General features: G+C 45.6%; 3 protein-coding genes and 1 pseudogene across 3 annotated transcripts in view; 2 read left to right on the top strand and 2 right to left on the bottom strand.

Annotated features, from left to right (window-relative positions):
• Fsip1 (fibrous sheath interacting protein 1) overlaps positions 1 to 1,039 on the bottom strand; it is a 96,317-nt gene extending 95,278 nt beyond the window's left edge. Inside the window, 2 exon segments of the mRNA XM_013010009.1 lie at positions 522 to 654; positions 986 to 1,039. Of these exon segments, the coding sequence (XP_012865463.1) occupies positions 522 to 647 (126 nt within the window). The 5' untranslated portion in view covers positions 648 to 654; positions 986 to 1,039.
• Positions 1,040 to 14,605: 13,566 nt separating this feature from the next.
• Gpr176 (G protein-coupled receptor 176) lies at positions 14,606 to 21,005 on the bottom strand. Its single transcript, XM_013010008.1, has 3 exons — positions 20,969 to 21,005; positions 18,509 to 18,761; positions 14,606 to 16,628 (listed from the first exon to the last, which is right to left on the bottom strand). Exons 1-3 carry the CDS (start codon positions 21,003 to 21,005, stop codon positions 15,503 to 15,505), a joined length of 1,416 nt encoding a protein of 471 aa, XP_012865462.1. The 3' UTR covers positions 14,606 to 15,502.
• Positions 21,006 to 22,948: 1,943 nt separating this feature from the next.
• On the top strand, positions 22,949 to 27,578 carry LOC105981019 (annotated as a pseudogene).
• Positions 27,579 to 61,017: 33,439 nt separating this feature from the next.
• Positions 61,018 to 61,381, top strand: part of Eif2ak4 (eukaryotic translation initiation factor 2 alpha kinase 4) — a 60,562-nt gene continuing 60,198 nt past the window's right edge. Inside the window, exon 1 of the mRNA XM_013010007.1 lies at positions 61,018 to 61,128. Within this exon, the coding sequence (XP_012865461.1) occupies positions 61,018 to 61,128 (111 nt within the window). The remainder of the gene's footprint in view (positions 61,129 to 61,381) is intronic.

The following is a 61,381-nucleotide window of genomic DNA, read 5'->3' as shown; positions in this document are numbered from 1 at the left end:
AGCAAAAAGAAAAAAGCCGGAAGTGGCGCTGTGGCTCAAGTGGTAGAGCGCTAGCCTTGAGCTGAAGAGCTGAGGGACAGCGCCCAGACCCAGAGTTCAGGCCCAGGACCGGACCCCCCCCCAAAAAAAAAAGATACATCATCAAATTTTGAAGGCAGATGGATTGATTAAAAACAAGACTTGCGGGGCTGGGAAGGTGGCTCAGTGGTAGAGTGCTTGCCTCACATGCATGAGGCCCTGGGTTCCATTCCTCAGCACCACATAAGCAGAAGAAAAAAAAAGCCAGAAATGGCGCTGTGGCTCAAGTGGTAGAGCGCTAGCCTTGAGCTCAAGAGCTGAGGGACAGCGCCCAGACCCAGAGTTCAGGCCCCACGACCAACAGGGAAAAAGAAAAAGAAAAAAAAAAAAAGAAAGAATTCAGAACCTGAAAATCTACGTTAAACAGAACTCAGGATGAGGCACAGAAAGGTAAGTGGTTAGGAAATGTGTTTAAACCTCGAGGGGGCGACGGCAGTCCTTACCTTGAAGGAGCGAGGTTCGGGGGACAGCACCTCTAAGGAAGCATTGGAAAGCCTGCTCCCAAAATGGGTTCTCGAGTTGGAGGCCGGCCTGGAAATTCCATCTAAGTTTCCCTTGATGATATCCATGGCTCCCCTAGCACCGAATGAAGAAGGGCTTTCAGAGCACGGGGTCTGGATAGCCAAACGCCTGGCCCGTTCTCCTTCCCTCCTCCCTCTTTCTCTTTAACCCCGCTTCACCAGTCCGTTCTCCTACTTGGTGGGAAGCACCAAGTCCGCCTCTCAAAGCTCCCGCCCGGCCTGGTCCCGCCCCCTCTGGCCCCGCCCCCGGGACCGAGCCGGCCCCGTTCATTGGCCCTGCCCACCTTCCCTGACAGCTCCCACAAAGACTGACGCGCTGGGCCCCGCCCCCCGCGGGCGAGCGGCGCGGCCCTCCAGCTCCGCGGACCCCGGGACCGGTCACTCACCCGCCCGGCGCGGACTCCGGGAACCAGACGTCAGCGCACTGGCCCGATAGCAGCGTGTCGCAGACACTCGCGGCGTCATCCGCTTCCCCTCGAAGAAGAGCGGTCTTGCCCGCCACCGCAGCCTTTCCGCCAGGGAGAGACGCCGCCGCTCCACAGCCCTGCCGCCGCCGCCGCCGCCGCCGCCACGGCGCCGTTGCCCTGGCAACCACAAGCACGCTCGCTCCGAGTCTCGCGAGAGCAGAATAGGCGCCTACCATTGGCGATAGGGGAAACGGGCTGCACCATCCAGCGTGGGCCGGGGGGGGGGTCTGAACCCAGAGCCCTGTGCATTCGAGGCGGGTGCTACACCGTGATCCTCCCAACTTCAGCCTCTCAAGTAGCAAAGATCCCAGGGCCTGAGCCACCGCCGCCTTGCTCGCTTCGCTCCGTAACCGTCCCAGACTAAGTCCTCATTATTGACATTTTACGTAAAGTGCATCTCGTCCTGTATTGTTTTCTGTTCGAGTTCTTCTATTTATTTCCCTCCTGCTGATGCTAAAAGCAAACCGCAGAGAGGCTGTGCAAGTTGGGTTTGGGTTTTTGTTTGTGGGTGTATGTTTGTGCTGGCCAGTCATGGGTCTTGAACTCGCGGCTTGTGTGCTGAGCTCTTTTGCTCAAGGCTAGTGAGAGCAAACGTGTAATAAATGGTAGTCATTCCGTATTTGTTGTTAATGTTTGGAAATACGTACAACAGTTGGTGTGGAGCTAGAAAGCTAAAGGCTAGAAAATCCTATTGTCCAATGGTGTTTTCTGTTGTTTCTGTCACCTTTCGAAGTCATTCATAAAGTTTTCTTCCAGCATCAAGATCTTTTTTTTGGGGGGGGGGTCCGGTCGTGGGGCCTGAACTCTGGGCCTGGGCGCTGTCCCTCAGCTCTTCAGCTCAAGGCTAGCGCTCTACCACTTGAGCCACAGCGCCACTTCCGGCTTTTTGCTTATGTGGTGCTGAGGAATCGAACCCAGGGCCTCATGCATGCAAGGCAAGTGCTCTACCACTGAGCCACCTTCCCAGCCCCAGCATCAAGATCTTTGATGCTACAATCTCCCTAGTTGGATTCCAGGTTGGTGCCATATGGCAGCATTGGTTGTTGGGCGAGCTGTTGTTTTTGTTTGCCATCTCTGCTGACACCCTCCTCCTAAGCGGAGTGAGCTCTGAGAAGCTGAGAAGGAGCCCACATTGAGTGCCAGCTGAACAGCCTGTGACCCTCAATTTACTCTTGCAGTACAAGCTAGTTCCCCAGTGCCTTTGGAAAACTTCTTGGTGCTAGGATTCCTGAATATAAGTGTGAATGGCCACAGCGTCAACTCAAGGGAAATGGAGTGAAAGGATGCATCTAAAGCATGTGCTAAGTACCTGAGAAATGTCACTTTGAATAAAGCTATGTGACAACTAAGAATTCAAGAGATGTTATCTGTATCCACTAGATGGCGCCAGTTGACTTCTCTTGCAGGGAAAACAAAAAACTGCAGCCTCTCAAAAACTCTCTCCTTGGATTTTCCTTGTAATTTGAGAAACCTCTTCGAGGTTTGAACTGTGGTTCACACATCTTAAATCAGCCATCAAAAAGAAAGTGTTGGGCTGGGAAGGTGGCTCAGTGGTAGAGCGCTTGCCTTGCATGCATGAGGTCCTGGGTTTGATTCCTCAGCACCATGTAAGCAAAAAGAAAAAAAGCCAGAAGTGGCGCTGTGGCTCAAGTGGTAGAGTGCTAGCCTTGAGCTGAAGAGCTGAGGGACAGCGCCCAGGCCCAGAATCCAGGCCCCACGACTGGACCCAAAAATAAATTTTTGGTGATGCTGCTAACATTTGAACACAGGGCCTCACACTTGCTAAGCAGGAACCCTACGACGTGAGCTGTGCCCTAGTCCTTTCTGTTTTAGTAATTTTTCAGGTAGGATGTTACACTTTTTGTCTAGGACTGGCCTCAGAGGGGGACAAGATCCTTCTACTTCTGCCTCCTACCTAGCTGAGATTACAGGCATGTGCACCATAGCCAGTTCAGAAGTGTACCTTAAAAAATATCTGAGTAGGGCTGGGAAGTTGGCTCAGTGGTAGAGTGCTTGCCTTGCATGCCTGAGGCCCTGGGTTCGATTCCTCAGCACCCACATAAGCAAAAAGAAAAAAGCCGGAAGTGGCGCTGTGGCTCAAGTGGTAGAGCGCTAGCCTTGAGCTGAAGAGCTGAGGGATAGCACCCAGGCCCAGAGTTCAGGCCCCACAATCGGACCAAAAAAAAATCTGAGTAGATATTATAAATAATATCAAAGAACCACTTGTCAGGTTTGGGGAAACCAAGTTCCCACACATATTTACACAAAATCAGAAGGTGTAAAAAGATCACTATATTTTATTCCATTTCCCCTTTATACAAACTGATCTATGTGCTTCCATTGCGATCTGAGCGTCTGCAGTTATAAGGCATAAGGGTCAGGGAGGGGCGTTACTTAGCCCTCTTCCCTCCTCGCTGACTCAGGGGGTCCAGACCCAGATTGGCATTGTAATGGTACCTCGGCGATCCTGGTGCTGTTGATGGGAGAAGCTTACCCGGAACCCACGACATTATGATTCTACCCAGCAACATTCACAGAAGAGTAGGGAGGGAAAGTCTCCCTTTACATTATTTACCACCAAGGAAAGGAAGTTAAATCAACTCACACAGCAAATTAGAACGTTAGGAGTATCAAGCAGCCACAGGCAGAAACGATTTTCCTCAGAGATGATGAAACTCCAAGCCAATGAGTACAGACGTTTGTGAGCTCTGGGGTAGTCTGTGCCACTGGAGAGTGTCACCACCTTCTCTTTGATGAAATTCAAAATAATGCTTCTACACACAGTGTATTTGTTGGTCTGGGATTCCATTTTAATGACTTTTGACTTCCATTTGAATATCTTTTTTTCTTTTTTCTTTGCCGGTCATGGGGCCTGAACTCTGGGTCTGGGCACTGTCCCTCAGCTCTTCAGCTCAAGGCTAGCGCTCTAACACTTGAGCCATAGCACCACTTCCGGCTTTTTCTGTTTATGTGGTACTGAGGAATCGAACCCAGGGCCTCAAGCATGCAAGGCATGCACTCTACCGCTGAGCCACCTTCCCAGCCCCCTGTTTGAATATCTTACTGTTAGGTTTTTAAAAAGAGGTTGCCGAGTAAGAACTGCACCAGCATGCACGTGGTATTCAGGTAAGGGGTAGGTTTATTCAGTAGACCTGCTGGGACCAGGCATGGTTGGCACTCCACGTGGCTGGGAAAGGCCTGGGAATGAGAGAGCTGGGAAAGAGAGGAAAGAGAGAGGAAAGAGCTAGAAAAGAGCAGATAGAAGGGTAAGAACAGTAGCACTCACGTGGTATTCAGGGTAAGGGGTAGGTTTATTCAGTAGACCTTCTGGGACCAGGCAAGGTTGGCACTCCACGTGGCTGGGAAAGAGAGGAAAGAGCTAGAGCAGAGAGAGAGCAGAGAGAGCTAGAAAAGAAGAGCAAGAGCAAGAGCAAGAACAAGAGCAAGAACAAGAACAAGAGCAAGAGCAAGAGCAAGAGAGCGTCTGGGCCTGGGCTAGGCCTTCTGTAAGGTATGGGCGGGGGGAAAGGTGTGGCCACATCAAATTCAGATGTGACCTCAGCGGATGCAGATGTGACCTCTTCCAGGTGTCCCAGTTGCCTAGGTAACGCAGGTACTGGGTGGAGACTTTGCTGGGAGGAGGGTAGAGTCTGCTTGCCATCCAGGGGCGGACCTTACACTTACCAAATCATCAACATCCTTATTTAATGAGATTGTATTATTTCCCCTTCATTTTCTCATAATGAACTGGAATTAATATTCTAGTATCATTGAAAATTCATGTCTTCTGATACCCTAGGGTACCCGACTGTGAAGTGTGCATTGTTGTCTCTGTTGTCTGTTTACCAGGGCTTGCCCACCCTGGGACCAGCCTTGACCCCCCCAGTCTTGAGTCCTTCCCCTAGCACAGTGAGGAGTGGATACGTTTTCTACTTGCAGCTCTGTAAGTCTCTTCCATACCCTCTGCTCTCTGGAAATAGCCTGCTCCTGGGACTCAGCCCGGAAACGACATTCATACCAGGGCAAAAGTCATCTGCTCGACGTGCAGAGTGACACGAACGGCCTGCTTAGAACATCTGCACAGTGGTGACAGCCATGAATCTTGTCCCTGCAATCTTCTGAAAAAAGAGCCAAGCAAAGCAAAGCCGCAAGGGACATCTACTATGTGAATAGCACAACACGAGGAATGCATAGACAACTTGCTTGTGTCTTAGGAGATTTACATCTGAATTCCTTATTTATTTACTCATTTATTGATTTAGTTGGTCATTGGGGCTTGAACTCAGGGTCTGGGCTCTATCTCTGAGCTCTTTTGCTCAAGGCAAGTGCTCTACCAGTTTGAGCCACAGCCCCACTTGTGGTTTTCTGGTGGTTAATTGGATCCTCACATCTCAGCCCCCAGAGTAACTAGGATTATGGACATGAGCCACCGGCACAGCACTGGCAATGACTCTTAATTAAGCAGAGTGAAGTCAGCTTAGAATTGGAAAGGAGGACCCTAGATTAAGATGCTCCCAGAAGGGAGGGATCCTGGCAGAGCCAACTCTTTCCCTAAGAGGTTTATTCTAAGGCAAATGCCTCTCTCACAAACAGAGGAAGTCAGGAGGCAGGAGAAGGTTTGGAAAACAACCTTGTAATGAAGAGCTGTCAGGCATTAAGGATTTTAATGTAGTCCCTCCCACAGTTTAATAATACCTGCCAAGCAGGGGTTCCAAAAGATAGTTCTGATAACAAAAGATGATAATAAACATTAGTGCTGTGGAAGGCACTAAGAAGCAGAGAGCCTTAATGCCCCGGAAATGCTTTTTGCTACCTCTGCTTTGCTTCTAGTCTCTGGGCCAGCTGGTGACACAGCCATCTGTGCCTCTCCATCTGCAAGGCAGAGCGGGGACCGTTTCCTACAGAAACTTTAATGTCCTATATCAATACACAGCAGGCCGTAAAGTTACTATCAAGGAGGCATAGTTTTATAAATGAAAATTAATAAAGAGATCCTAAAAAATATTCTAGTGACCTGAAGAGGCCAATGCAAACTGTTCAGATTGCATTCACTTTTCCTGTTTTGTTTTTTTAAAAAGATGGGAACACACGTTGTTAACACAATAGTCCTAGGATGCTTTGATTTATTAAACTCAGTATTTTTGTATCCATTTCTCCAAAAAGTGTTATGGAGGTCCCAATTAACTTCTGAAGCCAGCTAGTGTTTATTTAAATTAAGTTATTCAGTGGGGCATCTATGGCTCATGCCTGTAATCCTAGCTACTCAGGAGACTGAGATCTGAGGATCACATTTTAAAGCCAGCCTAGACAGGAAAGTCCATGAGACACTTATTTCCAATTAACCACCAAAAAGCTGGAAATACCTTTGGCTCAAGTGGTACCAGCCTTGAGTGAAAAAGCTAAAGGACCATGCCCAGACCCTGAGTTCAAGGCCCAGGAGAAGAATGCACTGTCTGTGTGTGAAATTAGTCTACCAAGTAGCAATAGCTTAAAAGCAGTATCTACTGCCGCAGTATCTACTAAGAGAATGAAGCTGGTTCTCAGCAATCAGGACTGTGGCCGTTCCCAGCAGCGCCCACATCCCAGTTATGGGGATGAGCCCCAGACGGCGGGAGTGGCGCTTTAGTTGTGTGGGCATCAAGCTCAGTCTCCCTGGCAGGGAAAAGAACAGACTGTGGGTTCAAAGTGCTGGGGAAACAGCAAGGAGCTGAGCACTGTTGGCGCTGAGTCGCTCTTAGAGAACAGCTCGAGGGTGTCGACCTTGACTTCAGAGACAAGGTCAGGTCAGGTCCCGTGTGCTCATTTGTCCAGTCTCACCATTATCCAGGTGAGTGGATCCCTGGTTGAGATCTGACATTTCTTGGGGGCGAGAAACACACCCACAGGGTTCAGATGAGGACATGTGTCACCTGCCTCGCCATCTCAAGACGGAAACGACGAGTTCATCCTCTGAGGAAGCAACACTGCACTCATTTCCAGTTCAGCTGCTTGGAGTCAGCAAGCTAGGCCAGTGAAAAATAAGGAAAAAATCTGGGGATGGCATTTATGTCTGACAAAAGGAATTGTCGGGCAGGCTGATGAATAAGGCCTAAGTCACCCCACTACAGAACTAAGATCCTGCACTAGAAGAGCAATTTGTGATATTTTAAAGATGTGACAAGAGACTTCTTAGGGGAAAAACAATAAAAATGCAAGCACTGTGATCAAGACCCAGAAGAGGAAATAAGAAATGCTCCAGAAGATGGAGACGCGGAGAGATACAATTCAGATGGGTTCATCATGGCCTAGTCTACTGCCTAGCAAATGACAGGAATTACCTGCGTATGGGGACTTGATGTGCCCACGGCCTGCCCCGGCGGCTTTGACTGCCTCATTTCCTCAGCTCACTTCCAGGACATACAAGTTTCTTCCCTCTTCTTTTTCTTTAGGCTTACAGTGCCTGGCAAAATTCAGAAGCTTTTGGTAGTTAAAATGTATACTTGGCCCAAAAGAATAGATATCAGGGTCATAAAACACTACCATAAAGCTTAAAAGTGAATCCAAGATCCAAGTTCTAGAGGCTGCAATAATTTGAGGTGTATTTTCTGGCTTTCACACAGCTCACGGCTCCAGAGCTGTGAATAATAATGTTTGTATTTTCTCTCAGAACCTTGAAGCCTTATTATTCTATTATTTTGTATCTGCTCATGCGGCTAAGTTCAAGACCACTCTGATTCTTCAGAAAACATAGAATTTTCTTTTTTCCCCCCTACAGATATTTTGAAAATTCATACTGTCTATTTTCACCCATTTTAAAGACACTCAAATGTTTCCCTTTCAATATGAAAAATGTGTTCTTCGGTTCCAACAGTCTCCTGAATTATTTCAGCCCTGGTTTCCTCCTCTCCAAAGGTCTTTCTCCTTTCTGGAATTCCTGTTGTTTACTTATTGGACCTCCTAGATTCTTCCTCTAATTTTCTTCTCTTGGCTGTTTCTCCTCTTAATCTTTTTTGCAATACTTTCTGAGGCATTTCACCTCATTTTCCATTGAGATTTTTGTTTATGCCATTAAATCTATAAGTCCCAAAGTTCTCTTTAATCCTTTGCATGTTCCTTTAAGGATATGCAGTATCTCCTTAGGTCTCTTAAAGGGCACGAAAGAGGAGCTTCTCACTAAGTGTTCTTTCTATGTATCCAGTGGATATATAATTTGTTTTGACACCAGTCTTTTACTCTGGACCCTATCCACAAACACAACCTCTTGTTGTCTGCACATGTTTAAGAGCTGAGTTGTAGCCAGGCACCTGTGGCTCACACCTATAATCCCAGCTACCCAGGATGCTGAGGCCTGAGGATGATGGTTTGAAGCCAGCGTAGGCAGGAAAATTCATAAACTCTTATCTCCAATTAACTACTACAAATCCGGAAGTGGAGCTGTGGCTCAGGTGCTAGAATGCCAGCCTTGCAAGAAAGAGCTAAGGGACAGTGCCGAGGCCCTGAGTTCAAGCCACAGGCTGGATCAAAAAAAAAACAGCTTGAGTTGTGGTGGTATCATGTTGATTCATAGTTTTATGGAAGGGCCATCAGGCTGGGCTGTTCACTGTGAAACGTGCTCTCACAGTAACTTTGTCTTTCTCCTTGGGCTACTTGGACTCCTCAGAAAAGGCCCTTCCAGTACAGTATATGGAGGGAGCGGGGATTTGGCCTGAAGAGGGTCAGCTGACCCAACCGTGTGGCACATGACTACAGATCTAAGTGGGCCCTAAAGGCTTCTCCAACTGCAAACCGCCTCCACTTTACCTTCAACCCCAAACTAGAGCAGCTAACACCTTCACCAAGAATTGCCAGTTATCAGAAAAGGAAAAACCTCTTTTTTGCATGAAAAGTAGGTTCTAAGCCAAACCCATTAGAGAGAATTATCCTGAAGTCACACAGAGAAATATTAGAAAATATTTCATGCCCTTAAGAAGGAAGAGAAAAAAGAAGGTGTTGGAAATTTCTTGCGCCCCTGCTGAGTCACTTAGCACTTGCTAACAGGGCTGCTGTGCTAGGGCCTGAGAAGTGCTGCTTTCTCCTTTCCCATTCTTTGTGTCCTTATGGACTTGTGACTTTCATTTTTAACCTCTTAAGTAGAGTTTTAGTGGGAGTCTGGCAGGAAGGAAAGTAGGACGTATAATCAATTGGCCAGCTCTTTATCAGGAACCACAAATGACATGTTGTGGGTATTCTGCATTGAATTTAAAACACACAACAAGAAGAGGTAGGTCTCAAGCAGGAAAACAAGATTAATCTAAGAAGGCTGTTCTGCTGAGGTTGTATTCCAAAGCAGAAGTGGCCTTTCAAATACGAAATTGCCTTGTAGATCAGAGGCTTTGTTCAGCAGAAAAAAATCACAACACTGACTCCAACTCCACAGGTCACATTTGTTATCTCACCTGATTGAAGCTCAGAGGTAGAAGCCTATGATTTAGCAGCTCAAAGCATCACCAAAAACCTGTCGACCCCATCCTTCACCCATGCCGGCCTGAACCTGTTCCTACCACCTGTCCGGGGTCTGCCAATCCTCCAGAGCTCGCTGGACCACTCTGACCCCAACCCCATACCAATAAGTTATCAGAGGCATAGTTTCCTCTCATTAGAATCCACTCACAGAGCAGAGGATGGCTCAGATTATGAAGCATCCTCCCCAACTTCATCTGCTGACGACTGGGACCCAGCTAGCAGATTCAGTCATCAAGGGGTCATTGACTATTGAGGGTTTGGCTTCATCCATGGGTTCACACACTAATGGCACGAAAAGGTGAAGGAGATGGGGCTGGGGTTGGGGACATGCCTTTGTAAGGTGTCTTGTCCCTCGACCCTTCCTGTCTCTGTCTGCTTCTTGGCCACCATAAGGTGAGAACTCTACTCCACCACACACTTCCACCATGACATCCTGCCTCACCTCCATCCCAAAGCAACAGACTCAGCCTAGCATGGACTGGGAGCTCTGAAACTATGAGCCCAAAAAAGTCCTTACTTCCTTTAAATTGTTCTTTCCAGTATTTGTCATGCCAATTAAAAACCAAAACAAAACAACCTTCTTCTTGAAAGAAGGTAGACAGACACTCCAGACCTGAGTAATCCACCTGCTCCAGTTGAAGGGCTGGGTGATCACATAAAATCATTCTCAGCATGACTGTAGGAATCGGTGCTCCTTTCCCACATCAGCTCTCAGCAAGCCAATGGAAACTTCATTTTAATTACTTTACTTTTCACATTTCAATGTTTTCCACTTCTCTAGCAATGTAGCAAACATTTTACCTATATTTACAACTAGACAGAGTACCAGCATTCTCTTTGAATGGCTGGGTTTGGGAAGAGATGTAAACCTCTTATCATTTCTTAATCGATTGTAAACATAAATTTTCCTCTGAAATAATGTGGAGGCAGAAGATCAAAGTTTAATTGTATATGGACTATAGAATAGTATTACATAATGCTATTTATGCCAATCTTCCTCCTTGAATCCTATAAATTGTAGACAACTAAAAGAGAAAATGAGACTTTGGGAAAGGCAAAGCCAAAACAAAATTAGTACTAGAGATTTTTTATTTACTTATTTATTTTTTGTCGGTTGTGGGGCTTGAACTCTGGGCTTGGGTGCTGTCCCTGAGCTCTTCAGCTCAAGGCAAGCACTCTACCACTTGAGCATAGCGCCACTTCCAGTTTTCTTGTGGTTTATTGGAGATAAGAGTTTCATGGACTTTCCTGCCCAGGCTGACTTTGAACCATGATCCTCAGATCTCAGCCTCCTGAGTAGCTAGGATTACAGGCGTGAGCCACTGGCGCTCTCTAGAGATTTTTTATAGGCATGTATATATGTAAAACAGTAATAGGCTGCTGGGCACTGGTGGTTCATGTTTGTAATCCTAGCTGCTCAGGAGACTGAGATCTAAGGATTGAGGTTCAAAGCCAACCCAGGCAGGAAAGTCCAAGAGACTCTTACCTCTAATCAAACACCTGAAACAAAAAAGCTGGAAGGCACTGCGGCTCGAGTCATACAGCGCCGAGCTCAAACCCCAAGACCAGCATACATGTGTGCACGCACACACAACTAGTAATAGGCCACAAAATCATAAATTTTCAGGACGAAAAATCCAATTCTTCACTCAAGATTTGAATATAAACTAATTGCTTCAGTCCACAAATTTAGTATGAAAAATATAATATTCTTTCTCCCTTGTTATCGCTTGATTCTTGTAAGTGGGATGATAGAAATAACCTCAGATACTCAAGGTTTCCTTTCCATTCCTTTTACGCTGGCATTGTGGGGGATGAAGGCTGCTCAAAGGATGTTTGTCTTCAATGGAATTGCTCAGCGATCCAGGCAGGGTCACTGGCATTCTTGTCCACATGCCGGATTAGCTTCAAAGCTTCCTTTTTCTTTCATGACACTCATCTGTGATGTTCTGGCTGCCTACACTCACTTCCGTACCCTAACTTGCAGGGGGTCCATAAAATGGGAAGTTTCCCTGTCCACTTGTACAGCTCTTCTCTTGGCAGTATCCCTGGTACTTGGGCTCAGAGGCAGCCTTCAGGCCCATTCACCCAGAAAATACAGTGACCCATATCCCCATCGCCACCTCTGAGTTGTATCTAGAACTTTGCCCTAGGGAGGGCTTCAGTTCCACCCTAAATTCACATGAGACTTTCAGCTAACCCAGAGTGTCCTAACTTGAGCACTACAGATCATTTTGGACCAGACAGGTCTTTGAGGTTTCGATATACCATGCTTAGTAGCATCTCTTTAGCAATATGTCTTTGCTTTGCCAAGAGATTTGAGTAGCATGTCCTGTCTTCATAATCTTTACCAAAAACTCCCTCTTCACTGTCTCCAAGAGTCCCCTGTGACCGAAAACCTGGGCTTTGATAACAAAACCTGGGAAGAGACTCAAAGGCTTTCCGCTTTCCCTGGAAGCAACAAATGCCTTGTCTTCTCCCCTGAAGCCATGCATATAAACAGAAGCAAGGCAAAGAGAGACAAGAAAATAGATAGAAGCAGGAGGAAGATGGTGGATATATGAAGAACACTATCCCAAGTGTTATGTTTTCTCAGAATGTGCACCTCCTCTGAGTGTGTATTGCACTTTGTATATGGACAGCAACGAATAAGATCAGTTCTCTAAATAACACTCCAAATGAATTCCATGATCAATCTCTTTAACATACTGCATCTTATACAACACTGATCTTAGTGCTACTGTACCAGACATTGCATTAACCAGACTATCACCGTTACCATTTACCTCTCACAACTCCACCAGTTTTACTGTTCTCTCACTTGGATTTTTCTGAAATCACAGCTCCAGGGCTTTCTGCAGATGACATATTTGGAAGGTGATCACTGAGCAAGTGGATAAACCTGGAGAAAACAAGACAAGACAGAACGCAAGACAGTGGTAGTAGCCAACAGGGGTTCAATTCCACTTAGCCTCCTGAGAACGGGCCAGATTTGGGATATTTGTTCACTGGTTCCGATGTCACATAGGGCCCAATGTTACCCCTGGAAGGAGGGAGCTCTACCAGAAAGCTGAGAAGCTAGGCTTTGCCTGCAGCCAGAGAAGTGAGCAGGGGCAGCCAGCGAAGTCCAACCACAGACATGGCTAAAACCAGATCAAAGGTGGAGTACATGAGTCAGGGTTTACTTTCTGTTTTGCGGAAAGTAAAGTGATGGCAGATACATCACCTGTCCAAGGTCACAGGCTTGTCAGGATGGGTCAGAGCTAAGGCCCTGACCACAGTGGTATTGACTCTACCCACACAGGAAGTCACTGCTGTCTTGAGCAGCTCTACCTGGAGATGGGCGGACCGTCCAACTGAACTGGCAATCCATCTTGGTGACACTTCTTCAAATGCTGCACTTTCTCCTTGGGAATTAATTTCCTTTCTGTTGCAGGAAGAGAGAGGTGCAGATGGTACACCACTTGAGGGGAAAACACAGACCATACACCTTTTTATATTAGTTCATAAACTGCTTTTTAATTTTTATTAAAACATTCTTCAGAGTACAGAAATATACCTGTGTAGATCTTGTTAGAATTAAACCATCTTGGAACGTACATAAGAAATATATCCATTCAGATTCTGCTTCATCAGAATTTATTAAGCGATACATATACATTTTCGGACGACACAAAAAAGGCTACATTTGACAGATTCCTCTAAAGCGGACAGAATTTTCTGACGGATTCTTTGCTCCCCTGCTAAAGCTGTAATGACTACAAAGGCTGTGAAAGACAGGCTGGAATGGTCACGGCACTAACCCGCAGAGCCAGGATTCACAGATGGCATGCGCGGGGTGGGGGGGTGTGGGGGGGGGACGACTCAAGAGGGGTGTCAGTTCCATTTTTGCTGTGAGCAAACAACACGACAAGGTGACACACACAGAGGAGGAGGCTCTCCCTCTCCAGGTGGGGGCCAAGACACCACACTCAAGGGAGGAAAGGAAAAGGAAACTCTTCCCCTGGCTGAGCCTGGTTCCACGGATCAAGGGCCAGTGTGCAGTAAGGCAGGACGGTTGGTACAGCGAGGACACCTCCTCCTTCCCTCCAAACCTGCTCAGGGCAGCAGACTGACTCACCAAGTGCCACTCACAAGAACAGAACAGAACACCCTACGAAGAGGAGCAGGAAGGGCTGGCACTTGATCTGCCCTCCTGAAATGAAGTATTGGGTTTGAATTCAGCCTGGTATGTCAATCACAAAGCAGACTTCCAGGACTAAGAGGCCAACGATCCTGCCTCCCTCTTCCGCCCACTCTGGCTCCTACTGACACACTGGGAAGGACACAGTGCTCACCTGAGCTAGGTGTGCCACTGGCATTTTATAATGCTAAGTTCTCCTGTCTGGTTCCTCGGTCTGTGGGCACCACGGTCATATAACACAGTGAAAATGAGATTGGCAGTCATCTTTGCCAGGTTTTCCCCAGTCTTTGGGGAAGAATCTTTTTTTCTTTTTTCCTAAACTGAGCAGAACTAGGGTTTCAATTCAGGGCCTCATGTTTGCAAGGCAGGCAGTCGACCAGTGAGCCATGTCTCCATAGCTAGAATCATTTTTTTTGCCAGTCCTTGGGCTTAAACTTAGGACCTGGGCGCTGTCCCTAAGCCTCTTTGTGCTCAAGGCTAGCACTATTACTTGAACCAGAGTGCCACTTCTAGCTCTATCTGAGTAATTTATTGGAGATGAGAGTCTCATGGACTTTCCTGCCTGGGCTGCCTTTCAACTGTGATCCTCAGATCTCAGCCAACTGAGTAGCGAGGATTACAGGTGTGAGCCACTGATTCCCAGCTAGAATCATGTGTTTTTTTTTTTGTAGTTTTTGTTTTTGTTTGTCAGTCATGGAGCTTGAATTCAGGGCTTAGGTACTATACCTGAGCTCTTTCACTCAAGGCTAGTGCTCTACCACTTTGGGCCAGTTCCACTTCCAGTTTCCTGATGGTTAATTGGAAATAAGAGTCTCAAGGACTTTCCTGCCAGACTAGCTTTGAACTGCAATCCTTAGATATCAACATCCTGAGTAGCTAAGACTGTAGGTGTGAGCCACTGGCACCTGGCTGGGAATCATCTTTTCTATTTCCAAAAGACCCAACTTATCTATCCCAACCTTGCATGTTTTTAGCTACCTTTGAATTACAAAAGTGTTCCTCCAAATATTTCCAATATACTTTATGCTTTATGAGTGTCACTTTTTTTTTGGCACCTTTCATAAAGAACCATGTGTGAAAGAAAAGCCTAGGGCCATGGGCAATTCTTAGCCTGCTCCACTTCTAAGCTTCTCACTTATTTACTGGGAAAACAAGGAAAGCGTGCAGTGTTTTCCAGCCAACACTGATGGACGCTGGGCAAGGAGGGGAGATGGTGACTTGATAGTCAAGAGAAGCAAAGATAAAGGTCTCCCTCAGCCCCAGTCCATAGGCACAAGGACAGGGGGAGAGAGCTGTCCTAGTTATATCCTAGAGAAAGGGAAGAGAGGGGTGGGGAAGGAGCGAGCCAGGCAATGGCGCCCCTCAGGAAGCCAGGAGGAGTGCCCTCACCCCCTTCTCCTGGGGCCAGTACTTCTAGTTACCCTAGTAGGTGTCTTATTTGTAGCCACTGCACACTATACGTATCTAGAATTTTTAGGAGTGTCTTGCTCCCTATGAGCTATCAGACCCTCTTTTACCTGTGTTCTCTGCTGAGCCCAGGAAAATGAGGAACCCCCCCCAATGCACAAGGAAATACCCACCCAGGACCTGTTCCAAGGGCCCAGGTCACACCTCACAAAGAGCACGGATGAGGACGGCCATGATAAATGCATACACCCCCTCAGTAAAGGGGGCCTCCGATTTGACACAGCTTTCCCTTCCATTCAGAAGCCCTGTCCCACTGCAGTGTGTTGAGTGAGAGACCATTCAGCTCCAAAGCCAGCATGAAGGATTTAGGAATCCACCTTTGGGAAAATGCTCACTTTGTTGTGTCTGCTCATCTTCCGCTCCACCCGGCCGATCTTGGGCACCTTCGTCTGGATCAGCTCTTCAGGGGTATTGCCCAAGGGGGGGAGCAGTCTCTTCTTGCTGTGCCGTGTCTCTGAGAGCCACTGAGGGGGCAACTCGAAGGGCCCAAAGCCAAACTGCAGCGAATACTTATCTGGAAAGGTCTCAGGCTCTGCAGGGGTGGCTGGGGCCACCTGGGCTATGGAGTCCGCCGAGCCCAGGGGTGGTGTTGCAGGGGATGCTCGCTGCGGCGCCGGTCCTCCTTCCAGGCAGGAAGTAAGCCCCTCTTTAGCCTGCGAGTCTCCTGGGCCTGGAAACTTGGCTTCACTCTCCTCCTCATCGTCTGTGGGTTTAAAGATCTGCTGCTGGCCGATGTGGAACATCTCAAGGAGCTGGCTGCCTGAGCGCATGCTGGGCTCTAGGCTGGCCTCGGGCACCCCAGCCCCAGTACTAACCACGTTTCGGCGACTGTACCGGTGGTGCAGCTGCACCAGGGTTCCCACCAAGCACTTGCGGACAGACTTGTTCACAGTTAGGAAGAGCACAGGGTTGGCCAGCAGAGAGACTTTGGGCAGCCAGATGGCCGTGAGCAGCAAGAAGACGGACGTGTCGGGTTCGTTGAGCACAGTCTGGTACACGACCAGGGTGGCGTAGGGCACACTGCACAGGCTGAACACCATGACCATGGACAGCAGGGTGGCATGTAGCTCCGCCTCCCGCTGGGAGGCGTAGGGGATGGAAATGGTGCTCTGCGGGGTCCGCAGCGCTGCTATGATGACCTTCTTCTTCTGGCTGGCGCTCAGCGCCCTGCGGATGAGGATCAGGAAAAGGAACACCACAGCCACAGGCACAATGACCGTGGTGATGTTATAGATCAGCACATACACCAGGTGACCCAAGGAGTTGCTCCAGACTTCCGTGCAGGTGGACATGGCGTAGATGTCAGCTACATTGGTGACTGCAAACACAGGGACGCTGGCCACCACTGCATGGGCCCAGATGTACATCACCAGTTCCCGGGATTTGGCATCAGATATTTTTCTCTCCAGAGGGTAGAGGACTGAGTAATACCTATACAGAACACAAGTAATATTAACTGCACAGAGAAGCAGGCTCTTTAATTAGGAGATTCAGTGACCAAAAGTAGGCAAGAAGGAACCACTAGGGGTTAGGAAGGTGGCTCAGTGGCAGAGCGCTTGCCTTGCATGCATGAGGCCCTGGGTTCGATTCCTCAGCACCACATAAACAGAAAAAGCCAGAAGTGGCGCTATGGCTCAAGTGTTAGAGCGCTAGCCTTGAGCTGAAGAGCTGAGGGACAGCGCCCAGGCCCAGAGTCAAGCCCCACGACCGACCAAAAAAAAAAAAAAAAAAAGAAGGAACCACTGGACAATGCAGGAAATTCAGACCTTAGCTTTTAAGGACTCAACCCTATAATGAGAAGCACCAGTAAACCAAAAATAAAACAAAACAACAATTTTTGGAAGGAGAAAAAAAAAGCCATATCTTCATGTAATGCTCAAGGCTCTTGGAATCAGGAAAAAAAATTTTCATAGCTAGCCTTATAATTATTGCCACCAGAATTAAATCCCAGAGTGCCCCCAATAAAAAGCTTTCATATCTTTCATTTCTGTCTTTCGAGTTAAGAGCACAGAGTACCTTGTAAAAGTTTTACACTCACTGCGCTTCAGAGAAAGTTTCAAAGCCACTGGCATAAATAAATTAGTCTACATTTAGAGCCAAAGCAGACCCAAGCCATGGTCTGTGCAATGGATTATGCATTATTAATATTTAAAGATTAAGGCCTGGAGGTATAACTCACATGCTAGAGCCCAGCAAGTGCCAGGCCCTGTGTTCAAACTCTATGACACCACGACATTTCTTTCTTAAATAAAAGCCGATGAAGTAGCTGGGTGCCAGTGGTTCACAGATATATTCCTAGCTACTCAGGAGGTGAGACGTAAGGATTATGGTTCCACGCCAGCTGGGACAGGAAAGCCTGTGAGACTATCTCCAATTAATTACCAAAACAGCTAGAAGTGGCGCTGTGGCTCAAGTGGCAAAGCGCTAGCCTTGAGCACAAAAGTTCAGGGACAGTGCCCAGTCCTTGAATTCAAGTCCCATTATGGGCACACACACACACACACACAACAAAAGGATAACTTCCACGATCACAGGTGGGTCAACACAAAATGCATTAGAGAACCCAGCACAATCTAGACATCAAGACTCCTGAGTTCCAAATCATGAATGATGGCAATAAGTAAGGTATGATATTCATTTCCAAATGAACAACCTTTGAAGCATGGTGGGAGGAGAGGAAACCCACTCATGAAGACGATATGAGCTTTTAGAGATAAACCCCCCAGAAGAGTTCTCAGGTTAGCTGGCAGGGGCCCAACTGAGCCATTCAATCATCTGTTAAAAAAAACTCACGGTTCAGGCTGGGAAGGTGGCTCAGTGGTACAGTGCTTGCCTTGCATGCATGAGGCCCTGGGTTCGATTCCTCAGCACCACATAAGCAAAAAGCCGGAAGTGGCGCTGTGGCTCAAGTGGTAGAGTGGGAGCCTTGAGCTGAAGAGCTGAGGGACAGCGCCCAGGCCCAGAGTTCAGGCCCCATGACTGGACCCCCCCGCAAAAAAAAAAAAACCTCATGGTTCATTCCTTTGTTTTTTTCAGAAATGTTTTCATCCTGCATCAAAGAGGCCTAATTGCAGGGCTACCAATCAGATGAGCAATCTACTCCAAATCCCAAGCAAGCTGAAGCGACACCATGGCCCAGTAGCTCTGCCCCAGCATCCTGAACCACAGGTCTTTTCTTAAGGCTCTTATTTTCCATCACTGCTCAACCCGTCCTTTGTGAGGCTCTCTTTGGGACAATTCATTCTCTTTCAGTTGACCACCAGCAGATAAAAAAGCAGCATAGGACGAGACACCATTTGCTTAGATCTTACCTGTCTAAGGCAATGGCCGGGAAGCTCAGGATAGTTACAGAGCAGAAGACTTTGTGCAGAAACTTGACGACCTTGCAGAAGTGTATGGTGTGGATCCACCAGCAACAGTGAGGGCTGGTGCTGAGGACAATGTCAAAGGGCACGCAGAACAGGCTGGCGCAAATTCCCGAGCAGGCCAGGTTTTTAATGAACCTATTGGTGACAGATTTGAACACAGTTGTGCGGCATGTTGACCATAACACCATGAAGTTTCCTGGCCAGATATAAAAAATAGTAATAAAATTTAAATTAAAAAGACCATAAAAAGGAGAGAAAGAAAATACCGGTTAAAACAATTCAGCTTTTTATTAGCACCCATTAGCTATACAAGGATGTTTCACTTTGACATGTCCATGTATGCACACAGTATGCCTTAATCGGACTTAGCCCCATCATCCTCCTGCTCCGCTTCCCTTCTTTCTAAACCAATCTCAACAAGCTCCACTGTTCCATTTTCACAAAAATGATTTATGTGTGTGTACATGTGCGTGTGTGCTGGTCCTAGGGCTTGAACTGTCCCTGAGCTTTTGTGCTCAAGGCTGATGCTCTACCACTTGAGTCACAGTGCCACTTCTGACTTTTTGCTGGTTAATTAGAGCAAAGTGTCTCACAAGCTTTCTGTAGTAAAGAGGGGGAACCAACATTAAAAAGTTCACATTTCCCAGGGAAAGCTTAAATAGTTCTAAAAAGTAGTCTTACTCTGATTATTTTTAAATCATTCTCTCCTTAACAAATGCAGATAAATGTCCCAGCTACTGAGAAGCCAACACTGGATGAAAAGTGATCTTTGCTGTTGATATTGAAAGAATCATGGCCATCAACAAGGACACAAGGGAAAATCAGCTGATAATCAGACAGCGGTGTCTGGGGTTTTCAGTACACCTAGCTCTTCTTCATTGCCTAAAAATTGGGGCCTCTTCCTCACTTATGAAGTGTCAATTTGCTGTAATCTATGCTTAATCTATCTAATACCCACCCAACTCTGCTTAAGCTGATGGCTACTACGATGAGAAAATGGAGTTCAGCTACAATTAATTTGGTTTTCAAGCTTTTTCTTAAACGATACAGGAAGTTCAAATTAAGCAGGAACTGAATTAACAGAAGAGAGCAAGGTAGTAGGTTTATTAAAATGCATGACAAATTTTAAGTAATTACTTTGAATGGAAAGCATCTTATGAAATCTTTATCTCCAATTTAAGCTTGGATAGTTTTTCCTTAGACTTCTCCTTTATAATAAATAATTCAGGGAAATATTAACAGCATTCATTTTTACAATACATAAAAATATATAAAGAAACTCCAAGGACAGCCTTCCCTGGTCAGCCTCTGTGAGGCCCCACAAAGACTTTTAAGCAAGTCTACAATAAATGCACATGGGGTTTGGCAACAATGGATTCCTAACAGTTAGGCAACTCTATAGTGTCATCCAGACTGAAAGATCTGACAAGCTGGTACCACCCCCTTAGGCCCTGACATTACCCGCTCCTGTCAATCAACACACAGCAAGATACACACAGATGCATGAGTAAGATAAAAGATGAAGGGTCCAAAATTGACAGCCATCCTCCTTCTTTCTTAGATAAACTGAATCTTCTTTCTTTCTTTCGTTCTTTTTGGGTCCGGTTGTGGGGCCTGAACTCTGGGCCTGGGCGCTGTCCCTCAGCTCTTCAGCTCAAGGCTGTGTCTTGAGACACAGCACCACTTCTGGCTTTTTTCTTTTTGCTTATGTGTTGCTGAGGAATCGAACCCAGGGCCTCATGCATGCAAGGCAAGCGCTCTACCACTGAGCCACCTTCCCAGCCCTGAATCTTCTTTCTATATAAATCAACTAGAATGTTTTCCTGACTTCCCAAGGGACTTGAATCTCTGATCTCTCCCCAAAAGGCGTATTACTCCCTGAAAAGCTATGGAAAGGCTCTCAGAACTGGCCCTAAATGACAATCTTTAATAACCACAGGTTCTGCAGTGTGAATAGTTTGCCCCCACCAGAAATCGAGTTAAGGGTTGATCCCCAAGGCAATCATTTTGAGAGATACTGGTACCTTCAAGAGGTGATTAGCAATGGAGAGAAGAAAGAGGGGAGGGACAATATAGACATAATTCTTATCGTGTATACATGAAAATGGAGCTCGTAGGACTGAGATACACGGTGGAGAGAAAAATGGAAGGGGGCGATACTGGTTAAGATGCATTTTTCAAATGAATTGACATGCTGAGTTGAAACCCCTTTTTACAACTATTAAAAAGATAACAAGGGGAAATGAGGTCATTAAGAGGACGGATGCTCTCCTGCTTGAGAATGGCTCTTAGGAGACTGGATTGGCTGTGAAATGAGCCTGGTGCCTCCCCTGGCTGGCACATACGCTTCTCTTCCTATGCATCTGCTTGCCCTTCTGCTTCCCACAAGAGCTGAAGCCTCACGAGGCTTCACCAGAAGCCACACAGATGCCAGTGCCATGCACCTGGACTGCTGGCCTCTGCAACTCCAAGCTAAATACGCTGCTTTATAGCAACAGGAAATGGGTTAAGCCAACAGGTATATGGAGAAAGCTTCCAGGGAAAGAAGGAAAGATGTAGTCACACTTTCTCCAGCATCAAATGTACTTCCCTTGGGTCAGCAGCCTAACGAGCCTTGCTTGATTGGATGCAGGTCTAATCGGCCAGGCTGCCATCCCTGATACCAGACCCCAGACATTCTGCACAATTACATTTAGTCCAGAGGGCTTCTTTCTCCCATGGCACATTGTAAGGTTAAGATTATAAGGCATGTAAAGAACCTTATCTGAGCTGGACATCACACTGCATGCCTGTAATCCCAGTATGACGGGAGGAATGCGAGAGCTTGTCTCAAACACTCAGGAAAAAAAAGTCCTTATCTGAAAATTCTGTTATTTCCTTCTTTAGTACGACCCACCATTGTAGAACTAGGAATTGCTTCATACACGTGGCGTTTAATATGACTAAGAGAATCTTTGGACCTTTTCATGAACTGTTTTCTGGATCCACCTATGCATGACGACCTTTCGTCCACAAGATGAATGTTTACTGTCTCCACTGCCAACACGGTGTCAGAGCAGCGCGGAGAGACAGGCGCTCAGCAATCAGCAATGACACACTGCGCTCTAATTAGCCAATGAACGAACACGGAATACGCATGCATCCCATTCTCCTCCTCCCTCTGTTCCAGAAACTGTAATTATGCAGTTGGAAAGGGAAACATTTCCAAGGACCTGAAGGGTAACAGAAGTAGAGGATTAAGAGAGGAAAGTGAACTCCATCCTGCTTCTCCACCAGCACCCGGAACACTGACATGAGTGACACAACAAGAGTTTGGAGATGGAAGCCCCTTCGTCCTGTGAGATTTGGCAACTCTGACCATGCCAGTAATGGAACGTTCGCAGTTGAGAGGAGAGCTTGGGAGGGGAGGCGGCAGGCGCAGGAAGGCTAGAGGCAGAGGAGCTCGGAATGGCAGTAATTCCAGCAGGTTCTAGGCTACCTTCACTCTCCCGGGGAGATTTTCCTTTCAGCAAAGCTTCCGTGCGTCCTTCCCCACGTTCTTCTGTCCCCAAGAGCAAGGCCAACAAGAGAGGGGAATTTGTAGAATAAGGCACAGGGAGAGCCGGGGCAACAGAAGGAGCAAGAATTGGAGATGGCAGATTCAGGACATAACAAGAGACAGATGGCCCAGACAGGGAAGGTTCTGGAAGGAAGTGATAGTGTTAAGGTCAGAGCAAGATCAAGACTACAACATAAGCAGCAGTGAAAGGCTGAATTACAGTACAAAACCCATGAGAGTCCACTGATAAAATGAAGAATGTGGAACAAATACCCCAAACACCAGGAGCCAAGAACTCTCTGGAAGGAGGTTAGAAGGGCAGAGTAAGCAACAGAATGGACTAGAAAAGCAGTAACCCAGGAGCTGGCTAACTAACCCACTTGATCTACCAGTCACAACTTGGATATTATTCTTCTTGAGCTGTATTTAAGATCCTTGTTGATGTGACATGATTTTAAAAGTACTTACCCTAATGAAAGGCACAAAGGTGGGCAGAAAGAGTACTTTTTGTGAAAAGCAAACCCTAACCTTTTTCTTTCTTTTCCTCTTCTGCCCTAACACACATAGTAACAAATATGGGGCTGGGAAGGTGGCTCAGTGGTAGAGCGCTTGCCTTGCATGCATGAGGCCCTGGGTTCGATTCCTCAGCACCACATAAACAAAAAGAAAAAAGCCAGAAGTGGCGCTGTGGCTCAAGTGGTAGAGCGCTAGCCTTGAGCTGAAGAGCTGAGGGACAGCGCCCAGGCCCAGATTCAGGCCCCATGACTGGACCCCCTCCCCCCCCCAAAAATACCACTTGATAGGTGAAAGACAGAAAGAGAAGACGGAAAATATTGACAAACAGTATGGGGAAACCAGGTACCAGTAGCTCACACCTGTAATCCTGGCTTCTCAGGAGGCTGAGATCTGAGGATTAAGGTTAAAAGTTAGTCTGGGTAGAAAAATCCCCATGAGACTCTTATCTCCAATTAACCACACAAAAACTGGAAGTGGAGCTATGGCTCTAAGTGATAGAAATGCTAGCCTTGAGCAAAAGAGATCAGGGAGAGCTCCCAGGCCCTGAGTTTAAGCCCCACAACCAACCAAAACCAAAAACAAAACAGTAGGGAAAATTATTTTAGGTGCACTTTTCTCCATGCTAGGCCTGATTTTGTATATACATTTGCCACTGACTACTTAAAACAACAGAGACTTTTTGTGCCTGAATCTGTCTTGCTCACAATGCTGAAAATTGGACAAAAGGTTTCCATGCTTTGCATTATCTTCTAAGAATACAGGATTCGTGATGATAGTGGACACGGTGTCTGCATTTCCCTCTAATATTAGTTGATTTGAATAACACTGAGTTATTTACCATGCAATGTTCCCACTAGCATATAATACTATTAACCTGTTTGAAGCACTGAAATCAATGAGAAAATATGACCTCTCATCTTCCCATTAGAAAGCAAAAGGCATGGAGACATTTCTTCAATCCTGGGAGACTGATTTTCTACTTCATGGGTTTGTAAAACGCTGGTTTTCACAGTGCAGTCAACGTCACTGATATAGTGTGGATGAAGCAGGTAAGACAAAGCTGAGAATCTGTTCACAGTTTGCATTATTCTGTGCTTCTCATAGTGGGTATGCAAATACTCTGGCTGAAAAGAGACTGTTAGCTTGTCATGAAATATAAGCTCGTATGTAAAAATAAGTGACATATTGCCTTGAAAACTGTTCATTTTCCAATAATGAACTTTCTAGTAGTGAACTTTGTCCTGTATCCCCAGGACAGAGCAGAAATGCCGGTGGGATCTCCAGGCTAGACCACTGTAGGTGTGCACTCCTGCCTTCATCCCATAGGTAAGTGATTTTTTTAAATTTTTTTTTGGGTCTGGTCGTGGGGCCTGAACACTGGACCTGGGCACTGTCCCTCAGCTCTTCAACTCAAGGCTAGTGCTCTACCACTGGAGCCACAGTGCCACTTCTGGCTTTTTTCTTTTTATGTGGTGCTGAGGAATCGAACCCAGGGCCTCATGCACGCAAGGCAAGCGCTCTACCACTGAGCCACCTTCTCAGCCCTGGTAAGTGATTTTGATAGTGTGCACACCACCTGTGAGCTGGGAAGACCCTGGCTGTGTACCTGAAGGAAACATCAGCAGTCGAGCCCCATGAAGTGAAGCACCCAGCCTCCCCGTACCAGCCTGGTGCATCAGGGCGGTTTTAAGCGGGTTTCCAGCCGCCTCACGCCCTCCTGTGCCCGCAGCCCTGGACAGCATCTTCACAACAACTTTATGAGACCTGGAGCTAGGGACACCCCCACAAGCTGCTCCCACATCCCTGAGCTACAGAAACCCAGATGAGAAAATTGTGCTGCCTTAAGCTGTACAGAGTGAGATCCACCCCTCAGACGCCCCTCAGAGCTCTGCCCCGCGTCTCTTATACGTGGAAATGGGAATGCTAACTTTACCTTCAAAGTATGCTCCTCACATGAAATTATGTATAAAAACTGACAAACACTTCCCCACACGGGGTGTTAAAATAACTTTGATGTCACGGAAGCATCGTTTGTGAACTTTCTCTCATGGACCACCAGCTATGAACTAGTGAAACTCAACTGCAGGAATCCTGCTTAAAGGCACCACATACTCACTAAGCAAGTACAGAACCTTCTTCAGTGGCTTAGCTTTTAGTCACCCTTCCTTGAAGAAAAGTAAACACAAAAATCCTGAAAACTCTCCTAGATGTAGCTCTGTTAACATCTGAAGTCAAAATATCTGTTTACTCTCTGACTCTCAGATATGTCATAAACACCAAAAACTTTAAGGATTAATAGTTCTTGGGCTGGGAAGGTGGCTCAGTGGTAGAGCACTTGCCTTGCATGCCTGAGGCCCTGGGTTCGATTCCTCAGCACCACATAAGCAAAAAGAAAAAAAGCCAGAAGTGGCGCTGTGTCTCAAGTGGTAGAGCGCTAGCCTTGAGCTGAAGAGCTGAGGGACAGTGCCCAAGCCCAGAGTTCAAGCCCCACAACCGACAAAAATAAAAAAAATAAAAATAAAAGGGAAATATATTTGTTCACATACACAACACACACAGCATTGACAAACGCACCTCCACTTCTAGCCAGTAGACTATAATGCTGAAAATGTCAACCTTAGAAGTTGATTTTTCTGGGCTGGGAAGGTGGCTCAGTGGTAGAGCGCTTGCCTTGCATGCATGAGGCCCTGGGTTTGATTCCTCAGCTCCACATAAGCAAAAAGAAAAAAAAAAGCCAGAATCGGCGCTGTGGCTCAAGTGGTAGAGCACTAGCCTTGAGCTGAAGAGCTGAGGGACAGCGCCCAGGCCCAGAGTTCAGGCCCACGACTGGACCCCCCCCCCAAAAAAAAAAGAAGTTGATTTTTCTCTTTGTTGTTAAACAAACAGTTGGGGTGGGGTTTTTTGTTTGTTTGGGGGGGGTTGGTCCCTCAAGACCTGGTGGGGTTTTTTTTGTTTGTTTGGGGGGAGGGGTGGTCCCTCAATACCTGGGGGTGGAGAGACAGTGGTTTGATTGATTTCCAACTGTCACAGCCAACAGAAACATCTTTGACTAGGGTGGGTAGGTGTCAGTGAGAAGAGGTAGGAGAAAACCCTAGCTCAGGGCCTGGCGGGCACCTTGCTGACACTAATGCCTGTCTTGGAAGGAGACCCAAGAGAGGCAAAGACACGGAGTGGAGGGCTGATGGGTGCTCACACGCCTTGTTTCACAGCCTGTCTGCCGAGGGCCAGTGCCTGAGGAGCTCCTGTTTCCTTCCTGGCTCTCTGAACTGGCATAAATGTAAGAGCTGGTCTCCTGAAGCAGGAAGGGCAGCCAACAGGGGCCATGGAGGGGGAGAAGACAGCCTCAGTCTGAGCTTTCCCAGCAGGGACTGAAGGTGCCAGACGCTGTATCTTGCAATGCACCCAGGGAGCAGGCTAAGTAATCAGAAAAGTGTGATTTTCCTCTGCTCTAATAAAAAAGCCTGCCCTTGTTATAAAGTGCCAGGAGAATCAATAAGAAGTTAAAGGAGACACGGGCCTGCACCACAGGTAAAGCAGGAGTACCAAACTAATACTGCTTCTTCTGGGGTTTGCAGCTGAGGGCAGAGGTTCCTTGACCTGGATAAGTACATAGCAAATCTCCCTTCTCTGCCCTTAATGCAGACCAGTTATCCAGGCAGACAGAACACACTAAGGCTGGACAGAAGATTCTACCAGCCGGCAGTTAGTAGGCATTTACCCAACTCTTCAATCTGTTTTTTTCAGTCCTTGCCTCTATCATTCTTGGCGAGGACACCAAGAGACAGGTCCTGCAGAGCTCTGTTTACAGATGAGCACACTGAGGCAGGGAGATGCGAGCGGTTTACCAACAGTTACAGAAGCAAGCCGTGGAGCTAGAATGCAAAGCCGTCAATGGGAGCCCCACAGCACCACCCTACCTGATCACAAAGAGACCACTCAACTCCTGACAGTACAACCTGATTCTGTGAAGAAAAGACCAGAGACATGTCCCTGAAAAGCATCTAGACCCACTCGGGTAGATTCCAGTTAAAAAACAAAAACAAAACAAAACAGGTTTTGGTTGGCGCCATGGATCGGGAGTGATCCCATGCTTAGCCCAGCACCTAGGAGTTTCGGAACCTGAGGTGCTGAGGTGAGTCCGGGTGTACACGCTGGGAGAGAGGCTCATGCCTTACGTCCCTGTCCTTCTCTGGAGTCCTTCCTGCACCACTGGTGGTGCTGAACGGGAAGCACCAGGATGAGGGAAACTAGAGGGCCTACTTCGAGAAAAAACTCCCCGGAGGAAAGCAGGTGACTATCCCAGGTGCAATGTGTCCGTCTGTCTGCACATACCACAGAAACCAGCAATGCAGTCATGTGCCTAGACCCTGCAGCTTCCTACATGAAGTACCCCTTGGACAGGGCTTATTTAATTAAACTTTCTGGTTTGAACAAGAAGATGTACCAGAGCTATCTTAAATCTTTTGAGTGTTTACTGGGCCTGAACTCAAATATTGGAATAAGAGACCTCAGTGTACAATTTAGCTGTACAGAAGCGGTGAACATGGCTTCAAAGATTTTACGAAGCTATGAAGCCAGTCTTCCCCAGATACAGCAAGTAGATCTGGACTTGTCCAGGCCTCTGTTCACCACTGCTGCATTACTTTCAGCATGCAAGATTCTAAAGCTGAAAGTGGATAAAAACAAAATGGCAGCCACTTCGGGTGTAAAGAAGGCTATATTTGATCGACTGTGTAAACAGAGAAGATTGGACAGCAGATGGACAAGGTACCTGGAGACTTGGGTAGTCCACCAAGGAAGAAAAAGAAGATGGTTGAACCACCAGCTACGAAATCAGAGAAGGTAAAAGACATCCAACATAAACTACAAAAAGATGAAGATCTGACACAAGATTATGAAGAATGGAAAAGGAAAATTTTGGAAAATGTTGCCAAGGCTCAAAAGACAACAGCAGAGTGACTTCTGCTTCCAGAATGGTATCTGCTTCTGTTAGATAGTAAACTATACCCCAGGAAGATCTGAGGGCTTTGATGAAATTGGTTTGAACTTTCAGAACGTTACTCACCATTGCCTTAGTAGCAAAGAAACCAGAACACAGACAAGTTCTGGACAATGGACTGGCTTTTGACATGAGAACATTACATCAATCACAGTGTCTTACATACTCTCGGCTCCACAACTCTATGCTGGAATTGCAAGTCATATTTTCTGTTTTAAACTAATGACAATCTGGTTTTACCCTGAATACGTATTTTAGGCTGAATGGATCTTACAGGTTTTACTTACTTTTTTTCAGTAAAATTTTTTGGTTTACCTCAATTTAAAAAAAAAACAAACAAAAAACAGATGTTTGTGGGGAAGCATGAAAACAGAAAGAGTCCAGAAGTCCTCTGGGAAGATGGACATACAGGAGGTAAGGAGGTTATAGGGGCCTGGTGTCCAGTCTAGGAAAGCTAAATAGAGCGACAGTACCAATCCTAGAAAAGAAGGCTGGGCCTCACATACCAGAAAGAGCCTGAGAGCCTAAGCCGTCTCCAGACGCTGGTCACAAGTAAGAATGAAAACAGCTACTTCAGGCAGATCCCTATGATCTCATTTGTTGTGACTGCGTTCTCTGTAAGAAAACATACAGGCTTAGTGCTCTGACTTTGCTAGTGCTGTTCCGTGCCACCTAAGCACCTGGCTACCTAACTTTATAGCTCTAATAAGAAAACGTTAAACATTCCCCCTCTAGTCTAGAGCTGATCCATCGCTAGTCCCTGTCTCTTGGGACAAGGGTGGACAGACAGACACCTGGTCCAAACATGCCCGGCTGGCCCCTGGGCTGGTAGCTTTTCAATTGCTTGATGACCCTCTCCCTCTAAGATGTTATACTACCCAAGGCTATTATTTACATTTAACCCCAGGATGGATAATTAAGATAGTTTGACAGTAGATCTCAACTTCTCTGTCTAGAATGACTCAACTTGACATATTCTTTTATTAAATCTCACATGCCTATTATGCTAGGTCAGGTTTATTTTTTTTCTGTTGCTACCAGGGTTTGAACTCAGGGTTTTGTGCTTGTAAGGCAGGGGCTCAATTGAGTCACACCTCCAGCAGATAACTTTGTATTCCTCATAAATGCCTGTGTTATAATTACACACATTCCCAATCAGTCAGATAATAACCCTTGTTATGGCTACTAGTGTAATTTATACAACTCAAACTAGCACATGTGCATTCTGTATCTTAAAACAAGTGCTAGTTCTGGGAAGGTGGCTCAGTGGTAGAGCGCTTGCCTTGCATGCATGAGGCCCTGGGTTCGATTCCTCAGCACCACATAAGCAGAAAAAGCCAGAAGTGGTGCTATGGCTCAAGTGGTAGAGTGCTAGGGTTGAGCTGAAGTGCTGAGGGACAGTGCCCAGGCTCAGAGTTCAGGCCCTAGGACTGACAAAAAACAAAAAACACAAGTGCTATAAAGAAAGTGCTCTGAGAACAGAGTATCATTACTTGGTATTTTAATAACACTCTCCATAATCCAATTTAAGATGTTACAATCCCAATGACTCAACTAAGAGTCATTGTGGAGTGTGGTGGCTGGTCTCAGGTTGAGACTAGCATGGGTAACACAGCAAGATCCGATCTCCAAAAACAGAAGAAAAAAAAAACATTAAAACTACCATCAATTCATATTAACTAACCATATAAATGAACTGTGCATAAGATAATAGCAAAGGAAAAAGTTGTTGTCCAACAGGTATTTAATGTTTGAATTCAGGGCTCTAAACTAAGCATCAGGTTTACTGAAACAAAGAAAACAAAATCGAAATGAGTTGACCGGTGTGTTGGGCACATTGCTTGCTAAATGGATCCCAATCATCTGCTGGGGAACTATGTAGAAACTTGGGATGCTGAGAGAAAGCAGGGCCCAACTGCCTGGAGGGACTGCAGCAACACCAGAGGAAAGTTCGGCTGGAAGGGTGTAGGCCAGCCAGTCTGAGGCAGACCCCAGGAGGGGCAGGACAGGAGAGGGAGCAGTCTGGGGATGCAGACGTAGAGCAGACGCAGAGCAGACGCAGCAATGGCAAAGAGCTGAGCACAGCCAGAGGGCAGGGTGACTTTGGGAAAATAAAATTATTGTCAACAGACCAAGTGTCAATTAAAAAGTCAGTGCACTCTGTGTGCTCAGTGCCCATGGCTGGCGCTCTGCGAACAGCAAAGGCAACAACGCCCACAAGTTACAGAGATTTAAATCTCAGCAATGCTAAGACACTCTATTGATTTAAATAACACTGTGATGTTAAAACACAACCCAATTTAAGAAATAATAGTACCCAGGGCCAGAGAGAAGGAGGTAGGAGGGTTATAAATTCTAAATCAGAGGCTACCTACCAAGACCCTGCTTTAAAAACAAAAATTGAAACAAAATCAAAAACAAAAGAAGAAAGGAAAGGAGGGAGGGAGGGAAGAAGAGAAGAAGGGAAGAAGGAAAGGAAGGAATCTCTCCCCAAATCCATGTGCATGGACCCTGGAGCCTCATCAGCACAGCAGCACACACACGTGTGCACACTACAGTCCAGCCTGTTGAGTGGATGGAGCTATCAACTATCTCCTGGCTTCTGTACACGTTATTTAGTTGTGCTGGAATGGGCTCTGCTTTTCTGGAGCCCTCTGCCTATTAAAACTCCTCCCCATCCGTCAACATTCAAGGCCCACATATCTCCTGAATGCCTTTCTTGAGGATCCAGGTAGAATGTACATTTCTTCCTGTGCGCTACAGCAGCCTCTCCACATCCCACCCTACCTTGTTGGCCTGTCTGTTCATTCCACTAGCCTGAGTCCTACTGGGCAGACACTGAGATTCTACCTCCATACCTAGAGAAATCTCTGGGCACCATTGGGACAAAGGGCCAGCAAGGGATGTGCATATACATAAGAGAAATGAAGATATACCACACAGAAAATTACACAGGGAAGTTTATAGCAGCACTATTTGTAACAGCTAACCTGGATATTTAGTAAAACAAACAAAGAAAATGTAGTATATCCAATCAATAAAATATCTGGCTATAAAAAATGAAGCAGGGGGCTGGGAAGGTGGCTCAGTGGTAGAGCGCTTGCCTTGCATGCCTGAGGCCCTGGTTTGATTCCTCAGCACCACATAAGCAAAAAGAAAAAAGCTGGAAGTAGTGCTGTGGCTGGAGTGGTAGAGCGCTAGCCTTAGCCTTGAGCTGAAGAGCTGAGGGACAGTGCCCAGGCCCAGAGTTCAGGCCCCACGACTGGACCTCCCCCCAGCCCCCGCAAAAAAAAAATAGCAAAAAAATGAAGTGGTGTTGTTGTTGGTTTTTGCTTTTTTTTTTTTTTTTTAGTGAGGCAAAGGGGATGCAGAAAGGGACAAACGCTGTCATAGTATTCACAATATACTAAGTGGAAAATGAAACTAGGGTAAAGTGAAAGAAATGTAACTAACCCCTCTGTACAACTCCTTAACAACAATAAAATCATATTTTTATAAAATGAAGTACCGACAGAGACCACAACATGGATGAACAGGAGGCTCGGTGAAGAAGCCAGTAACAAAAGACCACACATTGCATAACTGCATTTGAAACGGCCATAATAAACAATGCCTTAGAGGCAGAAAGCAGACTGCTGATTACCTAGGGCTCAGAGGAAGAGAATATTGGAGAAAACAATGGTGCTAATGAAATGTCCTTTCTGGAGCAATAAAGTATTCTAAAACTGATTGTAGCAATAGCTTCACAACTCTGAAATATGGAGGAAAAACATGGAACTGTACACTCTACAAAGGTGAATCATATGACAAATTATATCCCAATAACGTTATCTTTTAAAAAGTGGGTATGTGCCGGGCGCCGGTGGCTCACGCCTGTAATCCTAGCTACTCAGGAGGCTGAGATCTGAGAATCGCGGTTCAAAGCCAGCCCGGGCAGGAAAGCCACTAGAAAACCAGAAGTGGCGCTGTAGCTCAAGTGGTAGAGCGCTCGCCTTGAGCTGAAGAGCTGAGGGACAGCGCCCAGGCCCAGAGTTCAAGCCCCATGACCGACAAAAAAAAAAAAAGTGGGTTTGTTTCTGAAATGAGGGAGGCCCTAATATATAGTCAGTGACATCTCCTGTAAAAGTGGCTTTGAACTGACTGTCGTTCAGGGAATGTAGTCTCCCTAATAAGACAGAGTAAAAGGCAACTGGCACAGAAATGCGTCTGGTCCCTAAGACACCAGCCCCAATTTCATGCACCAGGGGAACTCACATTGCTGCCCTCCTGGGCAGGGCCCACCATTCCCCAGGAATGGGCTGCCATTAACCACAGGAAGTGTGCTGTTCTGAGGCTCTCTCCCTCTTTCCTCCTCCTCTTTCTCCCCCCTCTCACTCACACTCTTTCTCTCTCTCACACACACACAGACACACACAGCCCATTTTCTAATTCTCCCTAGATATAGTATGAGCACTTTCTCCACTATCTCCTTTCACAGTTCAGCAAATAGCTTATTCATTTTGCTAAAAGCAAGCTGGTTGTAAACGACTAGCAGCAAATCACAGGCCTAAGTAGAACCTCAAGCCTAGCATACCCAATTCTCTTACTTAAAAGCCAAAGAAAGAGTACAGCGGTTGGGAAAGTGGCTCAGTGGTAGAGGACTTGCCTTGCATGCATGAGGCCCTGGGTTCGATTCCTCGGCACCACATAAGCAGAAGAAAGCCAGAAGTGGTGCTGTGGCTCAAGTGGTAGAGCACTTGCCTTGAAACTGAAGAGCTGAGGGACGGCGCCCAGGCCCAGAGTTCAAGCCCCAGAACCAACCAAAAAAAAAAAAAAAAGAAAGAAAGAAAGAAAAAGAAAAGAAAAAGCTGGAAGTGGCACTGTGGTTCAACTGGCAGAGTGCTAGCCTCGAGCAAAAGAAGCGTAAAGGATGTATTTAGCCTGAAGACACACAATATACTTGTCAGTGAGGCTATTCACTGACCCCAGAATGAATCACATAGTCTCGGGATCATACTATAAAACCAATGCATAGAGAGCAAGAAATCTTCCAGATGGTTCCCATGGGAACAGCGGGAGCCTTCACCCCCACCCCCACCTCATATGCCCTGCCTCCACCTCTAACCTCATAGTAGAAAAGAGAGGTCAGGTGGAATAGGGTAAAAACTGCAGGCTACATAGAGCCCCATACTTTTCCTTGGAATGACTGCTTACAACGGTTCCACTACACCATCCTCTCAAACTCCTCCGCCCCAAGGCCCAACCAGAAGAGGTGCTGAGGTGGCTCAGATTCTCCTGGTGTGCCAATCATCCTGGTTTGCTTAGGAGAGGAGGGAAGGGGTGGGATGCAGGATTTTCAAGAGTGAATAAGAAAAACCTGGACACATCAAGTTTCCTACGCTCTCCCCGCTGGTCATACCACCACCACCAGCTCCTGAGAGCCTGAGTGTCACCTGCACCAGGGAACACCACCACGGGGCGGGGAGACACACTCAGCCAAGCAAGAGGCCCCCAGGAAAAGAGGAACATTGGCAGGAGAGGGGCCAGCAATAGGGCCACATTATCTACTTTAAAGATAGAAAAATTGGCTGGTTCTGGTTGTCATATACCTGTAATGCCATTTCTTGAACTTCAGGATCTCAAAAAGCCAAAAGTGGAGATGTAGCCCAAGTGGTAGGGTGGCAACCTTGAACGAAAAAGTCAAGGGAGGGTTCAAGCCCTGAGTTCAAGTCCCCCTCCCTCTAAAAAGATAGCTGAATAGCCTATAGCAAAAGGCGGGTGGGCGTGGGCATGGGATAACAGGGACTGGTTTCCTCTGAGACACAAGAGTCTCTTTTTTTATGCAGTCCTGGGGAATGAACTCAGGACTGCAGCTCGTAGGAGGTGCTCTACCTCTTGAGCCACGTCCCCTCCTTTCCGTCTCATTTTTAAAGTCAGTACTTGGTCTTCATGTATTAACATCACTTCTTGTTTTCCCTGCAGGCAACCCTCAGTGGGTGTGCAGCCCCAGTTGTCATAGCAACTGCAATTTCAAGCACCGGAATGGTTTTCTCAGAACACAGACTTGGAGGAACATGTAGCACATATTTTATCATATGAAGGATTTGGTGTCATTTCCAGTCACCTATTGTCTCAGGTATGTTTTGTTTCTGAAATGTCAGAGACTGAAGACCAGAACCAAAAAAGGATTTCCAGCTCTGTCACCTCATCAAACCTTTAGCTGTAACTGCTCCCTTGGTTGCTCCCTGCCCTGAATGTTTCCTGTTGGTACTGTGGCCCAGGGGTACTATAAGGCCAGAGAATCAGATCAGCCCACAGGCAATAATAATCCACAGATGTATATGGAAAGAAAGGACAGACCTATTTTTTAATTTTATGTTGTCCTTATTCTTCTGGTCTAGTGTTTCCTGCTAGCCAGAAGAAAAAAAAATGAGGTTGCAAAGCCATTATGAGAATTCACAAAGAGAATCATGAAGGCAATGCTTCTTTTTAAAAAATATTTTTATTATCTTTAAGTAGTCGGGCAATGGCTTTTTGTTTGAAAAGTTTCCAAATGGCCCTTGAACACATATAAAGCACATCATCCACTACCATTCACACACACACAGCACAAACACAGAAAAATCTGCTACAACCCCCTTTCCTTCAGTGACCTGTACAAAACCTTAGGATCCCTTCTCTATACTACTTTCTAGACCAACCACTGAGACCTATTTTCTACCTGGGACTTTAAGTCCTAGCCAGGCAAAGAATTTCAAGAAGTCTAGTCTAGCCTTCTTTGAATGTAGGAGTCATCCTAGTGTAGGAGCTAAGATTTTTGCAAAACAATCTGAAAACTAATCAGAGTAGCTCATTTGTAGAGTGAACTAATCCACAACTGCCAACTCGGGCAGTTAAAGTGTGCTGCTAATGTAAAGACATAAGGAACCTCAAATGGGCCTGTTAGATTTTCCCTGTGGCCCAAACCCAGATTATACTCTCACCCAGCAATACTATCTATCTATCTACTATATCAGAGTTTAATTGTTAGACAAAACAAGGAGAATGGTTATCAGATCAAAACTACTATGAGGGGATTCGAGAATAAAAGCCAATGAGCAAAAGGAGCAGATACTGATTTTTTTTTTTTTTTTTTGTCTGTTACGGGGCTTGAACTCTGGGCCTGGGCGCTGTCCCTCACCTCTTCAGCTCAAGGCTAGCACTCTCCCACTTGAGCTACGGCGCCACTTCCAGTTTTCTGGTGGTTTATTGGAGATAAGAGTCTCACGGACTTTCCTGCCCGGGCTGGCTTTGAACTGCGATCCTTAGATCTCAGCCTCCTGAGTAGCTAGGATTACATGAACCACCAGCACCCGGCTCAGATAGTGATTTTGGAAAGAAAAACAAAAACTATTCTGAGCACTGGACAAACAACACAAGTCTTATTTAGGTAGTTTTGTGTGTGGTAGTACTGGGGTTTAAACTCAGGGCCTTATGATTGCTAGGCAGGCACTCTACCACTTAAGCAAGCCTCTAAATCCTTCTTAGCTTTAGATAGTTCTCAAATAGGGCCTCACTTTTTGCTCAAGCCAGCCTGGACCATCATCCTTCTCCTATTTATGCTTCCCCCATAGCTCGATGACAGGCACACACCACTGTGCTCCACTGGCTATTGGTTGAAATAAGATCTTACAAACTTTATGCCTGATGTGGTCTTGGATCATGATTCTTCCAACTTCAGCCTTCCAAGAAGCTAGGGTCATAGGTGTGAGTTATTGAATGTTGCCAAATAAGTAGATTTATCTGAGTGTCTTATTTGCCACTATAATCTACAACATTTAAAATAATACTTGGCAATGACAGAAACTTAAAATGGGGTATGTACACAGAATATGATTCTACCTTAACAAGGAAGGGAGAGCCAGGTGCTGGCGACTAGTCCATAACTCTAGCTACTCAGGAGGCTGAGATGTGAGGATTGCAGCTCAAAGCCAGCCCAGGCAGGGAAGTCCGTGGTGCTGTGGTTCCAATTGGTAGAGTACTAGCCTTGAGTGGAAAAAGCTCAGGGTCAGCACCCAAGTTCTGAGTTCAAGCCCCATGTCCAACAAAAAAAAAGGGGGGGTGGGAAGGGAGCCATGGCACACACTGCCCATGCTCAACCTTTAGTCCCTACACCAAGTTGAAACAAGCAGTCACAAAGAACCATGTGCTGTATGATTCCACTTCTATGAAGTACACATCTGAAGTAGTCAAATTCATCCAGATAAAAAGTGGGTGGATGTTGTCAGGGGCTGGATAAAGGGAAAAAAAGAAGTTATTTGATTGGCATAGTTTCCATTCAGCAAGGCAAGAAAGTACTGGAGATTATACAACAATGTGACTATAGTCAACACTAATGAACCAGAAACTTCAAAAAAATGGTTATATGAGGGTGAGTAGATCATATGTTTTGCCACAATGAAAAAGCGTTGTTATTTCTGCTAATTACACACCAATGATTAAAGTGAGTGCAAGAGCCACTTCTATTAATTGCTTGGCTCTTAGCCTTGAAAGCAATACTTCACCAAAAACACTATAGTATAACAAACTATCCACCCAGTGATAAGTGCAAATGAGTGACAATGGAAGGAACTAGTGTTTTCCACCAGTGGATGAGCAGACACACAATAAGAAGGATGTAGACAGGATTTTAAGGTAAAAATCCTGGTTCAGGGCAGGTCCAGGCTAAAGAGCTTCAAAGCTGTCCATGAATCACTGTCTTTGACATGCCAAGACAGAGAAGGCAGACACAGTCCTCTGCCCTTCCCTGTGCATTCTCCATGTCCCCAGCAAAGGAGACAAAAGCAAGGGTGACCTGGGGAGCTAAATGGCCCATTTTCATCACATACAGGGTGAAGGCAAATGCTCTCAATAATGTTCTTCCTCTCCCAGACTCTGGCCCCACAGTTAGCCATAATTTTAGAGGGTGTATTGAGAAAATATCTTAGTTTACAATTACATATTAGCCTGACTGTACCTCCTATAATTAGCTAAATTAAGGGCAATAAAAAAAAAAAGGAGACTGTGTTAGGGATGTAGCCAATAGAAGACCATACTTCTCATAGTCAAGATCCTGGCTTCAATCCCCAGCATAGCAGTGAGAAAGAGAGACAGACACACATACAGATAGCTGGAGGTCTGACAGATCTCATCAGTGAGGATACACCACTCTGAGTCAAGAAGGCGTTGGCTGACTGGTGTGTATTTACTCTGTGTTTCACAACTTTCCCAATGCTAATGTCACACCCAAAAAATGAACACAATCCCATTCTTCGCTACTGTGGTGCTAGGCACATGGAATACCGAGTGACTGACTGTTTTTGGAAAGCAGGTGTCCAGTCGAGTGACCAAAGGAATTAATACCAATTACCCCAACAGAATGTGCCTAAAGGAGGTTCTAGGGTAGTCCTGAGAACAGTCACTCTGTCAGTCATTGCTCCAATTACTTCCCGAATACCCTAGGAATTCTGTCTCCATGAATAATCACACAAAAAAAAAGTTAATCAACTCTAGACAGAAAGCTTCCAAATACTGTCGATGCAATTGTACAGCTAGTGAAGTTTATCAGCCATGAAACAGCATAGACTTGACAGTAAGTATTTTTCTGGAACTATATGCTACAGAGTTACTTCACCTGTAATATGAAGTGTGTGAATTAATCTAATTATGAAACTAACAATGACAATGTGACAAAGAAACTAAATCTTTAATAAAACTTCACAAAAAAAATCTTTTAAAGATTTGTGACAACCCCCATTCATCATTCCTCACCCTTAATAACTGAGATTAATGGTATGCCCAGTAAGAAATGTGACATCAGTGCACATCAAAGAAACATCACCTGGATTTTGGCTTGAATACTTCCAGTATTTCAACCCAGAAACTTCTCATTTAAAAAATGTTAAAAGAGGGGCTGGGAAGGTGGCTCAGTGGTAGAGTGCTTGCCTTGCATGCCTGAGGCCCTGGGTTCGATTCCTCAGCACCGCATAAGCAGAAAGAAAAAAGCCGGAAGTGGAGCTGTGGCTCAAGTGGTAGAGCACTAGCCTTGAGCTGAAGAGCTGAGGGACAGCGCCCAGGCCCAGAGTTCAGGCCCCATGACTGGCAAAAAAAAAAAAAAGTTAAAAGATGTGTTGAAGGAGCCGGGCGCCGGTGGCTCACGCCTGTAATCCTAGCTAGTCAGGAGGCTGAGATCTGAGGATCGAGGTTAAAGCCAGCCTGGGCAGGAAAGTCCATGAGACTCTTATCTCCAATAAACCACTAGAAAACTGGAAGTGGTGCTGTGGTTCAACCAGTACAGCACTCGCCTTGAGCTGAAGAGCACAGGGACAGCGCCCAAGACCAGAGTTCAAGCCCCACGACCGACAAAAAAAAAAAAAAAGATGTGTTGGAGGGAACAGTATTTGCATATCAGACCTTAACCAGATAAAGCACCAGATCTTGACAACTAGTGTTTGGGGGGGGGGGGGAGGGACACCAGAGAAACAAGCATTTTACACATTGCTGGTAAAAATTTAAAATGTTTTACACTCATAGAAGGAATATTTAACAAATCTACAGATGCGAGGCTGGGAAGGTGGTAGAGTGCTTGCCTTGCATGCATGAGGCCCTGGGTTCGATTCCTCAGCACCACATAAGCAGAAAGGGCTGGAGGTGGGGCTGAGGCTCAAGTGGTAGAACACTAGTCTACAGCTGAAGAGCTGAAGGACAGCGCCCAGGCCCGGAGTTCAGGCCCCACGACTGACAAAAGAAAAAGAAAAAACTAAACAAATCTACAAATGCCTTAGCAATATCTAACATCAGATCCAGACCTGGCCTGACCTAGCCCACAATCCTCCCAATCTCAGCCCCCTATGTAATTTGGGATGACAGGTATGCTCTACTGCATCCAGTTAGGGTTAAGAAGCCATCTCAAATTTTTCTGCCAAAACTAGCCTCAAAGCTGTAATCCTCCTGTTATTTCCCTCCTAAGTAGCTAGGATTACAGACACAAGCCACTAGCACCTGGCTCAACCTCCCCCCCCCCTTTTTTTTTTGGTTGGTCGTGGGGCCTGATCTCTGGGCCTGGGCGCTGTCCCTCAGCTCTTCAGCTCAAGGCAAGCACTCTACCACTTGAGCCACAGCGCCACTTCCGGCTTTTTTCTTTTTGCTTATGTGGTGCTGAGGAATCGAACCCAGGGCCTCACGCATGCAAGGCAAGCGCTCTACCACTGAGCCACCTTCCCAGCCCTCAACCTGCTACTTCTTAATGCATTATGCTCTGACCTCCACATCTTCCATCTTCCTCAAATGCATCCAGGATTTATTCCTTGACACATTTATGACATCACTGAGAATGCATGGCTGGTCAGGAACTGGCCAGACGGGAGGCTAGTGCTGGGCCAGCTGGGAGAAAACTCCTCAAAGGCCACACAGGTCACTGGAAGACTTGGAGCAACTAATTGAAATCACTACATATGCACTTTGGAAGAATTGTAGGAGAAAAAAATAGAGCTGGGTAGCGGTGGCTCACACCTGTAATCCTAGCTACTCAGGAGGCTGAGATCTGAGGATCACAATTTGAAGCCAGCACCAGCAGGAAAGTCCATGAGACTTCTATCTCCAAGAAACTACTCAAAAAAGCTGAAGTGGCGCTGTGGCTCAAGCTGTAGAGTGGCAGCCTTCAGCAAAAGCAGCACACTGTGCCCAGGCCCTGAGAGTTCAAGCCCCAGGATTGGCCAAAAAAAGGAAGAATCAGGGGCTGGGAAGGTGGCTCAGTGGTGGAGTGCCTGCTTTGCATGCCTGAGGCCCTGGGTTTGATTCCTCAGCACCACATAAGCAGAAAGGGCCGGAAGTGGTGCATGGCTCAAGCGCTAGCCTGGAGATGAAGAGCTGAGGGACAGCACCCAGGCCTAGAGTTCAGGCCCCATGACTAACAAAATAAAATAAAATAAACAGCATGGAGAGAATCAGAGTCTTCTTCAGCATCTGTCCATGATGCATGACAAGGCAGTGGAGAGAGTAAAGGTCCTAGAGGCCTAGAGATGTTGAAGAGGCAGGAGGGGAGAACCCTGGGAGGAGTGCCAGCAGCACGGGCAGAGTAGAGCCGGAAGCACTCCCCACCTCGGCGCAGCGGGCTCATCTGGGTGGGCTGATGAGAACGACGACCGGCACGTTAGCTCAAGTGCTACTGGAGCAGGAGACACTTGTGCCTGGGCAACAGGATTCTGCAAAGGGCTTGGACATCTCCTCCGATCCTAATGTTAATGGGATCCTAACAGTTGCTCAGACCGACCCAACCAAAACTCAGCTCATGAGTGGCCCGTCAGCTGGTAAAAGACAGCTCACTGGAGATGTGGGTTGAGGACACCAGACATAATCCCACTGACGTTTACAAGGGCCCAAGGAACAGGCTGGATGGGAAAACACCAGCTGAGCCTAAGTCTGGACAATGGAACTCCACCCACCAAATGGCTTTTCATGCTCATAAACCCCTAAGACATTTGACTGGTTACTTGCGAAATGACCAGTGAAGCAATCAGAAAACAGACTGATTTTCTCGCAAACACAATTCTTACAGCATCCTCAGAAAGAGCAGCGCCAACTGTGGGGGCATGGACGATGGCAGTGTGGCAGGGTGGGTCAGGAGATTTTGTAGGACACACAAATGAGTTACTCATCACCAGAGCTGGTATGTTGCTAAGCGTCTTATCTGGGGCAATCAAAGAAGCCACTCAAAGACAGGGATGCTTTCTGCAGAGTCATTTTGAAAACTACTTTACCAAAAGGCTTGTTCTGGTTTTTTTTTTTTAATTGGACTTAGATGAGCTCTCAAGAAAAAAGGCTTTAAGATATTTTTAATTAGCATTAACATTATCCCATTAACATTAGCCCTTGCAGTTATAATTAAATATGGGGATAGAGCAAATTTTCCAATGCAATTTTCTGCTTACCAGCCTACCAGTCCTCCAGGCAGCTCATCCACTGCAGGGCCACCGGGGAGTGTTTGTGCCAGAAGCACTCAAGCCAGGGCCTCTCCCTCCCCACACACTGGTCCCTTCCCCTCCACGTCCTAGCTTCAGTGGATGGATGGATGGATGCTGCTTCACATGAGGGTCAGTGCCCACCAGAAATGGGAAATGCTGACATGTTCCCAGATAAGCAACGAGGCAGCCACACTACCACACACGCCTGCACACACTCCTCTGCATTCACTTCAAGTATAGCTCTGCCCTGCACCCATATGTTTGTTTTTGAAAAAGGACCCTTGGATGAGCTTTTTATTCTGCCCGTAGTTCTACCTCGGTACTTGGGAGAATGCTCTATCTTTTCTCTGTGAAGTGGGGATTCTTGGATCTGGAGCCCAGACACAGCAGCTGAAGGTGACACCCTGTGGTTCTGTCAGGTGTTGACCGCTGGCAGGTCTCCCGGCTCTCCAAAGGGCCATCAGCCCTCCCAACCAGAAGCCACTGGTCACATCTGTTTACAGAGCAAGTCTGCGTGGCCAAATCCTACCCGTGTGGGTGTTCTTTCATCTTATGGTGGACAAGATGGGAAAGGGGGTACAGTAGTGTATTCCATTCCAAGCAGGTCTCACTGCCTAGTGCACCAACCAGCAGTGCTTGTCTTCCTCAATCTGTCAACTGTCCCTGGTCCCCTTCCGGAACACTCTCCTGCATGCACTTCGTTAATACTCAGTGAACAAATGCATCAAAACCCTTTTCCAAGATTCCCCAATTGAACTCAGTCTTCTCCCTTCATCTCAAGAAAAACTGCACAAACTCATTTCCACCCATTCGGATGACCTGATAGAGTGACATATTTTGTTACATGACTCCCTAGCAACCAAGAGTCAACCTGTCTAAAAATCTACCTGGTCAGACACTGAATTCAAAACATACTCATGTTATGTCCTTGTTATGTCCTGATCTCTGTTGAATGACCCAAAAGCTTAAATTGAAAGACATTCAGAAGTAGATTAGCAGATGAGACCACTCAAATGAGAAGGGCTAATGAAGCTAGAACTATTTTATCCAATTCACCTATTTCCTGAGTACTTGCAAATACACAACCTACTGGGCGAGAATCTGTGGAGGATTAAAAGATTCCTAAAACAAGTCCTTTACATTCCCAAGATTTGGACAGTAGGAGAGGCACAAAAACAACTCAACTTCAACACGTTGAAGGTAGGAAGAAATATGCTCTGGCCTCACATAACACTGAAGGATACCGAAGATACAGTCTTATATGAAGGCTCTTGAAGACACTCCTTACGGGAAACTACTAGACACAATAGGATGTGCAGTTAAGACAGAAGATCAGGAAAGGCTTTATGTTGTTGTTGCTGCTGCTGCTGTGTGTGTGTGTGTGTGTGTGTGTGTGTGTGTGTGTGTGTTCTCAATCAAAACTATGTGTTCAAGTCCAAGGACAGGCTAACATCTACTGAGTAGAGCACTATGCTTGAGTGCATCTTCTTGCTCTATTTTCAGGACAATCTCATAGAGTAGGTAATATTGCTAACCTTATTTTCTGCCTGAGAAACATGAAGCATAGAGAAGAAGCTAGTACCAGGTTAGGATGCTGGTAAGTAGCAGCACAAGGGTCATAGTTCAGGTCCTATTCTTCCACCAGATTTTGGCCACACTGCATTTTAGATGACAAAGTGTGGACTAGGACAATGCAGAAGATGGGGAAATACTGCCAGGGCAGGATTATTAGGTTCTAGTGTAGAACCTAATTAGATGAGAGGTGGGGAGTATGGAAGAGACAAAAATCAAAGATAGCTAAAAGGTTTCTAATTCAGGTACCTACAGTTAGGATGTCATAGGCCAAGATAACACAAAAGCCCAAAACACAGAGCTCCTGAATCTGTGACTATCGTGGCAGACTTGGGGCCCTAAGCTCTTCCTTCCTGGAGACATTAACCAGCCATGAACTAAGTCCCTGTTGAAATGAATATTCAGTGCAGGTAGGGTATCTCACAGTAGACTAACCGCAGGGCGCACACCAGCACCACCAGCAGCAGCCAGCCCCCATGATTGCCATTCCTGCAATTAACTTTTTTTTTGGGGGGGGGGGGATCTGGTCGTGGGGCATAAACTCTGGGCCTGGGCGCTGTCACTCAGCTCTTCAGCTCAAGGCTAGCACTCTACCACTTGAGCCACAGCACCACTTCCGGCTTTTTTCTTTCTGCTTATGTGGTGCTGAGGAATCGAACCCAGGGCCTTATGCATGCAAGGCAAGCGCTCTACCACTGAGCCACCTTCCCAGCCCTCCTGCAAATAACTTTTCATCTCATCTTCTCTTGAACCTACTTTTGGCCATTCTATGTATCAAACACATGTTTATCACCAAGCAGAAAAGTACAAAGCCAGCTGGCCAAATTGAAACTTTAAACTTGATACCCTGTTAAGATCCTGGTAAAAGGTTTTCCAGGGAAGATGTTCAAATTATTCCATAAAATAAAACCGATAGGGGTTGGGAAAGTGGCTCAATGATTGAGTGCTTGCCTAGCATACATGAGGCCCTGGGTTCAATTCCTCAATACCACATAAGCAGAAAAAGCTGGAAGTGGCACTGTGGCTCAAGTGGTAGAGCACTAGCCTTGAGCTGAAGAGCTCAGGGACAGGGCCCAGACCCAGAGTTCAGGCCCCACAACTGACTAAATAAATAAATAAATTTTAAAAATTGAAAATGAAGTCCATAACATCAACCTGACATACTTTTCCTAAAGCAGGAAGGACTCAGCCAGGTGCTGGTGGCTCACACCTGTAATCCTAGCTACTCAGGAGGCTGAGATCTAAAGATCGTGGTTCAAAGCCAGCCTGGACACGAAAGTCCTTGAGACTCTTATCTCCAATAAACCATTCAGAAAAACCTGAAATGATGCTGTGGCTCAAGTGGTAGAGCACTAGACTTGAGCTGAAGAGCTGAGGGAACAGTGCCTAGGCCCAGAGTCTAAGCCCCAGGACAGATCAAAAAAATAAAAATAAAAAAAAAACATGAATGACTCAGACTAAATAAAGTATCAAGAGTTTGTTCCTGGGCTGAGGATGTGGCTTAGTGGGAGAGTGCTTGTCTACCATGCATGAAGTTCTAGGTTTGATTCCTCAGTACCACATACAAAGAAAAAGCTGGAAATGGCACTGTGACTCAAATGGTAGAGTGTTAGCCTTGAGCAAAAGAAGCTCAGGGACAGTGTCCAAGCCCTGAGTTCAGGGCTGGCAACAACAACCACCACCAAAAAGTTTGTTTCTAAAGCCAGGTACCTGTGACTTACACCTGTAATCCAAGATACTCAGGAGGTTGAGATCTGAGGATCAAGGTTTGAAGCCAGCCTGGACAAGAACGTCCATGAGACTCTTATCTCTAATAAATCACAAGAAAACCGGAAGTGGTGCTGTGGCTCAAGTGATAGAATGCTTGCCTTGAGCTGAAGAGCTGAGGGACAGCGCCTAGGCCCAGAGTTCAAGCCCCACAACCAACCAAAAAAAAAAAAAAAAAGGAAAGAAAGAAAAGGACAGCACCCAGCCCCTGAGTTCAAGTCCTAGGACTGGCACCAAAAGAGAGAGAGAAATAACTTCTAATGTTCTATATAATAATAAGATTAGAGTTAACAACATGAAAAAAATAAGAACTGGAAGGAATAAATTTCTCCGCTTATGATCACTTTCATAAACATCAACTGAGGTTAATAAGGTTTATAGCAGTCCTGAAGGTTAAGAACAAGCCTGGCAAACGAGTTTGCCAGACTGAGAAAGCAGAAGCCCATGCACAATCAATACCGCCATCTGTTGGTAGCAGGCAAAGTTGGCTCACTTGCTTGGTCCACTTTCTCTTTTCTACTTGTCAAGGTAAGTCATTTTAAAATGGTTTTTGAGCCCGATAAAAGCATGTTAGCATAACAGCAATGTTGATTTCTAATGCTTCTGTACTAGGAAGGCAATCATAATTTGTTTGGTAAGATGCGTTTTCTTTCTTTTTTTTTTTGGTCGGTCGTGGGGCTGAACTCTGGGCCTGGGCGCTGTCCCTCAGCTCTTCAGCTCAAGGCTAGAACTCTACCACTTGAGCCACAGCTCCACCTCTGGCCTTTTCTTTTCTTTTTTTTATTTTTTTGGGTCCGGTCGTGGGGCCTGAACTCTGGGCCTGGGCGCTGTCCCTCAGCTCTTCAGCTCAAGGCGAGCTCTACCACTTGAGCCACAGCGCCACTTCCGGCTTTTTTCTTTTTGCAACTCTGGGCCTGGGCGCTGTCCCTCAGCTCTTCAGCTCAAGGCTAGAGCTCTACCACTTGAGCCACAGCGCCACTTCCGGCTTTTTTCTTTTTGCTTATATGGTGCTGAGGAATCGAACCCAGGGCCTCAGGCTTGCAAGGCAAGCGCTCTACCACTGAGCCACCTTCCCAGCCCCCTCTGGCCTTTTCTGGTTACGTGGTACTGAGGAATCGAACCCAGGGCCTCATGCATGGAAGGCAAGCACTCTACCACTGAGCCACCTTGCCTACCCAGTGAGATTCATTTTCAAAAGATATTTATCCTTGAGAAATCCATACTACTTGAACAAATATTTCCTATCACTCTTAGAAGTGACATTTTAGCCAGGCGCTGGTGGCTCACGCCCGTAATCCTAGCTACACAGGAGGCTGAGATCTGAGAATCGTGGTTCAAAGCCAGCCCAGGCCGGAGTTCTGAAAGACTCATCTCTAATTAACCACCACAAAACCAGAAGTGGAGCTGTGGCTCAAAGTGGCAAAACAATAGCCTCATGCAACAAAGCCCCAGGGACAGTTCCCAGGCCTTGAGTACAAGCCCCATGACTGACCCCCAAAGAAGTGACATACATTCTCACACAGAAGCAGTTAACTCCCTCACACAATGAAAGCTACATACACATTTACGAACAGTCGAGAACACTGGGAGGTCCATTAGATAGAAAGTGAGCAACTTTGAGCTTGGTTAAAACCTGGCTCTAACCTTCATATATAAAGTGAATTGAAATCCAATACTCTTTACCCTATGATTCTGATGAGAAAAATCAACAGTGTGTCAAAATGTTTGAAAACAATGAAGTATGATTTTAAATGTCTGAGTATTATCTTGCTTAACCCAGAGGAGTTTCTCACACACACACATACATTTATCATCAAATAACTTAACGGGTGTATATATTTTTCTTCAAGTATCTGGATCTGTGATATATTCTTCCAATACTTGATGTGTCCTTTCTTTGCTCTTTTTTTTTTCCTTTTGAAACGGGACAGGGGGCTCTCACTATGTTGCCCAAGCTGGCCCTCTACTCATGGCTCCTACTGAGTAGCTGAGATCGCACTACCACACTTAGCTTTAAAAAAAAAAAAAAAAAAGAGTATATTTTAGGAGTATCTAAACAGAGAACTAGAGAGTAAAATAAAAATAAGCTCCTCTGTTTTCATACACCAATGACACCTTTCATGGACCTATTAAATGAATTCTAAAAATTGGCATTATACATGTAAATAACAGATGCCAACCTCCTTTAAGAGGGACTTTCAGAAACCTCTTTTCCTGAACTTATGTTCCCTCAGAAATCAAGCAATGCTATTGAGCAGGGAAGGTAACTCAATGGTAGAGTACTTGCTTAGATGTGCAAGGCCTTGGCTGTGATCCCCAGCACTGCAAAAAAGAAAAAAACTTGCTAGCAGGTTCTTGTATACAGGGAACTCAGGCCCAATAACACTGGAATTTTATATACCTTCTCTCAGCTTGCAAACTAGATCAATTCTCAAAGTGGTATTCTACTAGTCGTTCCAGTAAGAGGTATAAGCTAATGCAGGTATTTATTTCTGCATATGCTAGTGTCCATACTTTAGTTTCTAGTGTTATTACAAAATGGCCTATAGAGGATCTCAAGAGAAGTAGCACTATTCTGGTGAGAAACGTTTGCAGTGGCAAGCTGCTGCTCTGAGCCATAGGTGGTCTACGTTGTTCATCCCTCGAGGAAGTCTTAGAAACTGTCTCGCCACGCCCGGCAGAGACCTCTGCTGCCTCTTCTGGTGAGGCACTTCACACTTGCTGCCTCCTCCCCGACTCCCACCCAGTATGAGAGCATACTGGGTAAACCCGGCTACCCCCAGACGCTGCGCTGATGACGTCCATACTTGCCCTCCCAAGCTTTGGACTGTCAAACGAGGTATTCCATGAGTCCCCCAGATTCACCTGGAACTGAACTTAGTGTTTATCTCTGATGTACCCTGCTTTATCACATCTGCTTCTTCTAAACCCAATCTCTCCCTCTGCATTGATGGCACCCCCACCCCCACCAGGAGCCCAAACTGGAGAACAAAGCACCTTTCTCAACTCAACCTTAACCCAACCATTACCCCATCAACTCCTGACAGTTTTTTCTTGACTTTGTCACCAACCTTCTACCCCAGACATGCTCTTGCGTGAGCCTTCTTTATATTTTATCTAAAGTGTTATGGACAGCCTCCTAATTGGTCTTGAGGCTTGTGGCCTCTCCTCTACCCAGTGCATCCTTTACAGGCAACAGAATGAGCTTACCGAACACAAACTTGTCCCTGGCTCCAGTGGTAGAGCACCTGCCTAGCAGGGGTCAGGCCCCAAGTTTAATCCCAGAACTAAAAAGAAAAGAAGGATGGAAATACCAAATAAATACAAATTCCTCGCCCAACCCCCTTATCTAAGCAGCTGCTCCAGGCCTTTAATTGAATAACCCATAGGTCTCCAAAGTAAATTAGAGACAATCTTCCAATTAATTAACAGTAACACATCTATCACAGGACGTGTGTTAATTACAGCACACTTGCCTCCACAGGCTCTGACCATGTCTGCCAGGCAGGACGCCCTCCCCTGCAGCGGGATGGCTTGCTGAGGTGAAACAGGAGACCGGAGGGCTGTTTCACTGAACGGACAATTCTTCACAACTTCCTTGTCTTAACAGAACAAAAATATTCATCTTTGGAAAGAATACTGGATTTTGTAGGCAAGAACTGGGAGACACTGCAGGGGAGATCCAGGGATGTGTCCTACAGGGAGACTATCTGACAAAGGAAAGATAGTCACCAACAAACAAAACCTGGGGATTTCTTCCAGCCCCCGACACGCCCACTCAAGGGAGGCACACTCCATCTCCACCTGGATTCCCGAGCGCTCAGGGTGACCACTGGACTAAGACAAGGATTCCTGCATCGTTCCCTCCCACAGGGACCAAGAGGAGTTGAGAGAACCCAACTCCTCCAAGAAGAATACATGACTCAAGGGACAGAGCTTTACTCACACCCTTCTCCTTTGGTCAATACTTATGCAAGTGCCTGGGTCTCATGTTATCATGGAGGGAGAAACAGAATTTCACAGCTGAAAAGTAATTGTGTTCCTTGGGAGCTTTCATGACCAGCTTGCCCAGCCTGCCAGTAGCTAGGTGTGGGTCACCCGGCGCTCACCCTTGGGGAGGGTTTTGTCCATGCTACACAGGGAAGGCGCGAATGCCCTGCCTTAAATGGGAGGCTGAGATGGGAATGATCACGGGTCCAGACCAACGCAGGTAAAAAAGTTTATGAGCCCTCATCTCCACAGAAAAGGCTGGTGGGGAACTGGTAGTTCACGCCTGTAATCCCACACCCAGGAGGCTGAGATTTTTTTTCTTTCTTTCTTTCTTTTTTTGGTATTTGTTTTTCTGCTTATGTGGTGCTGAGGAATGGAACCCAGGGCCTCATGTATGCAAGGCAAGCGCTCTACCACTGAGCCACCTTCCCAGCCCCAAGGCTGAGATTTTAAGATCAAGGTTCAAAGCCAGCCTGGGCAGGAGAGTCCATGAGAATATTATCTCCAATTAACCATCTAAAAACGGAAATGGAACTGTGGCTCAAAGCGGTAGAGCCTTGAATGAAAAAGCTCAGGAACAACGCCCAGGCCTGAGTTCAAGCCCTACGATGGAAAAGAAAGAAAGAAAAAAAAAAAAAAAAGGTTGGGGGCTGGGAAGTTGGCTCAGTGGTAGAGCGCCTGCCTTGCATGCCTGAGGCCCTGGGTTCGATTCCTCAGCACCACATTAGAAAAAAGCCGGAAGTGGCGCTGTAGCTCAAGTGGTAGGGCACTAGCCTTGAGCTGAAGAGCTGAGGGACAGCGCCCAGGCCCAGAGTTCAGGCCCATGACCGGACCCAAAAAAAAAAAAAAAAAAGGTTGGGCATGGTGGAACACCCCTGTCATTCCAACTATGTATAGGAAGCATAGTGGCTGGCAGTCGAAGGGGGTAGCGGGGGCTAGGGCAAAGACGTGCCCAAAGTAGTACAGCATTTGTCAGGCAAGAAAGAACCCAGTTCAAATCCTAGTACTACAACAATAATAACAATATACAATAAAACTCTACTAACAATCTTACAGGAAATTAGCCCACTGAGAAAAGAAACTTGGACAAAAAATTAAAATATATACTCATCATAACACTATTTATCACTATATAAACATGAAATACTGTCACTGTCCAAAATTATAAGAATGGTCATCAAAGAGCACATTAGGTACAAAATGATGCTCTCAAAGGACAGATAATGGCAAGAGGAAATGCTCAGGAGTTAAGTGAATATTCTTTTCTTCTTTGTAACTTTCTATGTTTTCTAAATTCTCTGCTATTTTACAGTGAGAAAAGCATTTGTTTTTCCAATACTGAGAGCTAGCACAGGACAAAATATTGGCAAATAGAAGAAACAGGGCTTACTTTCCCCCAGAGCTATCTGAGTCTAGAGCTCTGGGACCCAATACTCTACACAAGTCCTACATAAAAGTCCTATTTTTATCCCAGGAACATTATCCTCAAAACAGTAATAGCTTTGGCATGGCTGAATATTTTTTCACAAAATAAACTATTACAGACTATCATGAACTATGAACTTACACAATTTAGAACACTGCCTCTAACTCTGGTTAATTTTCTTTGGCTTCCTGTACATCCTACCAGAGGCTAAGTTATTCATTTGTGCTGAAAAAATGTGCTGTGCTAAAAAGCAATATAAACCAAGAGTCATTACCCAAATCAGACTATATAATCAGTAAAAAGAAATGAGGCCATAGCTCCCACTCCAGGCAGCTCAACTATAAAATAACTCATCCACAAGTCCATGTCTCAGGGAAAAGAAAATTGTATCAATCCATGTGATGCCTTAATGAAGCCAGCAATGCTTTATTCTCTTCTGCAGGCCTTCTCTACAGACAGGAATCTAGGTCACTTTGAGATGCAGCAGGCACAAAACTGTATTATAAAGACTAGTTCTTTAGTAAAACAAAAGGCATTCCCTTCCATTAGTTTTAAATATATTTACACAATTTATACTCTTTCTTTGCATATTTGTAAAATGTGGAGGCCTGCTGCATACAATGGATTAAGACAACTCTGAAGCACGCACCTGAAGGCCAGTTCACAAATACAGTTTTCAGTCTAGCAGCCCTCAACCTCCACCCTCCACCATCCCTGCCCATCTCAGCAACTGCCACACCCTCGAAGTGTCCAATAGCTAACTGCACTTTTTTGCTTCACAGATCATGACCATGGTTATAGGAAATATTTTCAAAGTTTTTATTTGGCCATAATCTAGTTTGTTTCAGACCCTGCAGACCATGAGCATCTACAGCCTAAAAGATAGTTAAGCATTCATAAAGCTTCAGCAGCTGAACCTCTTTTTTTTTTTTTTTTTTCCGGTCATGGGGCTTGAACTCTGGGCCTGGGCGCTGTCCCTAAACTCTTCAGCTCAAGCAAGTGCTCTACCGCTTGAGCCACAGCGCCACTTCCACAGCTGAACCTCTTGAAGCAGTTTTCCACTTAACTTCTTGATTAATGTTGAGAAAGTATGATTATATGACACCACTCTCAAAACCAGGGGGTAGTGTGGCCACTGCTTTCAGGGATGGTCATACCAAGATGATACCAAAGTTCTGAAATACCATCAGAAAACCTTACCATTGCCGGGTGCTGGTGACTCATGCCTATAATCCTAGATACTCAGAAGGCTGAGGCCTAAGGATTGCAGTTTGAAGCCAGCCAGGTCGGAAAAGTCCACGTGAGACCGTATCTCCAATTAATCAATCAAAAAACAGAAGTGGTGCTGTGGCTCAAAGTGGTAGAAAGCTAGCCTTAAGCAAAACTGCTCAAGGATAGTGCTCAGGCCTTGAGTTTAAGCTCTATTAACCAACAAAAATAAAAATCTGGGCTGGGATGGTGGCTCAGTGGTAGAGCGCTTGCCTTGCATGCATGAGGCCCTGGGTTCAATTCCTCAGCACCACATAAGCAAAAAGAAAAAAGCCAGAAGTGGCGCTGTGGCTCAATTGGTAGAACACTAGCCTTGAGCTGAAGAGCTGAGGGACAGCGCCCAGGCCCAGAGTTCAGGCCCCATGACCGGACCCAAAAAAAAGAAAGAAAGAAAGAAAGAAAGAAATATGGACAGAATAATAGTTCTATTTAATACACTCATAATTGGTTCCACAATTATTAAAAAAATTATGACAGAGTAAAGATCAACATAAAGATCAGCTTTCAGTGGCAAGTGCTCTTCCTGACCTTTATACTGTTTTTTTTTTTTTTTTTTTTTTTTTTTGTTGTGTTGTTTTTTGGTCCGGTCCTGAGGCCTGAACTCTGGGCCTGGGCGCTGTCCCTCAGCTCTTCAGCTCAAGGCTAGAGCTCTACCACTTGAGCCACAGCGCCACTTCCAGCTTTTTTCTTTTTGCTTATGTGGTGCTGAGGAATTGAACCCAGGGCCTCAGGCATGCAAGGCAAGCGCTCTACCACTGAGCCAACTTCCCAGCCCCTATACTGTTTTTTTCAATTGATTACTTAAATGAAGATATAAAGGATATATAGGAAACATCACCCAGAGTAAAAACAGATAGGTTGATAAGAAGAATTAAAACATTTTAAGTTTAGAGGTATAAATGATAATGTTTAAACGGATACAATTAAAGTACTAATCTAGCTGGTGGCTGGTGGCTCTCACCTGTCATCTTAGCTACTCAGGAGGCTGACATCTGAGGATTGTGGTTCAAAGGCAACTTGGACAGGAAAGACCGTGGGACTCTTATCTCCAATAACCACCAGAAAACCAGAAATGGAGCTGTGGTGAAGAATGGTAGAGTGCTAGCCTTGAGCAAAAAAGCTCAGGGACAATGCCTAGGCCCACAGTTCAAGCTTCTAAATTAAATAAATACAAAAATAATGGGGAGGGGGAAGCATAGTAACCATAAGTAAAGTCTCAAGAGTTTAGTAAATGTTAAATTTAGGCTGGGGATGTGGCTTATAGAGTACTTGCCTAGCATGCATGAAACCCTGGGTTCAATTCCTCAATACCACATACACAGAAAAAGCCAAAGGTGGCCTGTGACTCAAGTGGTAGAGTGCTAGACTTGAGCAAAAGAAGCTCAGGGACAGCATCCAGGCCCTGAGTTCAAGCCCCAAGACTGGCAAAAAAAGAAAGAAAGAAAAAGAGAGAGAGAGAAAGAAAGAAAGGAAAGAAGGAAGGAAGGAATTCAATGTGAGTCAACCTATTAAAGTTAGCACTAAATTGACTATAGCATAATACGTTCAGTTAAAACCTATATACTTGGGCTGGGATGTAGCTCCGTGGCAAAACGCTTGCCTAGCAAGTGCAACGTCCTGGGTGCAATCCCTAGTACCAAAAAAGAAAAGACAAAAAAAAAAAACTATATCCTTCACTCTTGAGTAACAAAAGACTCCTGTGGAGATTAAAAGGAGCCAAAGAGATTTAAAATAGCTTTAGCATTCATGTACACAAAGATCCCATAGTCAAAATAAAGGATGCCTGATACTAACAATACAAGGCCTAATAAGCAGACCAAATCACAGGGGACTGTACTTTTAAAGCTGCCCACGTGTGCCCTGGCTGTCCACATCTGACATCAGATTTACATGCTAAATCCAGCACAATTCTCCCCAAGGCCAAATAGACCTTAATTTGTCCTTCTGATCACCCACCCACCCCCACTGCTCTCCTTTGTGCTCAGCTTAAAAAGAAAATGCTTTGACTACATTCCCAGAAGAAGACAACTCAAATAGCTAAAGGGGACAAGAGTCCGAAACACCAAGCATGGTCAGAGTCTGAGCTCTCAATTTCTACATCAATAAAAATTATTTTTTAAAGGTCTACCATGAAATAATTTACTGTGTTCCCATTTATGTCCATTCTGAGCGCTCCATGTGTTTCCAACCATGAAGTACACCATCCATCAGGCTACAAGGAAGAGCAGGAACATCTGAGGATTAATGAGGGAAACCATGTTTGCCAAAAGATATACCCTAAAACATAAATGCCAGAATTCCACTTCTAAGCTGGATGCTAGTGGCTCACACTCCTAACCGCAGATACTTGGACGGGTGAGAATGAAAGGGTCCAAGGTTCCAGCCCAGCCTGGGGATTAAAGTCCAAGAGACCTCCACACCAGTGGAAGAAGCTAAGCAGGCATGGTGGCACGCACCTCTCATCCCAGCTACAACAGGAAGCCTGAATTACAGGAGAACGGAATCCAGGTATGCAGCCAGGCAAGACACTGTCAATGCAAAAGAAGGCTGGGAGCATGGTTCGGCAGTACAATACCTGTCTAGCAAGTAAGTACTCAGGCCCTGAGTTCACAGGGATTCTTACACTAAGTGTAAGAACTCAGACTTGCCATAACTATCAGAGAAGCAAGGTGGTTTACCAGCACACAACCCACCACACCACAGCAAGGCCAGGGCCGTCTTCCCCTTTCCCAACTCCTACTGTGGCCCTCAAACCAGCAGACAAGCCACCCTCAGTAGCAGGACCAGGCCAGTCTTCCCCTTTCCTAGAGCCTGCTGTGGTCCCTCCCTAGTCAGAGCCCATTGATTCCTCCTTGCTCTTCAGAGAAAAGTTTCACCCAATTTCAAAAATAACAGTATCCTGCTGGGAAGCAGGTAGTTAACCAGCAAGTCCGGAAGCCTGGCTTTCATGTGGCGGGAGCAGAGGGCTTCACCTCGGAGCTTCTGAGCATTTATGGATTCATTGCTGCAGCCAGAGAAGCACAGCACAGAAACACCAGGTCAATACAAAAGGTGCTATTCTCATTGATCAACCACAGGGTTTGGAAACTCAAATCTGATTATTTTGTCTCTGTGCTTGAGTTTTTCTTGAACTTGGTGTTCCTGGAAATTAAATTCACACTCACACTGACTTAGAGAGTTATCCTTTCCTTTCCACTTAGCAGCTTCCAAAGCGTTTCTTGTCCTAAAAAACTGCACAGTGAGCCCCAACAAGAAGCAGCTGTAATTAAAGGTGCAAATGAGATACCCAGGGATAGGAATAGAGCAGATGCCCCACCATGCAAGGCAGAGTGGTCCTCGAATAGGCTTAGTCAGAAAAATACAGTCAATATAGCTCACTCTCCCAATTACTTTATCTAGAAGAAGTAATAATTTGGGGGTTCAGAGAAGGCATGACCTGAAATTACCTCAATCAAGGCTACTCTGGGTTCCTGTAGAGGTTATCACGGGGGATAAAATGAGGCAAGATCATCTTTTGGGCTCACAACTTTAAGTCTCTGTCTCTCTCTCCTTCCTTCCTTCCTGCCTCCCTCCCTCTCCCTCTGGTTCAAACTCAGGCCTGCAGCAGTTGGGCAGGTTTTCTACTACTAGAGTAATGTCCTGTACAGTACTAGCTAGAATAGTTACTTTTGGTTTGTATAAAGTTCTCAGTGGCCATGTTGTTTGACTTTTTGAGTTTTTTTTTTTTTTGTGGGGGGGTTTGGTTGCTGTTTGTTTGTTTGCCCATCCTGGACCTTGAACTCTGGGCCTGGGTGGTGTCCCTAACCTCCTTTTGCTCAAGCTACCACTTAAGCTACTGCACCACTTCTAGCCCTTTCTGTGATTAATTGGAGATAAGAGTCTCACCAACTTTCCTGCCCAGGCTGGATTCAGATGGCAATCCTCAGATCTCAGCCTCCTGAGTAGCTAGGATGACAGGCATGAGCCACTAGAGGCCAGCTGGGGGTTTTGTTGTTGTTTTGTTTTTATTGGAGTTTCATGCTATACTTGAAGCAATGATGATGAACTCTGAAAAAAGTGAGATGGTTCCAAACACTCCTAAAAGAAGCAGGTGCTCATGTCAATGAGGAACATGGAGAGCTGCAACAAAATTGCTTCATAAATTTTAAGTAGGAATAAAGGCACTTCTAAATTAACATAGTATATCATCACTGAAAACAGAAAATTCGACAAAGGCCCCAACATGCAATAGATACAGCATTCTCAGGAAGGTATCAGATGAAGATGCAAAGTTCTCTACATATAGCCACGACTCAAAGCTTAACTAGGCTAGAGGAAAGAACTTGTGTGGACACTGGGAGTGATTTCTAGGAAGGAAAAGAAGGGGTACCCCTCTCTCCCCTCAAGCCTAGGAAAAGGTTTCAACAAGTCCATTCAAATAGCTTGATTTGTGCCCCCCAACAACTGGATTCCCACAGTTCCTCTGTGGGATACCTAAAGGGCCAGGGCTGGGCTGCTGAGCAGCGGCTCCGGCAAGCAGCCGTACCCCCAGCACTCACCAAAGGCAAAGGATGCTTGTGTCCTATTTAATAGGTGTTGTGGGCTGGGTGTAAGTGCAATGTGGGGAAAACCACATCAGTGCTGAGGCAAAGGAAAATTGGAGGTTCCCTCACAGGAGCTGAGGCCAGAATAGAGAGGCCACCACCGCCACCTAGGAAACAGGGGAGTGGCAAAGGAGAGTGAAGCCACTCACAACAGTGTCAGTCATGAAAGCCTTTCTGTCCCTCGTCCATGCCCTCCTTCCCTCCGCTATTGCCATTCCAGCTCAGTGCCAAGCCTGGAAGGCCAAGCAAGTTGGCCAGACACTCAGGCTGGAGAGAGAGGAGATTGTGCTCCTCTACCCAGCTCAGCCTTCTCCATGTCAAAATCTGGGATTTCAAGAAAGGGAGAATTTTAGATTTTTTAAGTCGAGTTTGTTACTTTGACTCTTTCACCTTTCTATAGGTATTATGTTCTAAGTTGAGAGCATTTATAAGAAAAACATCCAGCTAAGTGTGGCATTGGACATGCTTTCATTCATGATCATATAAATGGAATGGACAGAAAAAGACAGAACTTCTGATACAATGCCACAATCTGGATGAATCTCCAGACAATTATTCTGAGTGTGTGTGGGGAAACAAATAATCCCCATGACTACTTACTATAGTATTCCATTGATATAGCATTCTTCAAATTACAAAATTATAGAAATGGAAAACAGGCCAGATGCCGATGGCTCACATCTATAATCCTAGCTACTCAAGAGGCTGAGATCTGAGGATAGTAGTTCAAAGCCAGGCTGGGCAAGGAAAGTCCATGAGATTTTTTTTTTTTTTAAGTCCATGAGATTCTTATCTCCAATGAACTATTCAGAAAAAGCCAGACGTGGTGCTGTAGCTCAAGTGGCAGAATGCTAGCTAGCCTTGAGCACAAAGAGTCTCAGGCCCTGAGTCCAAGCCCCAGGACCAGGAAAAAAAAAGGAGGGGAGAGGGGAGACAGATCAGTGGTTGCCAGGGATAACCAGGGTCTAAGGGTGGAAGAGAAGCGAGTATGACTACAAGAGAGCAGCCTGGTTACAATATTTCACTCCAACACACACACACACACACACACACACACACACACACACACACACACACACACACACACACTACAATGAATGAAGGGGACAGGCATCTCTGAATTGTTTCTTATGTGAATCTATAGTTATCTCAAAGTACAAAGTTTAGTTTTTAAAATATATGAAAACTATGTGTGCTAAAAAGGTTTTCTACCATTTAAGCCACCCTACCAGACCTTTTTGTTCTCATTATTTTTGAGATAGGGTCTCACTTTTTGTTTGCCTGGGTTGTGATCCTATTATTTACACTTCCCATTGTAGGAACCCACCGTTTCCTATTGAGTTGGGTGCTTCAGAAACTTTTTGCCTTTGCTGGGCTAGAACTGCAATTCTCCCAATCTACCTCCTAAATAGCTAAGCATTACAGGTATGAGCCACTGTACCCAGCTACTATTTCCTTTTCTTGCATTGCAAGATATTTTCCTTCCTGCTAGATTTTTCTATTAACTGTCAAAAGCTATGTATAAAAAGCTGTGGATGGATTAAAATAGATGTTTAACTGAGAGATGAAAAGAATCAGAAGCTGATTCAGGACAGTTGCCAAGATAATTCCTGGTACAATTAATCTCTTGCAAATTTATGCCCCTGTGTACCCACAAACCTCTGCCAATCCCAGTTTCCAGAGCCTTTCCACTCCTGGGCTCATGTCTCTCAGAGCCTGAGCGTGACTTTCCACTGTCGCCTTCTCCTCTGCCAGACTGTGCAATCTTCCTTCATGCCAGTGAGAGCGTCTGTCCAGCTGCCCTCCAGTTCCTGCTATTTCCCCCAGCTCTGGATTTCAGGGGCTGCTCTTTCTGAGCATCCCACCTCCACTGGGCTGTAAAAATGTGCTGTTTAGGGCTGAGAAGGTGGCTCAGTGGTAGAGTGCTTGCCTTGCATGCCAGAGGCCCTGGGTTCGATTCCTCAGCACCACATAAGCAAAAAGAAAAAAGTCGGAAGTGGTGCTGTGGCTCAAGTGGTAGAGCGCTAGCCTTGAGCTGAAGAGCTGAGGGACAGCGCCCAGGCCCAGAGTTCAGGCCCCCAAAAAAAATGTGCTGTTTAACAAATTACTGACCCTTTGAATTTGGCTACCTATTTTCAGGATATAGTGATTTTTATTTTTTTTCTTTGGTCCAGTCCTGGGGCCTGGGCACTGTCCCTCAGCTCTTCAGCTCAAGGCTAGTACTCTACCACTTGAGCCACAGCGCCACTTCCGGCTTTTTTTTTCTTTTTGCTTATGTGGTGCTGAGGAATCGAACCCAGGGCCTCAGGCACGCAAGGCAAGCGCTCTACCACTGAGCCACCTTCCCAGCCCTAAATAGTGATTTTTTAAAACACTTCTGTTGTCTGTTACAGATACTCAAACAAATTTAAGTTAAAAAAGGAGATTTGGATTTCTTTGGCGATTTGTGTTATTGAAAAATAGAAGGGCTGCGTGGCAGAGTGTTTATCTAGCATTCATGAAGCCCTGGATTCAATTCCTTAGTACCATGTAAACAAAATAATAATAATAAAATTATATTTTAAAAAAGGAAAGGAAAGAAAATACAGAGATGGATCCAACCAGTCTCATTGCTTAAAAAAATAATCACAGCCAGGCATTGGTGGCTCATGCCTGTAGTCCTAGCTACTGAGGAGATCTGAGGATTACAGCTCAAAGCCAACTGGGACAAGAAAGTCCTTGAGACTCTTATCTCCCTCCAATTAACCACCAGAAAACCAGAAGTGGTGCCATGGCTCAAAGTGGGAGAGTGCTAGTCTTGAGACAAAAAGCTCTGGGACAGTGCCCAGCCCCTGTGTTCAAGCCCCAGGACCAGCACCACCTAATATTAGCAGGATATCAGTGGCTCATGCCTGTAATCCTACCTACTCAGGAGGCTGAGATCTGAGGATTGAGGTTCAAAGCCAGCCCAGGCAGGAAACTCGGTGAGACTCTTATCTCCAATAAACCACTCAGAAAAATCAGAAGTAACTCTGTGGCTCAAGTGGTAGAGCGCTCACCTAGAGCTGAAGAGCTGAGGGACAGCGCCCAGGCCCAGAGTTCAAGCCCCAGCACCACCAACAACAAAACACACACACACACACACACACACACACACACAACATTGGGCCTATAAGACTATGCAAAGATGCAAATTATGTCCCACAGTCAGAAGGACTGTTTTTCAGATTCTCCAACCTAAGGTTGCCATGAGTTTTTGGTTTTCCTGTGTGCTAACACTTGTGTATGTGAGGGCTGAGTCTTCTGAAATGGCTTGATATGATTAATGACCCAGCTACCTTCTTGTTATATCATGGGGGAGGGGGAGGGAAAGGGAGGGGGACAGACTAAGCCAGCTCTGGGACACCAATCCATCATGAGGACCCCACCCTCATGACCTCATCCAAACTTGTGTACCTTCTAAGGGCCTACCTCCTAACTTACCACCACACTGGGGTTAAAACTCCACATATGAATAGGGGACAGGTACCACTTCCTAACAGTAAGGAAAGAACAGAAAGAACAAGCAGCTTTCAAACCCAATCTGTAAGTATGGAGGCCTTGTATTTCAAATTTCAGTGTAGGACACATGACTGCTGGCTACTGTTCACAGTGATAATTTTGTTGAAATAACAGGAAATTCGCTTATATTTATAAAAACTCCTCCATGTCACCAATGATGATAGTGCAGAGGACTAGCAATCTGTGCAGGAGTAGTGTACAGGTAATAAGCTAGGTCATTCCTCACTACTAAGTCATTGCTCCAAGGCAGAACAAAGCATTTGGATTGTGAATCCAGGGAAAGTGGGGAAAAGAAAGCTGAATCTCAGAGAGTTCCATCCAAAGCATTAGCCGGAAATGGTGATTCCAGAACTGTGTGAGTGAGTCTTTGACCTCATACTGTTAACTACTAAAAGTGGTATGAGCCACGTATTACAGAAGAGGAATCTCAATCCATCTGACCCAAAATTTCAGACTCAATTATCTGACTCTACCTATCTGAAGATATCCCAAAAATACTTCATAAAGAATACTGAGAAACAATCATTTTCCCAAACCCCCCAAAGCTGTAGTATTTAAGTAATATCATATACAATTCTTGAGTTCATTTTCAACATGGCAAATAATGTTCCCTATAGTTGGAATAAGTTATTTATTCCAAGCTGTTAAGAGTTGATATCAAAACAGTTTTCAAAAAGAGGTACAACATATCAGGAGAAGGAATTTCTTTGTAGGAATTGTTTTCACATATTAACAAGCCTCTGAAAAGCCTGATTTTTTTAAAAAAATCTATTTAGAGGATGTGTAAAATATATTTTATTTGTTTAAAGAGGGGGAAAAGAAGAAAAACTCATTTGTCTGTGTTTGGGAACAGAGGAGTACTAAATTACTAAATACTAAATCGGTTAATTGATTATTTATTCCGGATACAATTCCATCCTCCCACAATTTACCTCTGTCCTGGTCTTAATCTATTTGGGGGCTTCCAAACCATAATTCCCAAATTTACCTACCTAGCAACTGAGTTTACATGATTTGGAACTTAAGCTCGAAGCTCATTTTTCCTGGCATTCCCAGGAAAGTTTCAATGTACATAGACATATTTGAATGGATCAGATAATGAATCAAAAGTACTATCAAATAACAAATACTAAGCTTTCGTGGAAACCAGAAATGTTACCTGTATTTTTTGAAGCTGGAAAGGAGCAAATGGAATTCTCTCTTAGAAAGACACAAGAAAGAACGTGTATTCCTAGGTGAAGCCAAACATCACCAAAGAGCAGGGATAGATCAGTCTCCTCTTCAGAGACATGGGAGCTGTTTTGCACGTCACTGGCCAGTGCTACTAGAAAGGAGCTGAATAAGAACAAATTTACCCAGCAGCTCCTGAATCCAACCTTAGCTGCTCAAGTAGAAAGGATAAAACAAGCAGGAGTATCTTCTACTGAATGTCTGTCTACTGCTCACTCTTACTCACAACCATCCCAGGTCTTCTATGTTCAGAGTCAAATGTGAAAAAGAAAATTCTCCCGATTTTTCTTCAAAAGTATCAATCAGGAAAAACTAAAAGATGACAGTGATGGACTAACACACAGAAAACCTGCAGAAATAAAGCCCAATAATACTTGCCCAGCTTCTGTTTCAGTGTTTATTAAGTGAAAGTACCTGGGACATGCTAAGCTTTTGTTCTGTTTAGATGTATTCCACGTTAAGGTCAACCTTAAAACACACATGAATTATCACTAATGTGTATTCCTGAAAATGCCCTCATGATAAAAATGAAATAAATACTACAAAAAGAATGCAATGGAATGATGACAATTAGAAAAACTTTGAAGGGAAATTCCGAACATTTAAAATTCATCCAAATAAGGTCTTCTGGAAGTTATCTTTGTTTCCACAGAAGTCCCCAAGAGGCTAAGAAAGATAATCTCTTTGAAACTTTACGACTTTAAACTCTAGTCTACGATATCACATATAATCATAATCTCTTCACTAGCTTGTTAACGCCACACCAGAGATTTTTACACTTATTTACAGGCAGTATGCATCGAGTCTGGCAAGCCTCAGTAGAAACAGAGGTTGACTGTCACCAGCGCGGCGGGGAGCACAGGCATGGCCGCAGTAGTAGACGCGCGTTCTCACTAGTACGGGCATTCCGTGGAGCCCGCAGAGGTCCCTCTCACGGGGAAATGTCCCGTTTCCCTTTTTCGTTTCTTTCCCTCCTTTAAAACAAGGAGAAAAAAAATCAGTTGTGTGTGATTTGAGCGTTTTATCTTGACTGTGTAGTTGAAACATAGATGTAGCAGCGGAGATGGTTCTGCTTTACTTGGAGGTTTTTCAAAATATCCGAAGGCAGCACATCAAGTTTGACTTCCCAGCAGGTCCAAATACACACAAACTGCGCTTCCGAAATGAAGAGTATGTACACCTAGGTGTGTGTACGTGTGTGTGTACCTAGGTACATGCGTGTCTATGGATGTATGCACATAGATGTATGGCTTCTGGGGGCAGCTAGTAAAATAAACCGCACCTTCAACAGTGAGTGTAATCTCCACCAACCACAAATTCCCACGGATTCTTCGGCTGTTGGTAAACAAGAGCAGACGCCCAGCGCCCCAGCGCCCAGCGCCGCGCCCGGGCGCCCAGGAGCGGAGGCCGAGGCACCCGGCCCGGAG

Source organism: Dipodomys ordii, unplaced genomic scaffold, assembly GCF_000151885.1.
Source record: "Dipodomys ordii isolate 6190 unplaced genomic scaffold, Dord_2.0 Scaffold11, whole genome shotgun sequence".
Classification (NCBI taxonomy): domain Eukaryota; kingdom Metazoa; phylum Chordata; class Mammalia; order Rodentia; family Heteromyidae; genus Dipodomys; species Dipodomys ordii.
Note: the sequence above shows the minus strand (reverse complement) of the source record. Positions and strands in the feature narration are given on the sequence as shown.

Bases quoted from the DNA above. Each gene is read 5' to 3' on its own strand.
- Gpr176 (XM_013010008.1), bottom strand. From the start codon at position 21,005: ATGGCACTGGCATCTGTGTGGCTTCTGGTGAAGCCTC. The intron at 18,762-20,968 runs GTGAGGCTTCAG...ATATCTGGCCAG, and splicing joins GTGGCTTCTGGTGAAGCCTC to GAAACTTCATGGTGTTATGG. The intron at 16,629-18,508 runs GTAAGATCTAAG...TGTTCTGTATAG, and splicing joins CCGGCCATTGCCTTAGACAG to GTATTACTCAGTCCTCTACC.